Source organism: Lytechinus variegatus, chromosome 2 (assembly GCF_018143015.1).
Source record: "Lytechinus variegatus isolate NC3 chromosome 2, Lvar_3.0, whole genome shotgun sequence".
Lineage (NCBI taxonomy): Eukaryota > Metazoa > Echinodermata > Echinoidea > Temnopleuroida > Toxopneustidae > Lytechinus > Lytechinus variegatus.
Window position 1 is genome coordinate 20,077,494 of NC_054741.1, and position 72,089 is coordinate 20,149,582.

Below are 72,089 nucleotides of genomic sequence, written 5' to 3' on the forward strand. Positions count from 1 at the left end.
TGCTCCAATCGTCGTAAGTCAAATCCAAAATGGACCAGATGACAGATTGCTAGTCCGCCCCAACTAATTATTTGACTTTAAGTCCAGCCTCGTCGGATTCAGGCTTATAACGCAAGTGAGAAGGGACGGAGGCTCAGACCTCGGATTCGAACAGACGACCGTGACGGGGGTTTCACCCATCCATCAGGGGCGCTTGTCGAGGATTTGGCCCGATGCGAGTGGCGCGAACAGAAATGTGTCGCCGTGAATTCAGTCTGAAAAAGACATGTATAAAGGCATATTCGTGTAGATGAAGATATAGGAATATTTCTTGTAAGATTTGAAGTATATAAAAATAGTACGTGACGCAAAGGGCGGTGCTACAGTGGCCGGGGGCCGTGCATGATTTTTCAAGTAGTGAAAAAGCAAAGGAAAAAAGAGGATAGGAAAAAAAGAAGAAAGGGAGAAAAAAGGATCACTCAGTGTCGCTTAATTCTAAAAAATGTAATACTCAATATTCCAATAACTACGTCTAATGTAAATAGGTTGTCTTGCTTCCCCCATCCCCAAATATCAAAATGCACTGGCGCAGTGCCTGGGCAAAAGATTCTTAAAATATTGAGCTTAACTGATGCGAAATTACATTTTTTCAAGAGATATTTCATACTAAAAAATTTATGGGCTCAGAAAAAAACTTAACTAGAAAATTCATTTCCATCTTCTTAATTTCTGAGGAGAGGGAAGATACAAGGAGTGCTACTACATGTCAAAGGGTATATATCGTGTGAGACTTTGTGCCATGAAGGTATAGTGCCCCTGAGCTTTCACCCCACCCCCCAACCACCACCCATGGTAGGTCCATGGTGTAATTTATGAGCAAGGGTGATAATGGATTCAGACTTAAAATTGACATTCGTCAAACAACAAAAAATAAAAAAAGGACCAAGATATACATGAACGTATGACGACTGAGGGGGGGGGGGGTTAGGTCTATGCTGAAGCCAAAACGAATTTTCAGAAGTATTTTCATTCTGATCAAAATTATGTTATGAATTACATAAATCATCATTATGAAAAAAAAAATCATTATTATCATTTGTCAATGTGGTTCTTTTGAACAAAATAATCCTTGATATGTAACATGTTCCGTTTGTGTACTCATCAGACTTGGAAAAATAATATGTTCGCTTCATAAATCATCGAATGTTATCAACATCTTCTACTTGGAAAATGGAAGTGAGTGTTCAAGACAAACGTGTCTTTTCTTTCACTTCCTTCCACGGTACTGTTACCATGGTTACAAAACCATGTTATCTGTGATATAGGCCTACTTCGAACGTCATTATGAGAATAAATTTTGGTTATTCAAAACAGGTTCGAGTTTCTTCTGTAATGTTCTTATTGGAGGGGGGGGGGGGGGTCGGTGAGGGAACAATATTTTCCTTTTTTGGAACAAACACTTCCAAACTATCAATACCTTTGAATTAATTACTGTAGATTTGTCTTATTCCTCGTGCGGTCCTGTATCGCATAATCTGTTTCCTTTCTTTCTTTATTTTTTTTGCCTTTATCTCTTTTAATTTATAAATTTTCATTTAGTTTTCTTTTATTGTACGATGTATTTTTTCAGTGATTTATTAACATATAAGAAAAAAGATGAAAATGTGTTTTGTGTATTCTTTTGAAGGTTCAAGGATCATTTTTTTTTAAGTGCACGTTATAAAGAGAAACTTCAGAGTGACTTAATAGCAGATGAAAATCGTCGTTTGATAAATATAACGGGTTATAGTTTCACATTCTCTCTGTGTGAAAACATTGAATTAATACTGTGGTCGGGTGACCACTTTTTATAAGTACTGTTGGCCTTTATGCTTAATTGTGCCTTTCTTCTCGTTTCTTTTTCTTTTAAATTGCTTACAGTTACACTCTTGGTATTTTTTAAAACTCGGACCATGGGAACCAACATATAAACCTGAATTTAAAGAGTCATATTTGCTTAAAATACAATTGAATTTAAGTCAAGAGTTAGTTGTGTTAAGAATCATTTGTTCAAAAATTAAATCCCATTGTTTTTATAGAAGGTCAAGTTTTAACATTTGAAAAATTTCCATTTTTTTTTGTGTCGATTCTTTGTAATTATGCATGAATCCCCTTTTGCTTGCCATCGTATACTTCATACTACCTGCAGTTATCATGGTTATAGTTAGATTAGATACTTTAGAGGGATAAACATACATTGTAAAAGCAACTAGCATAATCCGAGATTGTTCTTGAGGAATATCATCACAATTAACTTTTGACAGCAGTGAAATAAAACCCATAGAATCCCATTAATTTTAACGCTATACTGTTCGTCCTTGCATTCGAATTATGGTATATGATTTGTACGAGATTAACGAGGGATAATTACTACTTTCATTTAATTAGTTCAAAAAAATTGGCCCGCCCGAAAGGTGGAATCGAACCACTCTGCCGCTAGACAGCTACAGGTTTGAAGCCTGCACACCACACCAGTGAAGCTCATCCGGGCGCCGAGCGAGCATAACTACGCTACTTATAACGTGCTCCGTGCGGTGCGCTCAAGCGTACGCACTGTTTTTTTTTGTGAGCGACAATCAATAGTTGGCGAAGAATGCTGTGTTCGTGCATATAGTTAGTGGCATCAGAGCGAGTTATGTCAATAATGACATACACAGTTTAATAGTAAAAGGGGCGTATCATATAGGGCGTAAATCTATTGAGGTTGCAGATTAATTTTCAATACATGTCTATCATGTCTATAGGCCTTCTACTTTTCCATTCTTCATATTGTTTAATTTTTCTGTTACACATAAATTTATTTACTTTTCTTACATGGTAGCTTAAATTCAGTTGATATCTATGTAAAGAAGTCGTTTACTTGAATATACTTGAGTATGAATCTTGATCGTTTTTTTTTTGTTTTTATTAAATCATTATCTGTTATATACTTACTTTGCTGTTTTATTTTTTTGTTAAACCAGCACATAACCGTGACAAATGTCATATACAACAATTCCTTCCAGACTCTCAAAATTCAATAAATTGACCTACAATTTCTGTCTCTAATTTGATAAATGGCTAATTCCTGATTTGACCCAATCTGCATTTTTTGTCTTAATCTGATAACCTTGTTTTTTTTGTTTCTCTATTCATATTACGATGAAGGTTAATTTATATAGAAGTATTGTAATTACATGTTTGACTTTTTTGCTATTTTGTGTTATTCCATGTAGACACCAGCCAATGTGGAGAACCTCTCAACAGAATTGTCAATTCTTTTTCCCCAGGCATTGGCTGGCGCTCAATTTTACATTTCTTTTGTAATGTATCTATTGCTGTCATGTTTTCTTGCCTGGAAATGAAATAGATAAATAAAATAAATTACAAGAATTCGAATCTCAAATTATACACAAGAATTACAAAGATAAATAATAATAATCATTATTAGTGATATTAATAAATATTTAGAATAAACTAGAAAGGAAAGGAATTTCAATTTCGACCATAAACACGTAAATTTCCTAGCGAAATAGATACCCTTTTTTCATTATTTTAGTGTTTTCGACACCCTTATTACGTTATGTACGTAACGTGCCCTATCTTGAAAAAGACATCCTTTTTACGTGTGTTTTGGTCGCGCATGGTATCCACTCGTCAATGTAAGTGCCCCCCCCCGGGGGGGGGGGGTTCATCACACTGAATAAATAAAAATGCCCCAAAAGAAATGCCCAATGTTGGTTGGACAAATAATTACCCTCACCGAGCATATTTACCCAATATTTTTTTAGAGTGTATTCTATTCTAATATTTTTTTTCATAAAATTTCAGAGTGTTACTCCTATTTGAACGATTGTTTTATTTTATTTTTACAAAATCCGTAATTAACATGAAACTCAGTGTAAGAAGTATGTCGATAGATATGAAGAAAGGTGAGACAGTTATGTTGGAAGAAGAGAAGGGGGGTCGCTTGGTATATCTTCCAGACGACCCGTTGGCTCGACCTTCACCCATAATTCCTTTGTTATCATACACATATCGGGCCTCCGGGTAGCATTATTATCATTAATATTATGATTGGCTTGCGTGTTCTGACGTAGAGGCCAGCACTCTTACAGGGGGGCGAAAGAAGAGCGATCAAAATATAGTTCAAACAAAATGTTTAGGCTGAGGGCATCGTTGAACGTGCAACATATGCAATGAAATTGTAACTATCTAGAACATTTTTTTTTATTTTCTGATTTAATTATGCTGTTGTAATATTTATGTTTAAAACGAAAAGATATCACTAATTGTGTATATTAGGTTTAGGTTTTTGTAATGACTCAAGCTTCAAGTTTATTGCAAGACCTTCGCGCGTTCTATTCTATTGACGAGAGAACATGTAATATTTTCTTTTATGTAATATAATGTATGACGCATGTGATTGTGAATGATGTGAACACGCATGAAACATAAATGAATAAATAAATAAATAAATGAATAAATAAATGAATAAATGAATAAAAAAATAGATATTTAAAATAAATAAATAAATAGATAAATAAATAAATAAATAAATAAATAAATAAATAAATAAAAAATAAATAAATAAATAAATAAATAAATAAATGAATGAATGAAGTAATTAATAAATAGTAAAGGTAAGTATGAAATAAGAAATGAATACAATTAATAAACGATAATGACTTGAGTCTTTTTCCTTGAATTCCGCTATAGTTTTGATCGAAGTCAGCAAAAAAAAAATCATGTATGGAAAATTTAATGTCATCAAAATACGTTACACTGCCTTAAATACCAGATGACATTATTTCTGCCTTTTGTTGTTGTACCGGTGGACCACTGACATTTGTCAATCTATCCTTCTTTTTTCAAATGTAAAATTTAACTGAATATGAAATTGCCACCTACTCTTGTGAACAATATGAGCATGGCATGAGTTTTTTTTACGAAGAGGTCTACATTTTTAGAAGTATGTAACCGATTAAAAGTGATTTGGGTATAGCTGAGCATCAAATAAAATTTTATATTTATACCTGTAGGCCGATACATCAGAATAAGTTTAATAAATATGAACAAAGTATAGGGGAAAAACAACAAAAATGTTTAACAATTCTGACGCAAAAATTGTGACTCAAATTAGACCCCTCCCCTTCAACAAATAGACACACAAAATGAAGTTAAAATAAGACACAAATGAATAGTGAACAAAATAAACTATATCAAGACAATAACTATTATTATTCTTACAACTTGATTTGTGAAAAATATAGGATAGATAGAATATGAAATGATTATCAAAGTTATGGTAGCCTTAAAAATAGTTGCTTTGGAAAAATAAAAACAGCATATAAATAGCAAAAATAATGAGCATTTTAATGACTCGAGTGTTTTTCTTTTCCATCATAAAAATAATTTTACAGAAAAAATCTATACGTATTTGTATGGAATGAGATTATAGAGCACCTACTTCGAAACTATTTAAGTCGTTAGGAACCCTTAAATTACAAGATATTAATAAACTTGCCTCTTTAATGCAGCGGTATCTTACTGGAACCCTTTCTCCTCAATTAATGAATATGTTTTCCTTCAATTGTAATATACATAATGATTATACAAGGTCTTCACGAAAACTTTACAGATGGAATTACAAGAATGACTTATCAAAATTTTAATTGCGTCACATTGGTCCCACAATATGGAATAATCTGAATCTTGACCAATTTGATATTACCTTTCATAATATTTTTAAAAAGCGATATAAAAATAAACTGATCCAAAGTTACTAACATCCTCATCGTACTATAAATTTCCGTTAGTTTTGCTTTATGTCTTGTTGTTGATGTTTTTTATGTTTCTGTTTTTTTTGTTGTTCTTTTGCTACTTGCCGCATCCATATATTACAATTATTTTAAGAATTTATTTATTTTGGGTGTGTACGTTTTAACAAGCCTTCTCCTGGCTTTTTTAGTACACTCCTGTTTCCCATTCATTTATCATTCGTCCTGTTTAACATTGTTTCAATGATTTGGCAATAATACTTTAATTATCACTTTCATCTGTATTTATTTAAGCTTCAATGATATGTTTTAACTTTTTATTGGTTCTTTGTTTGTACATGATCATAATATATATCAACTTGTATTTCTAATGGATTGGAAATACATGCTGAATTGAGTTGAATTGAATCATTGCTCCTATATGAATGTTTAGAGATACATGTATGGCTCCATGTCATTTTCTCCGGCGACAATTGCTCCGATGGAAAATCTGCGCGTTAAGCCAAACATAAAACCGAACCTCCAAGACGAAATAAACTCTATTCCTTATCTTTACCTTATTTTAAAACAAAAGCTCTAATACAATCCTAACTCTAAGGCCCGTATACTGATAGCAGGTTTGACTTAAACTCAGGTCTAAAGTTGTGGTTTAAGTATGGATAGCCAAATGTTACATAAATCACTAACAGCAGAGATATCATACTTCAGCTCATTTGGCTCTCAAATCACTCATAATAAATAGATGATTGTCTTCACTTTCGCTGAATCAGGAAAGAGCACATGCAGTAAACATGAGAAACATACAAATTGATATTTTTTAAAATACTTTTGGCTTCCCACACTTAAACCACAAAGTTAAACCTGCTATCAGAATACAGGCCTAACACTGTATACTCTCAGGGAACAGTGCAAAATGTCGCAGGAGCATTGTCGTGTCACCATCCATTATACAGGGACCTTTCCGTACATCTTCATTTTACCCTATAAATTAAACCTGAAAGTTACGTTCTTCTTATCACTCTTTCCATATGTAGCCAAGATAATGCAGAGGACAATAAAGGTGGACACTGGATGATGGGTGGTTGCTATGGAAACGACAGAGCAATAAAGCTTGAAGTCCATAACTTTCTCCATAATTTCGTTTTTCAAAGGGGTGAGGTGCAGCGGAGAATCCATCAAAACATTTTACAACAAACTTTTACGATCACAACGTTGGTCGAGATTTACGCGGGCTGCCAGCCTCTTTTCTTGTCGTACGTGTCAGTCAGTTGGAGCCGGGTCTTTTTTTTTTTTTAATAATAGACTTGAATTTATATCTGAGGTTTTCATTATGATAAACTCCAGATATTTTCCTACGAGCCCGTCAACATATAATGCCAGCACATCTTGGAGAGCAGAATCCCCATTCTTTAATTATAAGAGGTTATTTATGGCATTGTTTTGGTTTGATGAGTATTATCAATAAACAATGGCGGTATGGTTCTGAAGAATAAAAACTCAATTTTCATGGTATCTTTGGTGAAGGATATATATACCTCAAGAATCAACCAGGTGGCATTCGATTAGGTTCATTATCCCCGTGTTTTCTTTATTATCCTCGAAATTTAGTACCCCCTTCCATTATTTTAGTGTCTTATTTAGTAGCATGATTTGATTACCTTTTTTTATGGAAGAGTAACAAAGTTGAATACAAAATGGTAATACTATACGTTAACCATCGAAATTGGATTCTGAACTTAGAATCATGCTGAAATTACTTTGCTGCTTTTACCGGATAAATTTACAATTATTATTTTTTTACCTTGCTTTGGTAACTTTGTTATTGACTGTTCTCTATCTTTTGTTATAATCATAATTCTATATACTTTCAGACTGAATTGTATCCAATTCTTAATTCACTTATGGAAAAATGGGCAATATTCTATCAACCTTAAGCCCAAGTCCACCCCCCCCCCAAAAAAAAAAGAGCTGGATTGAATAAATAGAAAAAACCTATAGCATAACGCTGGATAATTTCAATAAAGTTTATTCATTTATTTATTTATTCATGTTTTATTTAACAAAAAATCGATAAAAACAACAGTGGAGGGTAGTCCGATTCAGTTAAAAACTGTTTTACAACGGAGCCCTCCACGAATAAAAGAAACATAAACATGATAAGAAAAGAAGAACACATACATAGTAAATAAATAAATAAATAATAGAAAATGAGTATAATGAAATAGTTAACATAACACAAATCGCAATCAAAATAAAAGTTTGAAAACATAGACAAAAACAAAAATATATAGAGAGAAAAAAAATCATAATTAGGTGTGGCTGAACGTGGTATATCCAAGTTTGATGTAAGTAAACATTAAAAAAGCATGAAATAAAAAAAAAGTCAGGAGCTATGGTGTAGGCCAATCATGTGAATTATACTCAAATATCATCTAATATACAAATCTTACAAGGTGAATGGCCACTGCTTTTTTTTCAAACATCAATTCTTTAGTATAGGCCTATTGATTTCTAGATATCGAGTCCCTCTCTCGGTGATGTTATATCTTTCTTCAAAATGGCAGTTTGGGCACTTGTAACTTACAAATTTAGTGTTTGAATATCAGACAGCTAGGTCAAGAGAAGAAAAAATGGATTGGGCCACCTGATCAAAATAAATTGACAAGCAAAATCGAGAAAGTTGTCCTATAGCTGTTTTATGGCATATTCATGATCATATACACAGTAAAAACACTGTTTGAAATTTTGTACAACGCTTTTTACTATATCATAAAATAAAATAATGATATTATAGGATTTGTATATATAGCGCACGTATCCACCTTTTAGGTACTCAAGGCGCTCCTAATACCCCGCTAAGCTGGTGCGCCCAGCTTTTTGAGGAATTACTTCCGGCCGGTACCCATTTACCTCACCTGGGTCGAGTGCAGCACAGTGTGGATAAATTTCTTGCTAAAGAAAAACACGCCATGGCTATAAGATTCGAACCCACGACCCTCTGTTTGAAAGGCGAGAGTCAGAACCACTAGACCACGACGCGCCCTTATAGTAGTTCTTTAACAGCTAAAAAAAAACATACTTAATTCATTGAAAATTAAATATCAAATATCAATCTTTGCATTGTAAGATTTTAAACACTTTGGCCGTATTCTGAAGTCAGGTTTATCTTAGACCACGGTCTAACTCTAGTCTGCAGGCACAGACCCTCATTGGAACTTTGATCAACAAGTGTGCCTCCACGCGAAGACTAGCACATACAAAACTTGCTGTTCCAATACGAGCGAGAGAGCCTTCAGTACACAAGTAGGCTGCACATTCAGACCCTTGTTTCGAGTGAAGGGTTTGCCCAGCAGACTAGTCTAACTCCGTGCTAAATTTATGGGGAGCCAGCAGTTCAAAAATTATCTTTATATTGTTAAATTTTGGCTTTCGTAATGAAGAAAAATGCTTCAGTTATCATTCCAAGCAATTATGAACAAATTGGGTGTCACTATCAGTTAATGAATTGAATTTGTCCTGTTATATTTGTGCCCCGATTGGCTCTCCATCGTAGTTAAACCACAACTTTAAACCAGGGTTTGATTTAAACTACAGTTCAGAATACGGGCCTATATCTAAACCATTTAAGCAACGACTGTAATGTTCATTCAGTAAACAGCATTGTATAAAAACAAATAGCACTTTTACTGTGTAGGACACGCACTTTGGGGATATCCAAATAAATTCTAGCCTGATAATCACATCCTAGTCAGTATGCAGCGATGGGGGGGGGGCGAAGACGTCACACACTCAATAATTAATTTATATTTGATAATGAAATATTCTATTCTATCCCCCCAATTGTAATATGAGACAAGGTTTGATAATTATTGATACCCCCCTAAACACATGCATGGGATTTTGTATTTACCATTGTAACAGAATCCTGATTCATGACCTTCCTCATTGCCAAATATGTAAAGTATATGACACAATTACCCCTCTCATTTGCATAATATTATGTTGTTGTTGTTGTTGTTTTTGTTTGTAATATATGATGAAAACTTTACAAATGTCATAACTTTCTTATTTCATATCCCAAATTCCAGTGTTATGATTAGTTGATTTTTTTCCCATTTATTCAATCATCCCTCTTTTTGGGGGAAGGGGGTGGACTTGACCTTTTAGGCCTTATCATTTGACAAAGGTTTTTTTTTCTTTTTTGTCGGTCATCTCCAATTTTACCCTACATACAATTTTTGAAGGGGATTCACATTTTGTCACTCATTAATATTATCCTCATATCCCCTAGCATACCTATGCATCAAATGCATTTGAATAGGGTCTAGTTTATTGTGGTTAGCCGAATATTTTTAATGTCGAAACGGATATTGGAAGAATGAAAAAAAAAAAAGAAATATCCATTAAGAAGATAATGATAATGGGGGTAATTTGAAGTGACAATTGACATGCATTCGATGCCCGTGTTACAGAATCCAGTGCGGTTGCAGAGCGTGGAGCGGCCGAGACTCCCGGGGGCTTGCCAACCGAGTCGAAGGGGCGTGAATTACGGGCTCAAATCGCGGATTTGGTAGTCCACGGAGCATCATAAATCTTGCCGATAATTGTTCCTCCTCGCTCGTTTGACTCAATTTTCATCGAGGGCTGTAGTTTTCCATTTTATTTCGCGAGCGATATCGCACGACCGCGACGCATTTCTCACGTTTTCATGAAAAAATATCGACGAGAACATTGCAAGAGGCGGATGGACATTGATATAAAAGAACTAACTACTGGACCCAGTCTTCCTCATCCATTTTTTCACTCTTCTTCTTATGTTCTGCTTCTCCATCTCCTTCCGCTCCAACCCCCCCCCCCCAATCCTCTATATCACATCTTCCCCCTTTCAAGACCTGCGGAACCGCGGGGCGGCGGCGGGGGGGGGGGTCTTCATCAGAATTAAGCCCCCCCCCGTATACGTCTCCCACTTTTTCAGTGCTACCATATAAATATGGTGCAAATTTGCACCGTCAAGGTTTTTTTTACCTCTCCAAGGGTGCATGCAGTTAGCTATATTTTGCACCATTCCGGAATGTAGATTTGTGCATAAAAAGGTGCATAATAATATTGCACCTCTCAAGGTGCATGGTGCAAACTTAATTTCCAAGTGCAAACAGGAACTATGCACTTGTTCACTGAGGGTGCAAGATTGAACCCATGATGTGCTACCAAGGTAGCATCTAGGTGCAAACTTGAACTTTATTATTCGTGTTGGTCAATCAAGTTAACGTTCAGGGCCGGGTTTGGAAGGGGGTCAACCAGAGGATATCTTAAAAGATATAAAGATGTGGTATTCTTTCATAAGTGTAATACGAAGCACAATGTTCGTGATGTTGTGTCAATTTCATGAAAAATTAAACGCAGAGTGCATGGTCAGTCAATGTGTACCACTTTGTGGCCACTTTCTGGGCTAATAAGGATTAAAGGCAAACGAGGCTCTTCACATGGCGGCATGTTTTACATCAATTTAGCCCTGATCATTCCTCTCGTCTTGAAGAGAGATGAAGCGTTGAAGAAACATCTCATGGGAGAGTCTTAACAACCCGCTCTAATGAAATCTCAATGCATCTCATTTCCACCTTTATCGGGAACATGTTGCTCATTTCCGAATAAGGTGGGTTTTAAATTCGCGATTTTGATACCGTCTTAACGCACCATTAGTCCCCCATAAGAGACCATTAACGGAGGTTTATCACCATTAAGTTTCCCCTTTTTAGTCTTTTTTTGTGAAATTGCTCTTTAATATCTCATCCCATCTTTCTGATATGATACATGTATCATTACATCATGTCATGTCAAAGTAAGAAAGGAATATATAGAGAGCCCCAACACAAAATGAACTAAATTAGTGTACAAGTTCTGATATTGTGGACATTTTGTGTGAAGTCAGGTGATTAAATATTACATACAATAAAGTTTGTTTCTCCGGGCTTGCCCGACATTGCAGTATTGCTGTCTGCATTCAACACTCAGCATGAAGGAGTTTATTTTGTTGCCGGGGTTCACTAACTTTCTAGCACCACTGCATGTATATAAGACACAATCTTAAAATTATATCATTATATTCTGTTTTAAGTTATTGATTTTGATTTAAAAAAAAAAACGCGGCATAAATACTAAATACAACATAATACATAGTTCAGGATTTGTCAAAAAAAGACCTTTATAATATCGATCAATGTTTTCATATAATATCATACATTATCAAGACTTGAATCACTTCCCAATATGATGGGTATACTGGCGAACAGGGGGCAATCGTCTATCGTAACATTAATTTCCTATCCCTCGTCCCTCACTAAAATTGCATTATGTTCATCTCCCTTGTCATGTAAAAGTCTCTAAAATGAGAATGAAATTAATGAAATTATGATTTATGGAGGAGAGAACTTGCGAATTTTTGTTTTTATTAGGGTGTAACAGGGGGAAAAGGAAATAAGAAAAATCAACTCACACTTAGCGATCCGGTGCGACGCGATTTATCAAGAAAAAGTATTTTGCGTTAAATGTGAAAGTTCCAAGAAATAAAATTATTCTATTTAAAGTTTTGCATATTGTTAGGAAAACTACAATCAGGGGGCACTTCTTCAGAATGTCCCATTTTCAGGTTGGAATATATTATTTTATTGATGAGATATGTATCCTATTCATGAGTCACTAAATTCTGTCCTCAACAGGTTACTTTTCTGGTCAGTATATGTAAAAATATTAAATGTATTATTAATGTCGAAGGTATAAGCTCGCGTTTCGCGCTTGCAACATCTCGCAAGGATGCCCTTTTAACATTATTAGCGCTCTAAATAGGCCAAAAGCGAGTTTTACAGATTTGATTTTTTTTTTTCAAAACACTCGCTCGCTTCGTTCTCTCGCGGATGAGCCTTATTACATATCTTTTCCAATCAGAAATCACTTCAAAATGGCTTGCTCAACTAATCACTAAAAAACACACATATACTTCACGCAGATGATGATTTCATGGTGAAAAAATTCGATTGAACTAAAAGCACATTCCCCCAAACGAAATACGTTCCGCCGCCCCTGGATGGAAAATATTGAAAGTCTGACAAGAGGGGAAAATATGCTCCTCAAAATGAGGTGCCTTTACCAACTCCCTCCCCCTGGATCCACCGATTATCTGTGGGTATGTGGGTATACTGCCAGCAGGAGATGTTGCATTCGGATAAATGAAGAGAATCAGTCGCTAAATTAAAGATTAAGAAAACAAATTCGAAAATTTAAGGATTTCTGCTTCTGAGAAAATTATCAGGCATACCTACATAAAATCGATTGCCATTTCGGGTTTATATTATTGTCCCAATTTATCGTGCTCACACCCTCACCCGGCCTCCCCCTGTCCAAGCAATAATTATCAATATTCCTCTCATTATTCCCGCTCATTCTCTCGATAATTTTTCCGTAAATTATTTTCTCTTTCCAGCTTCTCCCAAAGTCAAGTCCAGTTTACCTTGACACTAAACGTTGGTTCTGGAAGCGCGCGTGATCATTAAAGTGGCCCGGTTTGAGTTTCGTCGACGACAATGAAGGCGATCGCTGACGTTGAAACTTGAGCAACTGCCAAGTCGTAAACACGTTCGAATCATGCAACCCGATGGCTCGAGTTTCTTTTGCTAATAAAACTGATGAGGACACAAAATGTTCCCCGGGTCTACAATCGAATCGGGATATAGGGTGTTTCAAAAAGTATAACTTTGTTACGTGTGACCATTAGGGTCACGCAATTTGAATTTCCAATAGAAAATGGGAAATTATAGTTTTAAATAACTACAATACGTGGAAAAATTATCATAATTTTTTTTTCAAGTTTTTAATGTTTTTTAATACCTCTTTGAATTTTTAATGTGAAGGCTTTAATAACGAACGTTGATCAAAGCAAACATTAATTAATTTCGAAAGTTTTTATTATCTGCAGTGATCGAGAATTTTATTAGCACCCTTTATTCAAATCTTGTCTTCATTTCGCATCAAGAATGCCATTATGTCATTGAGTTTACTGGTGGGTGTTTCATAAAGCTGTTCGTAAGTTAAGAGCGACTTTAAGAACGACCGGTGATCCTTTCTTTCGGTAAATATACACCATTGGCGATGGTTTAGCACGTAAGAAAGGTTCACCAGTCGTTCTTAAAGTCGCTCTTAACTTACGAACAGCTTTATGAAACACCCACCAGAACATTTAACCCCGTCACATTATTTTGTTAATATATTATATTTCAAAAAAATCATATTTCATTGTTTTAAAATGTTGACATTCAGGTCAATTTTCAATTTGTCAATAGGCCTGAAGTGAGAGGTCAGTGTAAATTTGTGTCAATTTAGAATGAATGAAACAATCTTTCATAGTAGGAAGTCGTAACGATTTCATTAAGTGAATAGGGAGAATGCAATATAGAAATTGAATACATTTTTTTCTATCCACCTTGTAAGTTCTCTAGCATGAGATGATGTTTCTGACGATGACTGTGAATAGGACAGGCAAGACAAGAAGCAGGGGCGCTCGTATGGCACGGCAGAATGAAACTCTTTTTCGAACAAACAAACAGTCGTTCGCTAGCAATAAGCCGCCATGAAAAACCTTCATCCCGAACAAATAAACACCAAGAGGTCGGTCCCCCATCTTCCTCGTCGTTTTTCTTTATTTTATTTCTTCATTTCGAGTTGATAGAGATGTTGGATGGGTGCTTTCTCTCTATCTACCTCCTCTTTACCCGCCAGCTGGAAGACAGAGAGGAGGGATGCGCAGTGCGAAGCATCCACCGTCAATAGTCTCTATCGTAAACTCTATTCAGCACAGTTTGTAACTTTCCCAAAAATATTTTTCAATCCAATCACACACTTCAATTCCATCTCAGCTGCTTTCCTTTCTCTATAGCAACCGCAGGGTAAACTTCACCCCACTTCTTCAATCGCTAGCCATAAATGCAAGAGATCGGCCTCGTGGGTTCATTGAAGAACTTGATTTGATGATCATTGGAAAGAAGTGTCTGATTGCCAAGACTATAGATGAAGACGGCGATGATGCTGACGGCGATGGAGGGAGTGATGATGAGAAAGGGAAGACGCCAAGAAATGATGAGGATTGACGAGCGAGTTGAGGAGAGCGAGCTGTGTCTTGGAGGAGGTCGACCATTAGACGAGTGAGATGGAGTAGTCGTCATTCAAGGATTGCAGAAAATCTGATTTTTGACGTGTCTTGAATCTTCTCGAAGATCCTATCAATGACAATATTACAGTTTTTGGGGAAGAATCTGTCTATCGTACTCTCAATCTCTAAGAAAGTAAAACAAGAATGTTCTATAAAATATCTCGAAAAAGAAAATTTGAAAGGGGATTCACACTCTCTTTTAAGAGACCGTAACAAATCGTTATTCGATTCGTAAAAGAGTGAACTTATAGCGTCACTCCGAAAGGAGTGAAAAAGATATTATACTATTCACTTCGCTGAGAGAGAGACAGTATTATGTAAGGAGTTACCTGTCCGGCATGGTAACTCTTTGATGTATATATATATATATATATATATATATATATATATATATATATTTATATGCAAGAAAAATAGGCCTAGATGATTATTAAAGGCCTATTATTTTTATTGAAGATTTGAAAACGTATGCTCTAAATACTGTGGCATCTACCTAAATGAAAATACAAGGCCTATATACACTTGCGTATATACTGATGGGAAGGAGGTTTGGGGCCATGGACCACCAAAGTTTTCACGACTATGGGGTAAAAAGAAGAAAAAGAAGGAAAAGGAAGGGAAATTGGTGATATATGAAACTTTGTCCAAATCTAACACAAAATTAGTTTTTGTACATTTTTGCTGGCATGTTTTGCTCGCTCGTAACATCCCTCATTTTTTTTTTTTTTGCTCATTAGGTCACTGAAGCGTATATCCCACGTATTTATATCTATTTTTTCAAATATCAATTTTAGATTGCCAATTTACTTAGTCACCCGTAATTTCAGAAACAGGGAGAATATAATGATATAATAACAAACAAATGACGTCGGCCTATATCGACGAGGGTTTTGAAAACGTGCGTGCTACCTCTTATATTCTGCCCTCATATGCGGATTTATTTCGTGTTTCGATGGGGTGGCGAGCTTTTCTAAAACGTTCCAAGTATTTTTTCTTCCTTTTTGCAACTGCTTTCTTTCATCTGCAAAATGAAAATCCAAGAGATTTTCTTGCGGGTTCAAAACATGGCAGCCCACACAACAAGACAGTGTGTCTGCATTGTTTCACGGACATGCCCAATATATCACACCACTAATGCCCTTTGGTGCTGCGTTGAAAAAGGAGAAGATTTCACTTATGAATGGCAGAAGAGAAAATTAATGGCCCTATAATGTTTAGGTTGATGACTACAAACATTACCGAATAAGCATGATAGGCAAAAGGATACCTTTTATGTCATACAACCGCTGAAGACAATTAAGAGAAACGTATTGTTGGTGCATTACATTTGATACACATAAAGTATTAAAAATCAGGGAGTTTGGAATATAGCTCCCTGGGAAAATCGCTGTTTAAAAGTTTATACAAACTGTTTACTAAATGAACCTTACAGTAGTTGTTTAACAACCATGCTGTATAAAAAAATTAAAAAGCGTTTATATCGTGTAACAAAAAATATATGGGGCGGCGCTACCTGGGGTGGGGTTATCTTTTAAGTAGTGAAAATAAAAGAAAAATAGGATAAATGGGGAAAATATGGATTAATCCATCAATATCATTAATTTTATCAAATTAAGATAAGAAGAAGAAGAGAAGAAATAAACTTGCATAAATAGATGGTGGATACAGTTAGTAAAAGATAAGGGATGGTTTTTGTCAATGAAAAATCTAAATAGGCGATCGTGCTGGATGAGGTATTAGAGATGGGAGAAAAGGAATGTGAAAATATATTCAAAACGGTTTCTTTCCGTGATACAGTTGACTGCTAGAACACGGAGTCCCTTTGATAGTTCGGCGACCATAATAAGTTCGACAGGGGTCTGAAATGTTGGCATAAAATGTCGTTTTAATGTCAACTTTTTTCAAAACAGATACGTCATTCTGCCGGCTTTGATTGAGCCTGGCATCGTGTTTAGAAAATAAAATGGTATGTATAATGTCTTAGAGATTTTATATAGACGTCTTGATTAAATGCATGCTCAGTTCCCCCCTCCCCATTTTTTTTCGCCATCGCCAATTTCTTTTCTTCCCGGTTGCCTCACCCCTCCTTTGCCCCCTCGCCCAGTTCTCTCCCCTTCACTCTCTTTTCATATCTCGTCGTCACCCCGTTTTCAATGCCAGTTGTTGAATGAGAAGACTAAAGAATTTATTTTACGTTAAGTGAAATCATCGTTTCATTATTTTGAACAAAATAATAATTTGATAAAATCTACGTAATCATTTTTTTTTATTGATCTAATAGTATTTAATTATTGTTTCCTTTCTATGTCACTCCTCCGCCTCTCCCCCCCCCCCCCCCCCCCCCCCCTCTTTCTCTCAACCAACAAAACAACAATTTTAACGCCTCTGTCGGCATTCACTCATTAAAAAAAAATCCAAATCTAAATTCATGCTTATCCGATCACCACGATTATAAACTTCCTCATGAATAAAGTTTAAATTAAAAGAAAAAGTTGTACCCAATATTGGGTAAAAAAGTTAGCATGCATGTTGGTTGGATAAAACAGATATTTTGTAAATTTTACGCAATGTTGCGTGGAAATAGCCCAATATGGGGTTAAAAAAACCCAGGAAACATGCATGTTCCCGTTTTACCCATGATTGGGTTATTGGGTAAAATTTTATCTCAGTGTTTTAGCGTGAAGCCTTTAAAACAATTTCCCTGACCTACTCTCGCTTTCACTTGGACACAACACCGTAAAAGCTTCCATGTTCTAAAGGTTTTTGCTGAAAATGTTCAAAATGAGAGATTTATGAGACTCTGGCGGTCACGGGTAATTAGAACGAACCACCGCAGTACGGAAAAACACCGCCCACTTTCCATTGTGACGTTTAATTGAGTGTCGATGGAAGCCAACAAGGTGGAATCTAACTATGAAGCAAGCATCAATAATAAAACCACACAGATTTGTGACACTTGTTTAGAGATATAGCTCACTCGAAAATTAAAACTTAGCCCCCAAAATGGATAGACAACAAAACACAACACATGAGATAATGCCTATAAAAATATAATTTCAGACGGTCCTATACTCACTTAAAAAACACTTATTTTTATATTCCCGTTGTAAAGAACCAAAAGGAAAGTATTAACAATATCAAATCGGCCCAGAGTGGCGGTACATGCATGGGACAGGGCGACTGTCCCTATTAATTTTCAAGTAGTGAAATAAAAAAAATAAAAAAAGGAGAAAAAAAAGAAGAAAGAAAAGGGCAGAGAGATGGAATTAAGAACACCCCCCTCCCCTATTAAATACCACGGCCATGTCCATGAACAGGTCGAGAGACTGGACTACTTCGCTGGCATCATGTGGAAATAAATGTCTTCACCTTGGCACATTTTCGTTGCGGCCTCGAACCCAAAGTGGTATAGCGCCATCTAGTGACCAGGCCTGGTCATTGTTATATCTGCTATGATCACTTATGTTGTAATTTATAATTTAAAAGCATACGCACATTGCCTCAACCAAGGTAAGTCCTTGCCTCAAGCCCCCAACCTATCACAAGAGCAAGGAATAAAACGATACGTAAACAAATCAGCACATATAGGCTTGATACCTTTTTACACGTCTTCCTGTTTGTTTTGGTCAAATTGACAAAGTAATGTTCTGACCGTTCATGTTCCAGTCAGCCCAGTAGTCAGGACACTCAATCGATTCGATTAAAAGGAAAAATTAACAAGAAATTAATAAGATTTTATTCTTCTTTTATCCATTAGTAGGCCCTACAAATACATTTTGTGCAGATAAATCCGTATAGTATCTTATAAACTTTTGTTGAGAAAATAAAATGAAAACAGTAAGGGTATAGTATTCCATTCGTGAAATTTGTAATAAAAAAAATTATGAATAAAGAATATTGATTGCCCCGAAAAAATTGTTTGTTTTTCCTTTTTGAACTTGAAAAAAAAATAGTTTCTGACAATTGTTTGTCGCTTTCGGGTCAATGGAACTAGAAGGAAGAAATAAAAATCTGAAAAAAAGATGTGTGACTGAATTTACAATACCTAAAGTTCACCCTGTCTATCTCTGACCATGCTAATCATGGTGCAACAGTTTACACGCATGTCACCAATTGATTGGTGACATAACGTCTTCTCCTAACCTGTTTTGTTTTCTATTTGTATTTTTTTTTATCATGAATCATTCATTTTTTTGTTCCATGAAAAATGATTGGCCTCTGATCCAAAGTGTGGGATTATAATTGCTACAACTTGTTTGTTTCGAATTGTTACGAATAAAATTTCGTACAACAGAGTAGAAACAGAAAAAAAAGGCAATGAAGACAAAGTATGCGCAATTTCGTATTTTTTCATCCGATTTTGATAAAACATTGTTGTGTTGCTTTTCATATTTATTAAGTTTATCAAAATCATATCCACCCTTTTATAACCCTCAATATGATAACAAATTCGTGATATTGAAACTTAAAAACATTTTTTTTCACTACTTCCAGACCCTATACCTGCCTCCCATATCCAACGATGTTCTATGCCCATGTCCTGCTCAACTTTCTGCTTTAGCGCCATCTGTGTTCAAATTTAGCAACAACTTTTATTGTCGATTCATTTCAACTCACTTGTCAGACCCACACGTGCAAAAATTAGTGTGTGAGAAATTGACGATTCAAACGTTCACTAAAATTGTAGTAAATGATGTCTGCACCGACAAACGAAATAAAGAAAGTGGTTGTCCATCCACTAGTGCTTCTCAGTGTTGTTGATCACTTCAACAGGATACGAAATCAAAGGAGAGTCGTCGGCGTTTTGCTGGGATCGTGGAGACAGGGAGTGCTTGACATTGCAAATTGTTTCGCAGGTAAAACATGAATCACATTGATTGAAACATAAGATCTAAGGGCCTAGCTTGTTCTAGGAGAACTAACGTTAGACCTTTATTATCGTATAATGTAGAATTATTTTAGGAAATTACAAAGAATATGTAGAGTGGGTTGATGATGATGGGGTGTCCAAACAAACTACGCAGACATTTAAATATTCAACATCAGTCATCAGGCTTAAGTTAAAATTTTTCACAAATTCTCAATTTATCCCAAACGAATAGACCTTATCTCAAATAATAGCTACCAAAATGAAGGCAAGATCATAAACTATAAAATCATTGATGAAATTGTAAAGTAGGTGAAGGGGTTTAATACGCCGCTATCCCGATCTTAAAATTTTACTCCTATCGACGATCTGCGCGCTGTGCTGGAATTCCGTTCTGAAAAGTGTGATCAAACTTCGCGGACCAAAGCTTTTGTGGAGATTTAAACAAAAACACAAGCTCAAAAGTTGAGATGTTTATAGCAGATTGACAGCAAAATGCTATAGAATCGGTCTGTACTACATCATTACATGCTTTATGATATCTGCTTGCAAACTGAAGATATCATGTCATGATCGTGATTCTTGCTGAGAAATTCAGATTTCTTCGGAACGGGCGCTAGTGGTGACAAATTGGCCGATCTTTTGTCAATATTTTCATAAATACTGAACTCATTCTAAAGAAATTTACGCTAGCTCTACTAAATTTAGGTGGTTTTTACTTTAATGATGTCAGATTTTAAAGATATTGAATATTTTTTTTAGATAATGACCGTCCGCGAAATATGGACACGCGCAAAGGTTGGACTCACTGCCATACACCATACATGTAGACACTTTTGCATATCACAAATTACAAAAGCAAGTTGGAATTTTATTTTTGGTCCAATTGAATTTCATGTTATACAGATTCAATTCAATATGGACTATGGAAGTACCCCCAATCTGTACAGTACCCATTGTCTGCAGCGCATACGCATATCTGTGTAAGAAGACGCGCAATGACCACAAATTTTACACCTGCAATACATATTCCAGACAGATAATCAGTAAAAAATCTGACTAAAAATGGTGAAAAAAATATTGAAATTTCAGGCATTTCATGTGAGTGATATGATGGCCTCAAAATGCAGCCTTTTTCCCCTCAAAATCTCTGAACCATGTGTAAAGTGAATGGGTGCGCAGACAGACATGGAGCACCATTGCATTTTTTGTTCAATCTGAAAATGAGATTTTGAGCACAATTATATTATAAGAATATAAGGAACATTATCAACTGATTTTTTTGTGGAATAAAAATAAATTTATGTTTAATCATGAGGTAACTTTTTAGGTGCGCAGACATGGGGCCTCTCTTCATACTCATCACCAGTAACATACATGATGTATCATATGTAATCATAACTGATATCAGATAATGAGTGTTGTGAATGTCACTGGCATATAAATATAAGCAAGGACATATTGACTGGAAATTTTTTGCCCGACACCTTGACACGGACTTGTCTTCTCAGTTATGCCCACAATCAGTGAAGGATAATTTGTGGTTAAAGGGGAATGAAACCTTTGGAACAAATAGGCTTGTGTAAAGACAGAATAATAAAAAAATAAGAATAAAGAAAGTTTGAGAAAAATCTGACAAATAATGAGAAAGTTATGAGCATTTGAATATTGCAATCATTAATGCTATGGAGATCCTCCCATTGGCAATGCGACAAGGATGTGTGATGTCACTGGTGAACAACTTTCCCTTTTGTGGACTATAAAATACCCTCAAAATGTCTCTTTTTGCTTTTTCTTATGATGATACAAACTCTCTATCCATGATGTATTCTAAAAAAATATGTATTACATGCCCTCATGTAGAAAGAACACATGATCTATGAATAGATGTGATAAAAGAGGCAATTAAAGTGAAATATATACTAAAGTAATGGGGAGAGTTGTTCACAAGTGACATCACACATCTTTGTCGCATTGCCAATTTGCTATCTCCATAGCATTAGTGATCACAATATTCAAATGCTCATAACTTTCTCATTATTTGTCCGATTTTTCTCAAACTTTTGTTGATCTGTTTCTTTGATTTTTCTGTTTTCACACAAGCTATCTTGTTCCAATGGTTTCATTCTCCTTTAAGGATGTGAAAAAATATAGGTTTTTAGCGCTAAATCAAAGAATTTTACAATAATAAACCATGAAATTGAAGTGCATGTACTTATCTTGACGTATTCAAATATTTAATATGAGACATGTGAAATATTCAAGTTATGAAATTATTAGAAGAGAAATAAAATGTTGGATTGCTAAAAAATGAGGGGTATCTGCAAACTGGATGCATAGTTTATTATGTGATGATTATGACATGCCAACATGTTTTGTTTTGTTTTCTTTTTATAGATATCCAGTCTTTAGGCTAGCCAACATAGTGCCTACTGGTGATTGATACATGTAAGGTATAGGAAACGATAAAGAGAATAGATAGGCCTATACAATATGAATCACCAAGAATATACCTAAACAGTCGCTATTGATAACAAGTTCAATTATCTTTTTTTATCTCTCTCTCTCCTTTTCAGTTCCATTTGATGAAGATGACAAAGATGCTTCTGTTTGGTTCTTGGATCACGATTATCTTGAGAACATGTACACAATGTTCAAGAAAGTCAATGGTAAGCTGGTCATTTTATTTCAAGACGAGTCATATAGCAATCTTATTTGAATAAGCCTTTTCATTTCAGTAGGCAGGATGAATATATTTTCAAGTTAAATTGCATCATTTCGATGCGGACTGGCATTTATTTTTAATGTTTATTATATGTAAACACTTATATAATGAAGTATGGAGAGCAGACTATATGCTGATTATTATCATTGGTAATGAAAATACATGTTCCACAGAGCAGCAGTGGAGCCAACAATCATGAAAGAAAAATACCTGTTCTGGTAACTATTTTCAAAATGAGTTTAACTGACAGAATCCAATCAAATGACCACCCTAGTGTCTGTCTGCATAAATAAAAAAATAAAAAATATGCCAAAAGATTCTGGAAGAGATTGTGTAAGAAAACAACAAGCATGAAATCGCCAGGCTTGTTTTCCAAGGAACAACTATACACTGTAAGTGATCTTCATTGTGATCGGTTTCCAGCTAAGATTTCATGATTTCACAAAATTCAGTTCAACTAAAAGATCTAGATCTACAATGATGAACGGTAGTGACATTTAATCTTGGTTTTCATATGAAATCAGTGTTTACTTCATCTACTTTCATTTATTTTTATACATAACATGGCCCCGTTTCACAGAGACTTGTTATAATAACAAATGCATAATTTTTATAACAAATTTATCACCAGCCAATCAGAATGAAGGATTTCAGTAGCTTTTAACTGTTATTGCAAATTTGTTATTGTAGCAAGTTTTATGAAACGGCCCAGATCTACTGTACATCATTGTTGCTTCATTCAAATCCACTCCTTAAAGACGAGCGATTGTTGTGATCAGAAGTTAAACCTACTGCATCTCAATAATTACTGATGATTTCTCGTCACATGTAGTTGTATTGTGGCCCGGTGGATTAGTCTTTGGACTTTGAAGCAGAGGGTTGTGGGCTCGAATCCCAGCCATGGCATAATTTCCTTGGGCAAGAAATCTATCCACATTGTGCTGCACTCGACCCAGGTGAGGTAAAATGGGTACCTGGCAGGAATTTATTCCTTGGACATGCCACCGCGCTGTAAAAGGCTGCGGGGCTAAAGCCAGGGTAATAATATCCAATTAAGCACATAGGGACGCATTTGGCAGTGATATGCGCTATATAAGCATGTTGGTATTATTATTATTGATGTGTATTTCTAGGTTTGTTTCCTGCTTTCATTTATTATTTTCTATGTTTTCATATTGTCCAATCTAGCAAGGGAAAAGATAGTGGGGTGGTACCACACAGGACCAAAACTTCATCAGAATGACATTGCAATCAATGAACTCATCAGGAAATACTGCCCAAACTCTGTAAGTATCTCTTTATTCTGTAAATTGGTAAGGTTGCATGGTATTGAGGAAATTGATTGTCACCAGTTGCAATATGATGAGCTGATGTATCAGACTCCATGAATAATTCTGGTTCAATCTTACAAAATATTACATATCTTTCTTCAGCTATAACTAATTTGTAAAGCAGGTTCAATCAGAGGGTAAAGTTGGTCAGGGTCACATTTGTTATGACCATTTTGATCCATGTATGTTGGATTAGGGTAGTAGGGATATTATCTTGATTGGTCATTTATCAATGATGTACATCTTTTTGTTAATGCTTTGCAGATCACTATTCATCAACATAGTTTTAAAAAAATTCTCTGGATTAATAACTCTATATAACCAACTGAACTATTGTTCTACTTTATAAATCTGATATCAATTACTGTATTGTGAATTTCAAGTGTTAGGCAATTGTGTGTTCATAAATTTTACTCCCCCGCCCTCGCCCCCTTGTAATTAATTTCATTCCTCTCATAATTTGTTGCAAACTGAAAATCATTGGCCAATGTAACTTCTGTGGGTTAACTGAACATGTTATTTTGAACTCTGAATATATCTACAGAGTGTGATTATAATTCCTATGTTGATCATTATTTTCATCCTCTTCTGATAGGTATTATGTATCATTGATGCAAAACCTAAAGAACTGGGATTGCCAACAGAAGCGTACTATGCAGTAGAAGAAGTACACGATGTAAGTATAAACAAAGAAAAATAATATGCATTAGTATTTTTTTCCCCTTCCCAAAGAATATGCCCTAAAGATCACACCATTTTTTTTTTGCATCTACCTGAAATTAATGTTCTTTATTAAAATGAATGTGATGGGTTAGGGTTATTCACTGTGACATACAATAAGAAATCTATGCATTTACACTTGAACATGATTTTCCAATTTGCCTCATAGTTCCATGTATACTTCAGGCTTAAAACGTTGGCAGTGGCCCAAACTTAAACATCCTTTAGTGGAAATGATAATTTATGAATTAAAAAACTGAATTAAGACACAACTAAATACCACCTCCCCCCCCCCCCCCCCCCGAAAGAAAAAAAAACGACAAAATGAAACACCCAATTGGACGGTAAATTGAAATGACAGACAAAAGAAAAAAAAAAATCATTGTTATTATTGTGCATCGGTAAAACTAGTGAGCATGCAGTAACCATGGAAACTAGTCTAAACCCAGTTCGTATGCTCACAAAACCTACAAATGCAATTACGTTATTTTGGATCCTCATCCTTTTCTCCCTGAAAAAAATCAAAAATTTATACAAAAATATAAATGAAATTGAATATGTTGTTCAATAGAATTACACAAATTAGATTTTCCGAAGTACATTAGAGTAGATAAACCAACATAAATAGACTTATACTCCTTAAACCTAATTTTCTCCTGATGATTTAGGATGGGACACCAACGAGTAAAACGTTTGAACACATCCCAAGTGAGATGGGTGCGGAGGAAGCAGAAGAAGTAGGAGTAGAACATCTACTTAGGTAAGATTACAGCATTGAACAATTACATATAGCAGTCATTCACTTTTTTTCAATTCATTCCTTTCACTCGATAAAAAATAATGTATAAAAGTGAGAACTTACATAATGGCAAGAAAGAACAACAATACAAGGTACAAGTGTAGAGAAAATGGTAATACAGTAAAATAATGTACAAAACAATCTTTGAGTGCAGACTGGCATTAAAGATAAATTCCAGTATTGGTAACGATCTCAAAATGACTTTTTACAGAATCTAATATAATGACCACCCAAGAGTCTGTTTGTATGAATAAAAAATATGTGCCAAAGGATTCTGGAAGAAATTGTGTAATTGCTGAGAAATAAGCAAAATAAGCGCGGATTCGGTCACTTCTGTCGGGTCTTTATTCCAGCAATAATAATACACTGTCCCACATGTGCCTATCTATGTTGGTGATCTTCAGTGTGAACATTTTTCAGCATAGATTTCAAGATTTCACAAAGTTCAGTTAATGTAACTTTATCAGATCTAGATCCTCGATGATATACTGACAATTAAGCCTGGTTTTACAGACTTTCTCATGAAATCAGTGTTTACTGCAACTACTGGAATTTCTCTTTAAAGATCAGATGGATTTTAGTAGTTCCAGCCCAGTAAAGAACGAACAAGGACAGAATGAAAAATAAAACATACAATGATACAAACATGCTAGGGGGGGAAACAATCATTGATAAAGTGTTAATGAAGTGTTTGCCTTTCTGGAAGAATGATAGAAAACAAGAAAAGGACTACAGAAAATTCAACAGGTGAAGTTAGTGAAGAATTTCTGTAATCATTTTCTTATAAAATATGTCTTCAAAAGTTTTTTCTTAAAATTTTAAGAAATTAGATTTACATGTACTCCTGTTTGTATTTATTTGTTTATACTGTAGTGATATAATTTGAGGTTGTACTCCTGGGTTCCGTTACACAAAGGTTAGCGGTTGATCGTACACTTGATTTTCACGATTAATTGTACATTGTAGTCTATGTAATCAAATCTTATAGTACACAGCTCCTCGTCATAATATTAAAGGTTACCAAAAAATTTCTGTAGAATCTGATTTTTTGTGCTATTTCCCCTATTTTGAGGGTGCTGAACATGAATCTGCTTGTTGCCAAATTTATAAATGCCGTCTTTGACCGTTGCCATGGCAACGGATTAATTTCTCAAAAATAGCATGTGTACCCCTGTTAATGGTAAACATGATAAAAATTAGCAACTAGATTAAAATCAAGGTTCCGATTAAATACAAATGAAATTAAGAAATATTTACGATCATCAAAATAGTTCCAACTGGCCCGTTGCCATGGTAACGGCTCATTTTTCTTCCAGAAAAGTAAAAAGTTGATTTATAGTTGTAGAATCTGTTTTTTTTTTTGTTTCATTTTCCATGCGTATACGGTGTTAAACATAGGAGTGATTTTTGCTAAATGTATAAATACACTCTCATTACATTGCCATGGCAACCAAATAATACCTCATTTGGTAAAAAAGGAATAACATGGTAAAAAAGATAATGGCGAGAAATGTAACAAAAGGGACCTAATCTACATGCGTTGGGTTTTTTCCCAATCATTTAGAACAAAAACTACAGTAAGTATTCTGCAGGAGTTTATTGGAATGATAGGAATTGATGTTGCCTTGACAATGTTTGAATTTAAAGATAAATAGGAATATTGTAAATTGGCCGTTGCCATGGTAACAGCTTATTTTTCTCAGAAAAGTATCCATTTGATAGAAAATATTGCAGAATCTGAATTTTCTTTCATTTCCTCTAATTACAAGATGCTATATCTATATATGCTTGTTGCTAAATGTATAAATACCATCTCAAGCCATTGCCATGGCAACCGAATAATATGGGGGAGATAATAATGGAAAATACCATAAAAATCACAATCTACTTGCGTAAATTTTGAACCATTCGTTTAATATTGAACAAAACATGCGGTAAGTGGTCTGCATGAGTTCAATTGAAACAAAATAATTACTGTTGCCTTGGTAAGACTTGCATTTAATATAAATATGAATGCAACCCCCCCCTTGCCATGGTAACAGCTGATTTTTCTCAAAAAATACAAAGTTGATAAAAACTTCTGATTTTCGTTTCATTTCCCCTAATGTTAGGGTGCTCAACATCCATATGCTTGTTAATGTAAAAATACTCCCTCGGGCCATTTTCAATTTATAATAAAGTCCAATCGACATAATCATTATCATTAATCATAAAGTTCAAGTTTCAGGTCATATGATCAAGGTCTTAGGTCTTTTACGATCGCCAAGATTTGGCCATGTTGTATTATCATCACTGAATCTCATCAAGTTTCTGATAAGGCAAAACTTTGAGAGTGCATATAGGTATTCAACTATCACTGATCATTGTGCAGGAGTTTCAGGTTTAAGTTCTAGTCAATGAACTTTGACTGTACTGTGGTATCAACATCAAAAACTTTACTTAGGTTTATTAATTTTCAAGTTAATTATATATCATGTCACAAGGTGAAGGTTAAGGGTCTTTTGAGGTAAAAAAAAACTTCTCAGGATTCTATTATTAAATGAATGGGTTTTTCATGAAAGTCCCACATTGAGTCTACATTAAAACATGGAAGAATTTTACCTTGTATCCTCAAAAGGTCAGTTGTATCTAATAGAAGGCCAGGATTATGTCAATTTGCCAAATAAACTTTAGAGTTATAATTATTATCTTTAACAGCTTTCTATTAAAGGTCAAATCCAACCCCGATAAATGTTGATTTGAATAAATAAAGAAAAATCATACTAGCATAACGCTGAAAATTTCATGTAAAAGAAGAAAGTTGTGGCATTTTAAATTTTGCTTATTTTTCACATAACAGTGATATGCACAACTCAGTAATACGCAAATGAGACAGTCGATGATGTCCCTCACTATTTCTTTTGTTTTTATTGTTTTAATTATACAATATTTCATTTTATACAGATTTGACAATAAGGGCCAACTTGACTGAACCATATAGTATTAAACAATGCTAATTACATGTGTTCATGGAGGAATAAAACTTTGTATTAGACATGAGAATGAGGAGAAAAATAGGAAAAATTCATATTTCACATAATAAAATGCAAAAGACATAGTGAGTGGATGACATCATCAGTCTTCTTATTTGCATACCGACCAGAAAATGCCAGTATCTGTTTTTTTGTGAAATTAAGCGAAAATATAACTTTCATGTTTTACATCCGATTTTGATGAAATTTTCAGTGTTGTGTTTGTTGGATTTTTCTCTTTTTATTAAACTTAATTTTGTGTTGGGGTGGACTTGTCCTTTAAAATGAATACATACATTTTAACATTTATACCAAGTTCTTCATGTAAACATGCTCAAAGCACTCTCCAATATACATGTAGCTTTACATTGTGGGGGCGTCGTGGTCTAGTGGTTAAGCCTCTTTCTTTCAATCTGAGGGACATGGGTTCGATTCCCAGCCGGGGTGTTTTCCTTTTAAAAGCAAGAAAATTATCCATATTGTACTGCAACCCAGGTGAGGTAAATGGATACTTGAAGGAAGTTGTGAGCACCGGATGCGGTAGACTAGCTTAACCAGGGTAATATAGTAGCACTATACAAATCCTAGGCTATATTATTTCATTTATTATTATAAAAATGAATAATTCTACTCTTCAAGTGCTTATAATATATTAAATGGGTGTTATACATAAAATTCAAAAAAAATAATTGTACAGAAGGACATGAACTGATTTTGAATACTGGGACCAGTGAAACTTGTGCACTGTTTACCCAAGTTGGGGATAGAAAAGGGTATGGAAAAAACCCAGCATGAAATGTATTGTGGTGTCATCCCTGGCATCCCTGTGGAATATTCTTCCTTGATGATTTCTTCAGCAGCTCTAAAAATGTGTCGGAATGAGTAGGGAGTGCAGGGAGGTTCTGAAGATATGTATCCAGATCTATGGAAAACTGCTCACAGTTTACTTTCTTCAGGTTGAAAAGTCTGCAGGAGGGAACTTTGCGAGGAGTGATGTTTACCACGACATCAGGCAATTTGCAACATTGATATTTATCATATGAAATTAAATTGATTAACCACTATCAAAGCAACAGCAACAAGCATATCAATGTCTAGCAACCTACATGTATACTTTGGCGGAAATGAAAGAATAATCGGACATATCTTTATTAAAATTTGTTATTTTCTGGTGTAAATGAAGCCATTACCATGACAATAGGCCATTTGCATCATTGATATTTATTAATAAAATCAAGCGTTGCTAAGGAAATATCCATTTTATCATTCTAATTAATTAATGCAGAATACTTACCGGAATTTTGCTTTAAAAATTAAATTAATGGGTCAAGCCTTTCGCATGTAGATTAGTTCGTTTTTACTGTACATCCACCATTACCTTTTTCAACAGGTTATTTTTTACCAAATAAGTTGGTATTTGGTTGCCATGGCAATGGTCTGAGATGGTACTTACATAATTACCAACAAGCATATTAATTTTTAGCAACCGAAACTTAGTGGAAATTAAAGGATAAAAAGTGACTCTACATGATTTTATCAAAATTTGTACTTTTCTGAGAAAAATAAGATGTTACCATGGCAACGGGCCATTTGCAACATTGATATATATCTTTAAATTCAAGCATTGTCAAGGCAACATCAATTCCTATCATTCCAATAATCTCATGCATAACACTTATGTAGTTTTTGTTCTAAATGAGTGGGAAAACCCCAACACATGTAGATTAAGTAGCTTTTATTGTCTTTCCTGCCATTATCTTTTTTTTCCATGTTATCATCTTTTTTTACCAAATTAGGTATTATTTGGTTACCATGGCAACGGAATGAAAGTGTATTTATACATTTAGCAAAATCACTCCCTATGTTTAACACCCTAATCGCAGGGAAAATGAAACAAAAAACAGATTATACAACTTTAAATATTTTTTTTACTTTTCTGGAGGAAAAATGAGCCGTTACCATGGCAACAGGCTAATTGGAACTATTTTGATGATCTTAAATATTTCTGAATTTTATTTGTATTTAATCGGAACCTTGAATTCAATCTCTTGGCTAATTAATATCATGTTTATCTACCAATTACATGGGAATACATGTTATTTTTGAGAAATTAATCGGTTGCCATGGCAACGGTCGAAGTCGGCATTTATAAATTTGGCAACAAGCAGATTCGTATTCAGCACCCTAAAAATAGGAGAAATAGCACAAAAAATCAGATTCTACAGAAAATTTTTGGAATTCTTACTACTTGCCGCCTACTATTAGAAGAGAATTTTATGATCAGTCTAAGCTTTCTGTTATTGGCTCCTGATAGTTTTGAAGAAAGTGAATCAACAGGGTGATATCTTGTTGAATGATAGATATCATGCCATGTCTATGTAAACTGAATGATTGAGGTCGCTTCCAAACAACGAGTTTACCTAAGAATGACATTCATAATGGCATTTAAAGTCAAAACATGTTAATTGCAGATTTTCAATTATACCTAAGTTATGCTAAATTATGAAAAGAATTATGCTCGAGTAATCAAGCATAGTTCTTGTGATTGATTGTAAACCAAGCATAATTTTACGTTGTATTTTAGGTTACACAGTATTACGCACATAAATTAAGAGTTGATATGTGTTCAATTGCAACTCAATTTTCTTACAATGTCTGATAGGAAATCGGATTATTATTGTATGATGTCTTTACATCCATGACCATATTCTAAATCATTATTGTTCTTTGTTTCGCTGTAGGGATATCAAAGACACAAGCGTCGGTACATTATCTCAGAGGATTACAGCTCAGCTGTTAGGTTTGAAAGGTTTACAATCACAGATTCAACACATCAGTGGTTACTTACAGAAGGTTGCGGCAGGAGAATTACCCATCAACCACACCATCATTTATCAATTACAGGTCGGTAGTGTTTGAGGAATATCAAGAAAATATTGAATAAATGTAGTATTAGCTTGCAAACTTGTAAATCTGAAACGCATGAAGCATGTAGACATTGTAGACATTAAAATAAGTAATGTTAATCTGGGTATCGCGAATTTGGTGCCAAAGATGCGCGAGACTCATAAAATCACAAAAAAATCACACCAAAAAATGACCAGGGGACTGAATACCACCCCCCCCACCCCCGGATTAAAGTGAATTTACTGTGCTGGCATGGCTGGCTTCACTCTTCCCCATCTCATGGCGTCCCCTCTTCCGTAAACACCAATGTATTTGTTTTGTCTTGGCAAGTCCAAAGACGGTTAATACTAGTGTGTAGCAACTTGTCTCTGTTGGTAAATTAAATTAAAACTTTGTTCCTCTATGCAAATCAGTTCAATGATGGCATTCTGTGCCATTATCACACACAGCGCAAATATTTCCAATAATAATAATAGCCAATTTTCATGTAGAGCTTTTAGCAGAATGGCTGAAAGCGTGTTACAGCATATTATTACCCGGTCATTGGATTCATTTCAGTCCTGCACAAAAAGTGTGCAATTTCCACTCCCTAGGGAGAATTCCTTGCATTCATCGCAGCCTCAATATAGCGCTGGCAAATTCAAACATACAATATCTTTCGCATCCTACCGGGTACCCATTTAGCACCTCGGTCGAGAGTGGCAAATTGTGTCGCCAAAGGACGCTAGACCGCATTGGGATTCGAACTCATGACCCTCTAGTGATAAAGCATATGATTACCTTCGAGATGCTATAGGAGCACCATCAGTGAACTTCTTTGTGTAGAGTTCTAATTATTTGCACTACATATATGATGTTGGATGTCACCAAGACCAGAATTTTAAATTCACAATTCTCTCTCTATCCACCTCCCTGTTACCCCAAGGATGTATTCAACCTACTACCCGATGTGAACCTGAGCGACTTTGTCAAATCCCTGACCACCAAGACCAACGACCAGATGCTCGTGGTCTACCTCGCCTCCCTCATCCGCTCCATCCTCGCCCTTCACAACCTCATCAACAACAAGATTCAAAACAGAGACCTTGAGAAGCAAGAAGGCAAGAAGAAGGAAGAGAAGAAGGATGAAAAGAAGGATGACAAAGAGAAAAAGGATGATAAGGAGAAGAAGGATGATAAGGACGACAAGAGCAAAGATAAGAAGGATTCCAAGTCGAAGGATAAAAAGTAGACTATGGGGTGATGAATATCACATGGACTTGAATAGCAGGCTCTTTGATGGAGCATCAGCAAGAAATGTTCAGATGAAGATTTTCTTATCATGGACAGCTTGGATATGTGATCAAGATTTGATGGATGCCTGGAAACATGTTACAATTAGAATTTATTTAATTTCCCTTTTAAAGCCAAACTTATTTCGAATTGAAAACAAAATTGTAAAATCAAAGATTGCTCCTGCATGGAAGATGAAACGCTTGTTTTAATTTTGTTTCTATTCGAGGAATAACCCCCTTATCAGTTGGTAAATTTGATGAGTATGCAATATAATGGGGGGGGGGGTGTCGAACAAAAAATTAATCTAACTTTTGTATTGTCCAAGTCAAAGATATTTATATGTGCTAATGCATGCCGTTTGATTGAAGCTTGAATTTATACTCAAATAAGTAGAAAAAAATTACTATTTATTTTCAATTTGTAGGTTTTTAATTTCTACATTCCATTGCATCAAAATAGAAAACACAAACTTACAAGCCCGAATTCACAAAGGTGGTTTTAAAAACCCACGGTTGAATCCATGGTTTACCAGTATGCAGATTTCCTGTATAAATTACGCTTATTTAAGTGTGTTTTGGGCGCATGTACAAAAATGTCCAATGCTGATGCTCGCTTTTGTCACAGTGCACCAAATTGATGCCTGTTACCATGCTTAGAGTTAGATACACTAATTTATTCAGGAGTCCAATGTTTGAAGAGTGGAGTCATTAATTCAAAACAGTGGATTCTTGAATAAAATGGTGTGGATAACCATGGCAACAGGCGTCAATTTGGCGCACTGTGACAAAAGCGCGCATCAGCATTGGACATTTTTTAATATACGCACTATTTATACAGGAAATCTGCATAAACGGTGGGTTTTCAAAACCACCTTTGTGAATTCGAGCAAGAGAGTCTATGCAGTGAAAAGATAGTTGATTCCTGTTGATGCAGGGTGCTTGATACAAATCTATAGGAATTAACTTGCATTTGCAGTGCATAGTCCCTGTAAGACTCTTTGGTAATAATTATAATATTAAAGGTAGGTCCAGGTATGGTGCTCGAATTTGGGGCTCTCATTCATGAATAATACTTGATAACACATTTTTCATTAGGCAGATCTATGAACATAAACAACATAAGATTACCTTAATGCACTCGTGCATTGTCTCTTCAAAAATAACCTTCAAATGGCCATTCAGATATGTTCAGGATCCCCCCAATATTTGAAAGATTGTTTTATCTTTCTTCTTTCTTTTTTTTTTACTCAAATAGATTTTGTTTTTCTTCAATCATTGTTGAGATGTTCACTTCAAAATTGATATGCATAAATATCTGATTAATTAAGAGATAATCACCTCGGGTATGAAATGGCAGACAGTTTTTGTCTTTTATTTTATTTTTATTTTTTTTCTTTAAGGAAAGAAATAAGCCACATTGATAAAACTATCAATATACTTCCTTCAATGTTTGTTTTAATCACAATAAAAAGTTTTTTTATTACCATAATAACATTTAGACCCACAAAATCACAATCATAGTGCAAAGGAAGGGAAGGGATGTCTGTGTATCTGAATGTCTTGGTCATTCGTTTAGATTAAGTATGAAGAAAGTAAGGGTTGGCGTTATAAGCCTGACCAAGACATGTATTTATAGTACCGTTTGCTATTGTTCAATTTTTATGTCTTATGTCATTTATGTTTGTTTTGTTACAAAACAATAAAATTTCTCAAATGTACGTGTCCATTCTGGTGTCAAAGTATTGTGTATTGTTTGATATATAGAGGGTGACACGACATTTGCTCTGGAGACAATTGCTCTGGGTTTTATTTTGTCTAAGATACAGAGTTAAGCTGGCAATAGGGTTTTATTTTAGGTTTAGGTTAAGAATAGGGCATAGTGTTAAATCCAGTGTTGAAGTTTGTGATTCCATTAGTGTGTGGAATTCACAGCAGAGCAATTGTCGCCGGAGCAAATGTCATGGAACTGTATAGAATGCAGTAAATCGATGTTTAATGTTGCCTAATGCAGGTGAATTTGCACAAGTCTGATCTCTTTGGATTGTGTTTGACTTCAGGGGCCCGTTGCAGAAAGAGTTGTGTTTAAACACAAGTCAAAAAATCAATTGCAAGTCCAAAATACGCGCTGTTGATTGGTTGAAAATCAAGTTGCGCATGATTTTTAGAGTTGCGTTTGATTGCAACTCTTTCTGCAACGGGGCCCAGGACAAAGGTAATAATATTCTTTGATTTATGGGTCATTCAACTAATGGAAGGTCGACTTATGCAGATTCTACCGTATTAAAAAAAAATCTTTTTATATATATTTAAAAAAAAGTTCTTCCACAGAATTCATAGAAACGTAATGAAGAGACTCCAGGATTTTAGTCATTCCCTACATTTGAATATTTATGATTGATAATGTCACGCACCAAAAGCACACTATTTTCCCCTTTCACAGGTTCATATCTACCATAATATTTGATGCAGCCATTAATTAGCTTGGTTTTCTGTGTGGAATGAGGGCACGTTTGATATTGCCCTTCCTGTAGGCAAAATGGGGATTGGAGGGCAATTTGCCATTTCTTTTTTTATCAAACTGTTACAAAAACACCAGTGAATTCAGTAAATGTTAAAAAAGCCAGAAAAACAATATTTTTTTTCGATAATATCGGCTATGGTGCCTTTTACTTACCAAACTATATTTCAATCAACAAATTTTGCAGTTTTCCTGAATGTTAAGCTTAGAAAAGAAAAAAAAGAGGTTTTGTGAATGGCAATTATATTTAGTACAATGAAATTGCATTAAATTACTAAGGTGAGGTACGTATTAAAAGAGACAAATTGAGTAGAGAAATGAAAGAATATTATCGCCAATAATTTGGTATAGTTTTTGTCTCACCTGCGAAGCAAAGTGAGACTATAGGCGCCGCTTTTCCGACGACGGCGACGGCGTCAACATCAAATCTTAACCTGAGGTTAAAGTTTCGAAATGACGTCATAACTTAGAAAGTATATGGACCTGGTTAATAAAACTTGGCCATAAGGTTAATCAAGTATTACTGAACATCCTATCAGAGTTTCATGTCACATGACCAAGGTCAAAGGTCATTTAGGGTCAATAAACTTAGACCATGTTGGAGGAATCAACATCGAAATCTTAACCCGAGGTTAAGTTTTTGAAATGTCATCATAACTTAGAAAATATATGGACCTAGTTCATGAAACTTGGACATAAGGTTAATCAAGTATCACTGAACATCCTACATGAGGTTCATGTCACATGACCAAGGTCAAAGGTCATTTAGGGTCAATGAACTTTGGCCAAATTGGGGATATCTGTTGATTTCCCCTAACTTTGAAAGTTTATGGATCTGATTCATGAAACTTGGAAATAATAGTAATCAAGCATCACTGAAAATTTTGTGCAAGTTTGAGGTCTCATGATTAAGGTCAAAGGTCATTTAGGGTCAATGAACTTTGGCCGAATCGGGGGGTATCTGTTGAATTACCATCATAACTTTGAAAGTTTATTGGTCTAGTTCATTAAACTTGGACATTAGAGTAATCAAGTATCACTGAACATCCTGTGCGCATTTCAGGTCACATGGCCAAGGTCAAAGGTCAATGAACTTTGGCCGATTCAGGGGTATCTGTTGAATTGCAATCAAAACTTTAAAAAAAATTGGATCTGATTCATGAAACTTGTACATAAGAGTAATCAAGTATCACTGAACATCCTGTTCGAGTTTCAGGTCACATGATCAAGGTAAAAGGTCATGTAAGGTCAATGAACTTTGGCCATGTTGGGGTTTTTTGTTGAATAACCATCATATCTCTGTAAGTTTATTGGTCTAGTTCATAAAAAGTGGACATAAGAGTAACCATGTATCACTGAACATCTTGTGCGAGTTAGAGTAGTATTCAAAGTCAGCACTGCTGCTATATTGAACCGCGTGATGCAGGTGAGACGGCCAGAGGCATTCCACTTGTTTGTTTAATGTTATTGTTTATCTACTGTCTGTAGCATCTTATTCATATCTCCCCCTTGTAATTCATATCTTCATTCTAATCCCTCCTCTTCTCTCTCCCTTCCAAATCACTCTTTTTTCTGTCTCTTTTTCTCACGCCTCACCAAACTCCTCTTTTTACTTCTCTCTCTTTTTCTCTACTCTATTTCTCTCATCTTATGTATTTTCATCATTCACTTACTTTATCTCTCTCTCCAATTCCCTGATTTTCTCTAACTTTCAAATTTTCTTCCCACCCCCCCCCTTGCTCTCTCTCTTTGTTGTTCTTCATTTTCTCCCTTTTTTGGTACGACTTTACTCCAGTCATATAACATGAAATTATTTTCAAGCAATGTACCTTTCAATGCATGGATAAACATCTAACAATAATATGATCAACCATCTAACAATATTTTGGCCTTTTCAGGACCAACATATGCCCACAAAAGAGCACATAGTGTGAACCATGAAACCCTTACTCTCTTCTTGTTCGCCATGGAAACTTTCACAAGTTACAAGAATATTTCCTTACAAATTCTGATAAATAGTTTGGTAACTACATGTCTCTTAAGCGTGATGAATAGTGATTCATGTTCCAACATATCTACTCTGACTATTGGTAAACGCTCCTCTTAAACCATATATCATTCAACCCTTCCTATATTCAATGTTTCCTGCACTTCAACAACATGGAAAAAACCCGACTCGCTTTTATTAGGATATTTTATTAGTTTTTCATATATATTTTCTACATAATGCATTACTTATCACATTAAACAAAGCAAATTATTCTATAATTAAAAACTTTTACTGGTACATAAATATACATTTGTACTGAATTTCAAGATTTCAAATCTGTACATCTGTTTAAAAATATTGCACATGCATTCAAATTCAATACATGTACATGAGATCAATTTAAAAGGCAGGTAGGCCTATATCATAGTGATGAAAGGAGAAAAAAAGTATTGATTTACTTTTATATAATTCATAAAATATAGCTCTATATTTACAAGTAATCACACACAGCTAATGACATCAACTGTGTGGTTAGTTTGATGTCAATATGGCAATATCCAACTCTATATTCAAATTAAATTCTGAATAAATGAAACACTATCACACACCGTAGTCCATACAGGGGACTCGGCCGCTTGGTAAACTTGGTTGCCTAACATGGGCGGAAATCCCAGGGGGATCCCTACCCAAAATGGTAGGGGGACACAATATCAAATGTCCCCCTACTACTTTTTGTCTTTTATGATGGAAAGATATTCATTATTCAAAATCGAAATAAAACATGTATTTTGGGGTGATAACCTTTTTTTTTTGCATGTCAACTTTTCCAGCCCCCCCCCCCCCATACCTTTGGGGAGAGATTTCCACCTATGTTGCCTAACACAGTCTAGTTCAGTGACGGCTAAGACAGTGTATTATTTCAGTGTTGGAAGTACAGTTGGATTACCTTCCATCGCAAAGAAATAATCTGAACCTAACAAAATGGTCCAGGCCACATTACTGATAGCAAAACACTAAGCGAGACTTGTCCCCAAGACCAGTCTCATCATCATTTTGCTGCAGTGCTGATGTAAACATCCACCCAACAACAAAGGTCAACATCAACTAGAAATCATCCAATGGATGCTCGATAGTGTCACATGGCAGAATTAACCAAGGAGACCAATACGCTTTTCACACTGCACTTTTTGTCCTAAATTGGTGGGGCTAAGGGGGGTCTTAGCCCCACCAATTTCCGGGGTTAAGCTTAGCCCACTTCGTTTTCACACTACGTTTTAGCAAAGTGGGCTAGCACGGTAAATAGTACGGTACTATCTGGCCCTGCAAAAAAGCAGGGTTAGCCGGCTTATTGTGGTGCTAGCACCACAATTGCGGTGCTAAGAGATGCAGTGTGAAAACGAAACAGGGCTAAGGAAAGTGGGGCTAAGCATTAGCCAATCACAGAAGTCGAATTGCACGTTAATCACGCTCTGTTTGGTAAAACCATCAATATTCATGAGCTGAGGGATAGTCCGGGGTTAAGGCATTAACCACGGTTGAGCAGATAGTATGGGGTTAAGAAAGACAGTGTGAATCGAAAAAAAGATAGTATGGGGTTAAGGATAGTCCGGGGTTAAGGATAGTATGGGGTTAAGGAAATGCAATGTGAAAAGCAACAGATCATCAAATTGATTAAAAAAACAACATTGGCATTGTTTAGAAGTAGCTATATATGGACATAATTCTCGAAATATCTCTACCAAAGTGCAAAATAATTCTTTAATGCCACAGATGGAAAGTTAATGAATCAATCAAAAAATGCACATAGAATTGTATACCATCCTGAAGAGTCCACATTTCCATTGCCCTCAAGGTGAAATTGTCATTTCCATTTGCTTTCAAAAATCCTTTCAGTATTCAAGTCAATATAAGTCATTGTGACTTCCTATCCCCCTCATTTGCATGATGAATAATATAATGTCACTCCAAATTAAGTATAAAGCTAAGCTCCAACACACAAAACATATCTTGCAGATGAATCTACCACTCACTTACATGTTATATAAACTATAACCCAAACATACAAAGCCAATCAATCTTCTAATGACAAGAATATTTAGTATAAAGGCAAAATAAGCCAATTCATATTAGAGCAGGGTCTCTTTTTTTAAATGTCAAATTGGTCATCACAAAACATATAAGCATATATACACATGTCATTCTAAGTTCCTAACAATGATTTTGAGTATGTATTAAATTAAATGCTTTCACCAGAATTTTAAGCATTTCACTCCGCATTCTGGCGAAGCTGCAAAGTAAAATACTTATCCATCTTTGCTATCAAATTGCCATATTTGGCTAAAAGTATTTTGCTTACATCTCTGTCAACCACATTACGGGCTTTTGTGCAATTTTAGTGTACATCAGATGATGTACATATGCACAGTCACACATGCTGCGCACAGATGAATTAATTTTGCATTATTTGTTGTAGACATTGTTCTGTCACAAAGGTTATTAAAAAGTATTTTGCTTCCATCTAGCTTGATGAATAAAATAATTAGAAGTGATCTGCTAAGTAATGCAAAGAAAAAATGCAAAGTAAAATAAAAATGCATTAATTGAATACCAGCCCTGTTTCTAAAGCACTCTATACAAACTGTGGAATATACAAGTCTAGACTCTAACCCTGTAATAACTTTTGATGAGGCCACCATCTTTCAAAGGCTCAAATATAGTCAATGACATCATTAAATAGCTATCAGTTTCTACAAATAAAAGAATGTAACCTTGTTTACAGTATGCTTAAACATCTTTCTGGACACTATACCTTCTATTCAAGGTAAATGTTATACACAATTCTCAGACTCCAATATGGTTTAAACTACTATGACTTGACACCCATCACCTTAAACTAAACTGGGTTGCAGTCTTCTTACATGTCAGACATCACCCAAAATTAGGCTTATCTCCTACAATCCTTTGTGAACAGCACTGTAGACAAAGTCCATTTCTTAAGTCGTTTGAGACTTAGGCCACAGCTTAACATAAAATGCAACTTAGATAATGGCACATATGTCATCCTTGTGCAATGGCAGTAATTAATAACGTATTGCTCTAATTTGGTTTTACAACAAATTAAATGCATCATATGCCCTAAAAATCATCAGTATTATTTACAGCACAAAGAATTGTCATGAGAAATCATTTGTCACCCTACGGTAAAAACCAGTGCAGTGTGAAATGTTGTCTTTCAAAAATTTTAACTATATGCTTAGAAGTACTTAATAAAAGGTTATAATTGCACTAGTGCAAGGCATGAATTCATTCTAGAAATATGATATAATTTAACCAACCGGCTGCATTTGGTTACATCACATTACATGTATTACTTATTAAATGAAAAACCTTACTTTAATATAATTTTAAATACATATATGTTCATTTTATGAATTCATTGGCTGTATGGCACCTCAATATTAATGAGGTACACCCACACACATACACACAGAATGATCCAAAATTTCAGTCATTTCTATTTACATAAAAAACAAGAATATAAACAGACATAATACATTGCTGAATCGTGATTGTTATCTGGGTATTTGAAAGTAATGTCATATGCATTGAGTTTCACCTGAATGATTCATTACTATCAAAATACTTAAAAATACCCACAAAACAAACAGTGGGTAGAACTTTGAAGTGCATAATCAGCATCAAACTGAGGGCTACTAAACAAATATCAAGGCATAAACATATTCAATTTAAAAAAAAAATCATTTTGAAACCCAACATCAGTGTTTTTTTTTTAATTTGAAATCCAGTCATCTCTTGGATTTAATCAAAAGCTATGCAAAAGTCAACTTATTTTAATCCAATAAAATAACTCTAATAAAAAATAAAGTCGAAATTTCCTTTCATTTTAAATGAATGAGTTAATCTAAATGAATGACAATGGATTTCCACAATGGGGAAGAAATTTGGTCATGGTCATGGGGGGGGGGGGTGTTTCACAAAGATTTAAGTATGATTTAGAGTCAATCGCACGTAAATGTCGAGTTGCTTGTGGTATAAAAGGCATGACCGCACTGGTCAGAATATGCAAAGAGGACGCCCACTACTGCGTATTGATTAATGAGTTTGCACGTTACATATCATGAATGTGTCGGCATTTAAGTGCAGCTCTTATGTCCTACTTGAATCTTCGTGAAACACCCCCAGGTGTTTATAATATATGCACAAATTCCATCAGTCACATAGCGTGAGAGGGTGTTTGGCAACAAGATTATATAACATTGAAACGGGCGCAAATATTCATGCTTAAATAATACTTGTCATATAAGCCAAAACAACATGTACACGTATACTGATCTTTAATTTCACCACATACTCTCTGCTTATGACAATCAAGACACTGACAAGTTCAGCTGCACATTAAAGCTCCTTAAATTTATCTTCAATATTGACCAGAGGCTTCAAATCACCAATAATCAGATGTTTTTTACATATGAGGCTGGAATTACCTGAAAATACACTGATGACGCCGAATAGGATTAAAGGGACGAATCATGTCAAATTATATGAGACTATGGGGTCTGAACTATGAACATAGCCTACAATTGGTTTATTAACAGTCTACCGACTGGGTGAGTTGCTTACAGATTGGTCAGATATGATAAAGCAGACCCATGGTTTCTCACGATGAATCCTTGCACAACGAGTTGATCAATTCATTGAGCTGGCCACTTTTATCGGCATAAACATGGTGATCTGCTCCTTTAATTATCTGCAAGAAGATTGATAATTATCAATGATATCAGGTAAAATTCTAGATAAGGGAATGTCTTGTGAGTATGCCACGATTAGATTTATTAAAGCTGCCTTATTCTTTTCATATCATTTAAGAAAATGTCGCGACCGATAGAAATATCCTCATAAGGCCCTAACGTTTATTTGTTAAACTATAACCAGAACAGAATGAGGAGGGGGGCGTCTCTCCTTGTTCAACAATACAAGTCTAACATTTTATGAAACTAAATTTATGATGCTTGTGCAGCTGGTTTTTAAACTCATGCAACATTTTGTGCTCGCCTGTCCCATCAATAAAATCAAGCAATTCCATTCTAGTTATGATCAAATAGAGTTAATGCTAATTTTGCAATAAAAAGCACTAATAGACAAAAGTGAAAATAACAACACTTCATAATGATTCTCTTTTGTTTAACATCCAGTCAAAAGCACTGACAGTTTGGGGCTTCCTTTTATAAATTGGAGCATAATCATGATTTTTTGGAACATAAATGAGCAATTTCAAGTATTCAAGTAGTCATGTACAAGTTTTTGAGAAATTGACAGTAATCAGTAGGAGTTAGGGGATGTACAAGCTGATTATTGGGCGTATACATTTGTTTCATGTCCAAGATCGAGGAAAGGGGGGGGGGAGGGGGTACAAAACGAGGAGCTCTCTCTTTGGGTCCTGCCTCTCACTTCCCTTCAGCCAGTACTGGCTGGATACTTATGCTAAAAAAAAGAAACTACCATCCACACTTACCCTGACATCTACCCTGGAGTTAGGTCTTAACTGCTTCACCAGGCTCCCTCCAGTGAAGTCCATCCAGCTCCTTGAACCGTAGATCATACTGATGGGGATGTGGGCTGGCAATTCTCCTATCCTGTCTTCTAAGGGGTTCCTGGCCCAACCAACCTGCATGCTGATATCCTTGAAAGCTTGTTCGCCACTGCAGTTTGAGCAGAGAGAAATTGAAACAAGTTGAAATAGGGAAGGTAACCTAACAATACCTAGTGAGGCTTTCAGAAGATCCCTTTTCTGTGAATCTTTCTCAATCATAGAGTCTAGAGGGGCAGAGAAAATAAAACCATGCCCCTCCATCACCTCAAGAATCAAATAATGATAAATGTTTAAACTAGAAATATCAATGAAGGTGATATCCCGTCCTATGCAGTTACGTGGTAAATACTACTTCCAAAACTTTGAAAATGAATCTTGCATATCTTTATGAGACTAATATCCTCATTTTCTGTTCTCTCTCTTTTAATTATATTTGCTTTTATACCTTTTTAATTTTTTACAGTTCAGCAACAAGTTTTAATAGGCCAACGTGATTGCAACACGATTTTGACGCACACACAATGACTGCACATCTTTACCCAAGACCAATGTGTGTTCCAAATTTCATGAGATCGGTTAAAAATGAGAAAGTAGTTCGAAGCGCAAGATTTGTGACGGACTGACAGTACACTGATGTATATTCACCTTCAAACTTTGTTTGGCAGGGGGTATAATAAAAAAGATCGAAAGATTAATACTTATGAAGATAATGCAGTGATAGACATTAACATGGGATTTAAAAATAGTAATTTTTATCTAATGGCAGGTGAAATAAGAGGCCGTTCTCATTACACTTTCCAGAACTAGTTTACTGGAAACCGATTCAGGAAACCAGTATGGAAGATCGCTTTGCTAGTGTTCCCACTTGATCACAAGAAAGTGGTTTTCAAAATCACTTCACGTAAAGTGATCTTGTTGCTATGGAAACACTCTTAGTGGGGTGACACGTTTCGCGCAATATTCAAAACTGCAGCGCAAGCATTCTACACCTGTCGTGTGGAGTAGCGTGCTCAAAATGTGCAAAGATCGCTTCCCGAGGAACGATTGTGTCCTCACTTCTGCTAAAACCAGTTTAACAAGGCAAAGCAATCTTGAAAACTACATCGTGAGGTGGTTTTCTGAACTGGTTTGGAAGATCGCTTCCAAAACAGCTTGACCTTTCTCACTACATGTTAAACTAGTTTCCACTAAACTAGTTTTAAGAAGGTAGTGAGAATGGTGTCTAAGCAAGTTTTTTAGAGACTTACGCTGGATACTGTGCATTGCAGTGGAAGATGTACTGTGAGATGCGATCATCACTGAAGAGCGATGAAAATTTCCTTCCAACAGTTTCTCCTCTTGCTTTTCTAATCAAATAAGGTCCTGAGAAATCATGAAAAGAAAAAAAATATCTCATTTTAATCTCACTTGTGAGGACATAAGCTGGATAATGGAGTTTGAAACACTACTACATGTTTGTGTCCATACCTTAATTCAAAAGGTCTTTTGAACACTTTATCTAAAACTTACTTCTGTAAGATCCAACATATTGACATTAGATACATTATAGGCGACTGGTAAACTACCCTTCCTAAAAGAGACAAGACAACTTCTTTCATAACAAGTGGAATGCCTCTGGCGGTCTCACCTGCATCACGCGATTCAATATAGCAGCAGTACTGATTTTGAAAACTACTATAACTCGCACAAGATGTTCAGTGGTACTTGGTTACTCTTATTTCCACGTTTTATGAACTAGACCAATACACTTACAGAGATATGATGGTAATTCAACAAATACCCCCAACATGGCCAAAGTTCATTGACCTTACATGACCTTTGACCTTGATCATGTGACCTGAAACTCGCACAGGATGTTCAGTAATACTTGATTACTTTTATATCCAAGTTTCACGAGTCAGATCCATAAACTTTCAAAGTTATGATGGTAATTCAACAGATACCCCCAATTCGGCCAAAGTTCATTGACCCTAAATGACTTTTGACCTTGGTCATGTGATGTGAAACTCATGCAGGATGTTCAGTGATATTTGATTACCCTTATGTATAAGTTTCATGAACTAGGTTCATATATTATCTAAGTTATGATGACATTTCAAAAACTTAGCCTTAGGTTAAGATTTTGATGTTGATTCCCCCAACATGGTCTAAGTTCATTGACCCTAAATGACGTTTGACCTCGGTCATGTGACATGAAACTCAGGCAGGTTGTTCAATAATACTTAATTAATCTCATGGCCAAGTTTTATGAAGTAGGTCTATATACTTTCTAAGTTATGCTGTAATTTCAAAAACTTAACCTCAGGTTAAGATTTGGTGTTGACGCCGCCGCCGCCGCCATCGGAAAAGCGGCGCCTATAGTCTCACTCTGCTATGCAGGTGAGACAAAAACTAGTACTGGAGGATGAAATTCAAAATTTGGTACACTAATACACCACCTCAAGCATTGATGTAAGGTAAATTGGAATGTGGGTTAAATGTTTTGTTACACAAGGCATAAGCAATTTGGTGTCTCGCCCATTTATAAAAATAACCAGAAATATCATGATTTGCGAGGGCATGCAACAGAACTGTATCGAAACTTCATTGTGAAATGACTGGGATGGAATAACACTTGTCATAAGAGTCTGGTACATTAACTTCAATGTTGATCTCAAAACTACATACCATGTGACCTCCAAACACAATAACATGCAGGTCTCCTAAATACACCTACAACCCAAGTTTGGTATAAAAGTGACTTACGGTCGCACAGTTATGTGTCATATCATTGACCTCAAAATGACCTTTGACCATACTTTGTGACCTCTGATTGCTCCATGATATGCAGGTCTCCTCAGTACATCTACAACCAAAGTTTGGGTGATAAGTGACTTACAGTTGCAGAGTTAAGTACCATAAGGTTTGTGACAGAAGGACAACATTTGGATCCCTATGTCTCGCCTTCAACTCAGGTGGGCGAGACAATAATGAAACAGACAATTCTATCAATATATTGTACCCAGGGTTAACTCAAAGCAAAGCAAGAGGTATACCATGTACCTAGTGGTCCTGCTGCCCTGATCGTTGACAATGGATTGAAGGACAGTGCAATGGTTCCTATGATGCGAGCCCAGTAAGGCAGCTCCAACTTCTCCTCCTCGTCTCTCTTGACCACACCCCAAGGATCTAGGAGAACTAGGTGCTTCACCCTCTCAGGGTGGGCCAGGCTGTATGCCGATGATAGGAAACCACCCAAGCTATGACCAATCTGGAAACATCAAGATACAGACATGGTTTACATCCACATGCTTTATCTAGCTTACTCTTGATTTTACCCTTTCAATACATATCCAAAAAGACCAAATGAACAAGATATATGTGCATGGATAGAAAGGCACCAAACAGGCATTCAGAATACATTGTGCTGTACAGCATGTCTATAACTTTTGAACAACTGAGGCAATATCTTCAAGATAAGCAGCAGAGCCCTTTGAAAACTATAGCACCAGATGAAGAAAGGATTATATTAGATGCTCTTCTAGATCTAAATTTTCAAATTTTTTTGTTCTCTACGTATTTAGGAAGCATTATTTGGTATCCATGTTGCAGAACTTAACATATTTTTTAATGTCGTAGTTGCTCATTTCAAAGACCTTAATCATCATTAAAGGACATCCTTGATATTTCTTGATATTTCAATCTGGGTTCCTCTTTCCATGTTCTTTTTTCTTTTTCTATATTTATTTATATTAAAAATTATTCTGATAATCTAGTTAGAAGGCACAATCTATACTACTACACTGACAACTTTGATTAAAAATAAATCCTCCAAAACAGTGTTGTTGTTGAACTAGTCTACAAGATTATTTGTTGACCATATCACCACCGCAGGAGCAGTCCACATTTCCCTGTCAGATATTTTGAAAGATAAATCTTACCAGGATCATTTTCTCTAAGCCCACAGATTTCCTCCATTCCTCGATGGATCGGACAAACTCTGCTTCAGCAGCCTCTGCTCCGAATGGAAACTTGGGGCGTGAGCTGCGTCCGAACCCCATGACGTCTATGGCATAGACAGGTCTGTTGACTGCCAGCCCTTCCAAGTTCATTACCCAGAGTGCAACGCCACTAGCGAAACCGTGGATGAGGACATAAGGTGTCTTGGTTGAATTGGAAGGGTTCATCTCCAGCGTTCTGATTTGGTTCGCTCCATCGTCGATATCCGCAAAGAAAGATTTGTATGGCACAGTTAGACCTAGGGCAGAAGGTAGTCAGGTAGAAAAAATATCAAAAAGTAGTAGGACAAGTTTAATACTTTTCATTTTACAGGACCATAAATTCAAACAGGGATCTTGGGCCCTTGAGAAATGACTCTTCTAGAAAATTACATCAGCTTATTATTAATATCATGATAGACTTGTGATAATAATAAGACTCTTAGACCTGACGAAATAAAATGTTTAAATACAGGAATATGAGTGGATACATGTACATCCTCAGATGAAAGTACATTGGTCTGATGGAGTGGGCTCTATCGTTTCTCTGACATTTAGATCATGATTCATGACCTGCATAAGTCTACTTGTCATTCGTTAATGACTTCGTGATTTAGGATAAAATAATCATAAATCATTCATGCAATCTATATCATCTTTATTTTGTATAGATTGCACAAACTACAATGACCTGAATTTACAAGATGATTGCTTGAACTTTAAACTACACTTGGGACCTGCTTCTGAGCCCACACCCCTATATAATTTTGTTTCTTTTATTTCTTTTATTTCTTTTATTTCTTTCTTTTATTTATTTTATTTATTTATTTATTTATTTTTTTATTTATTTATTTACTTATTCATTTATTCATTTATTTATTTCATGTATTTATTAATTTATTCATTTGTTTGTTTTATTTTTTTTTTTTTTAAGGGAAAGGATCTGTGTGTACCTAAGCACATATTCCACTGAGACTGAGAATGACAGAATGGACGAAAGCAATTATGATTAAGTCTTCTTTAAAACTTCCAGTTAGTCATGAGATTGAATTTTGGAAGAAAAATAAAGCAACTGAAAATTCAGGAATCAAGAGACTGATAAGATTGTAAACCCAAAGTCTAAAGTGAGTTACATGCACTGATACATATATGCAGGGATACAGTTGAATGATCCACTGGAACAATTTTTTATCATAGCTTGAATAATATAAGTACATCGCATAAAAAACCTTAAATATTCATGGTTCTTGCTTTCATTTTTTAACCAACAGGATTTTAAATGTTCAACTTACAGCCCAGAATTTTCTCCTCTGCTTTTTCTAGAAGCTTCGCTGATGTAGGACTCCACCTCGGCATCCATCGATATAAAAATCCTTCACTGGAAACATTAAAGATATGAAAAATAAAAGCCAAGGTAGAGGTCACTACGGAACTTTATTGGGTATGATTTCTACGGAAGTTAGGGAGTTTAAATTCAATTTTAGATATATAGTTCAGAAAAAATTATTTGATTGGCCGTCTCTGAATGTAATCATGATATGATGGGAGAAAAAATAAACTCTAGATGAGAACCAAGATGGCTGTCCAAATATTACAATTGCAGTGCATGGTTCAGTGTCTCCTCAACATTGCAGTGCAGTGTCACTCCTCAAAAGGAGTTGTCAAGCTACTTCATTCCAACTTTATCAAAATTAGAGTAAGATAATCCATTCAAATATTGAATTTCCATAGTTTTTATAGTATGCAAGGGGGAGGGGGCACTCTGCCCCCCCCCCCGACATGCAAAGGACGTATTCCTGCTCCCCTGACGAGCATGAAACACTTTTTCTGCCCCCCTGACTAGCTTGAAGACCTTTTTTTTTTTTTGCTTGTCAGTCGCATCATTGCTTGAATAAGAATATTCGCTATTTGTGTTGAACAATGCCTCGGAAATTAGCAAAAATATGAATAATCTATGAAAAGAAAGAAAATTTTGGCATTTAATATCGTGATATTGGGAACCACCGTTCACTTCACACCACAGCGCTTTATTCAGTCACACGCACAGTTCCCTATTTCCACCTCCATTCACTTTGTACACAATAACACAAGTGCGCATATATACAAATCGACGAGTGGTTCCCGAAACCATGATTTTGCCAAAATTTTGAAAGCTTAAGGAAAATCCTTCAATAACACGCATCATAGTAACGACACCTTTTCCTGACCCATGTCACGCCTAACTAACGGTACATTTATGGATGGTACATTTTCATTTTCGGATGGTACGTATATATCGGTATATGTGCATTGCCATTGGTACAAATATACCCACTTGTTGTGTGTGTGGTCAATCGATTTTTTAACATCCATTTGGATTTGGAAAAAGTAAAAAGCTCACCTCAAGCATGAAGAAAAGTTTAGGCCAAATTCTTGATACATTTTTTTTTTAGTTTTAGACGATTTGACAATAATAATGGAGAAGAAAATTAATGCCAATTAAAGTAGATTGCAACTACTGAATTTGTATTTTTTTGTGTATATCCAAAGACAAAAAAACAGGCTTTAAAATGCCAAAGGTGTCCGGACCCCCCCCCCCCCCTCTTAATTACAACACGAACTCGAACTTGCTTATACTACTATACGGCGGCGCAGAGCTACCCTGCGACACAGACAGGCCCAGCGCCCGTAACTTACCCGTCATCATTCCGCCTCAAACTGCATGATCTTCGGCAAATCCGCCTTTCGTTTCCGTTTTCTATCGTCATTTCTCTCTTCTTGTCACTGCTTGTGCTCAAGTCTGGTTCTTGTACTGATTCTGTAGTTGTCATCTTTACGAAAAATAGTCTGAATCCACCAAATTTAGTAATTTCAGGATCGATTGCATAAGCAGCCAAAACTGCAAGTCATTCTAAAAAATTATTCTGTGCATACACCGTACCGTATACTGCGGCCATGAATGTAAACAATATATGACGTCATAATGTATTTTTAGCAGTTTGTAATTCCGCAGCGAATGTTTGGAATTGTTCATTAAAGAATACGAAACATAAAGAAGTTAGGAAGAATCCCGAATGCTTGAATAACGTTTTCATTTTCCCAATTGAACATGGGAAAATTTTATGCCTCGACTTATCTGATATTTTTTTCAGATTCAGCAAGAAAACCACATCATTGCGAACAATGGCCCCATATCTTGAAAAATTGAGATCGCTGCCAAATTTTCAGCTTCTAGACCTACTTTGTCATGTTTGTGTCTATTGAAAGAGGAAACTTAAAGATAAAACATTGTCCACTCCTACAAAAAAGATTCAGTGTCAACAAGAAAAATTAAATTAGCATAATAATGAAAATTCGATCCACATGCATTGTTACACATCATTTATTATCAGGAGAAAATGCAAAAAGTTATTTTTTTTCTTTTGAAAAAAATATCAAAAAGTATAGTGGATGACGTCAAAGGTAATTCCCTCATTAATTTTGCACCATGACCAGTATGTGCATATAAATGACTTGTGAAATTATGCAAAAAGTTTCATATCATAACTTTCTTATTTTGCATCCGTAAAACTGTCAGCATTAAGCTGCCGGATTTGATTTTTTAATCAAAATTATTCGAATTGACCTTTTGGGTGCAATTCGATTTAGAAAATATTATAAAAGGGGGCCTGTATGCTTTGCTTTTTAAAATCTCTTTCCTCTTAGATTTTATATAGTTATTGCATTGTACAAATCGATGTAAATGGTTATGTTGCATTAAATAAATTGGATTACCCTTGTAAATATGCAAAGATTGACAGAGGAAACGAATTAGATTGAATTGAATTGAATTGAAAAAAAAATCACGGTTTCAGTTTCTTAATGAAAGGGGCATGTGAAAATATATAAAGCTCTACCAGTAAGCGAAGCGAGTAAGTAATATAACCTTCAATTAATTGAAAATATAGTGTTATGAAATATTTTGATATAATATCCAGAAAATTATTTCATTACAGTTTTTTCAATCATTTCCTTATATAATTTTTCGGTCGTGGAACTTTTTTTTTTTGGGGGGGGGGTACGCCATGCAGTGATTGGTTTATCATGATACAGCAGTTTTGTAGCTTATCGCGACTTTACAAAACCAAAACTTTTTTTTAATCCATAACTAAACTGCATCAACATGTTTTGTTTTTGTGTTCTTATCAACCTACTTTGGTATAGGCATGCCCTTTCTAAGAATTCGATTTAAAAAAAAAGAATTGACCAAAATCATGATCCTGTCCTTTTCAAAAGGACGGTCGTGTGGTCCAGTGGTTAGAGCATTGACTCATAATCGCAAGGTTGTGAGTTCGAATCCCAACTCTTCCATTGTCTCCACTTTGATAAAAAGGCCCAAGAGTGATATGTGTCGTCTATTACGTCAGCCACTATGACTGATTAACCTAGACGTAAAATGTTTCCAAGGTAATTGGTTATATACCAGCTTGGCGTTTACCAGCAAAAAATGCTGTCCTGCCGAGCTCCTACGGGAGTTACCACAAACAGAAATACAAACAGAAAAGAAAGTCTATGCACGCACCATTCAATAAATGAATGGATAAATAAATGAAATATCAAACAGATAAAATGATGTTTATATTCAAATAATTATTAGCTTATCTATACCGGTTGATTTTATGCAAATTTTATTTTCCCAGAGTAGGATGGCATTCATAATCATCAATGTTTGCCTATTATAATCCAATAAACATCAGAGGTGGATCCAGGGGGTGTGAAGACCCCCCCCCCCCTCCATTCGACGGCGCCAGAACAAAAGGAGGGGAGAAGAAAAAAGAACATGAAAGAAAAAAGGGAACAATAACAGAAAAAATGAAGAAGATAATAGGAGGAACGAAATTTCATATTTCAAGACAAGGGAAAAAATTGGAAAAAAAGAGACAATATTTTCGGCCACTTAAAGAAAAATTTCACTCGCGCTTCGCGCTCCCATTCCGTGTAATAAGATACACATCCTGCTCAGGCCCTATCCAGGATTTTCTATAAGGGGGTTCCGAATGATAAAGAGTAAACCTTTGTATAGGCTGCATCAGTTCCGTCCCCCGGGACATGTATTCAGACCTGAAAAATGAACACTCAGAACAATTTGTGTAATGGTGATCAGCTGCGTATCTAGGCCCTATTGTAAACAATATACGAGCGCGAAGCGACAGATGAATACTGACCTGAAAAGAAGAAAAGGGTCCTGTTCAGGATGGTTTGCAGTGACTCGTGAGAAGGAAACATGTCTCGCCTACCAACATGGGCGGAAAGCCCATGGGGATGCCCCCCCCTCCCCCACCAAAATAGTAGGGAGACACAATATCAAATGTTCCCCCTACTATTTTCGTCTGTTATGATGGAAAGAAATACATCATTCAAAATCGAAATAAAACATGTATTTTGGCCGAAATGACCTTACATTTTGGGTGATTACCGTTTTTTGTTATTTGTTTTTGCTTGTCAAATTTTCCAGCCTCTGGTCCCTCGACCTTTGGGGAACATTTATTGTGTTTATTAAGTTCCGCATTCCATCCCTTGAAAAAAAATATTGTCTATTAGACCACTGTGGTGGTGAACCACACATTTTTCCCCCTACATGGAGTCTGTCACTCTTAACATTTTGCATGGGAATATTTTTATGCTCAGTGATAACTCAACGAATACTATCACTATCACCCACTCATTATGGTCATGGAACCTATCAGGTCCTAATCTTTAAAAAGGGGAAATTTGAATACAACATTTCAAATTTGGGCAGGGCCGAGGTCCGTAGAGGGAAGGCGGGGGCGTATTGGGGGCAAAGGGGGCACGATAGGGATATACGGCGTTACGTTACGTTACGTTGACAAAATTTCGCGTATTCATTTATTGTTACGTCATTAAATCTCGCGCACCTAGGTTGCTGGGCTACTGGCAATCAAAATATTGGGATTTGATCACATTATCATTGACTATATAGAATATCACTTGCGTGAGATTTCTCTGTCGATTATTTTGGTTAATTTGTTGACGATTTCGTTTTCAATATGGGTTGTCTACAAGTTAAACCTTGTAAAAATACCCGGGAGAGTAGCAATACACCTCCAAGAGGATTTGGTGTTAGGAAGAAGGGCGGCAAGGGACAATACCGTAAAAAGGTATATATTAAAAATCATTATCAATGTGATTGCCGCATGTCAAAAACTTTCGTAAAAGCCGAACAAAATAATGTAGCCCCCCCCCCCCATTAGCTTTCATGAACAATAATCTACATCTAAATGGATTTATTTATTCTGAAAGAAATATTAATAGAGATGTGGAATGTCCCTAAAATACTGAAGATTTAAGGCCATGCTCTTTAGTAAGGTTTTATCAAGTTCATGATGAAAATGGTGCTAATTGAAACGAAAAGTAGACTAAAAGCAAAAAAGTAGAAATGGATTTTCCCTCCCTCCTTCTACCCCCCCCCTCTCTCTCTCTCTCTCTCTCTTTATCTCCTCCTCAGTATCTTATTCTTATACTTATAATAGGCCAACATACCATGTCTACTTTTCTCTCTCCTACTTTTGTCTATCTTTATTTTCGATGACACAGTGGCACAATTTTCTGCCTTTCTTTCAGTCATTGCCCCCTCCCCCATTCATTTGACTTTCTTTATCTTTATTTACCACCTTCATCCTTCTAACTCATGATAACTATATTTCCGTTTCACTCAGCTGACTATTTTAATCGTCAATTTAACTAGTTTGTTTGAGAGCGTATAGATCAACCATTAAAAATTGGCTCATTACATCAATGTTGATTGAAGAGGATGTATTTTTGTTTACCAAGATTCCTCCATAAGCAATTTGACATACCAAATGTATTTTTTATTTTGTTATATACCAGTGGACGGGGGTAGCAGGGCCACACCCTCCCCGTTATGATCATTGTCCAGGGAAAACAAACGATTCGTATTATATGAAGAAGGTAAATATTTGTGTCTATTTCTATCTATCCCATGCAAATTAAAATGCACTTTCTTGTCTTGCTTGTGTTAGTTAAATTATGATATTTTTTATTTTCTTAATTTTAACATCGTTTTCATTCCCAAGTATGAGGGCTATGATTGAATTATTATTGTAAAATGCTAAAAGAGAAAGGAAAACACAGAAATCTATGCAAATAAGTTTGAAAGGATAGTTGTATACAAAATGATGATTTTGAAGAATAGGTGTATGGCTGATGGAAAATGTAAATGTAAAAAAAAACAGCAACACATGGTGTATTAGGTCTATAATGTCTTCAGAAGAATGTACATTAAGGCAATTCAATTTTTCATGATTTTTACGTTTTCAATGATATTTCAAATGTTTTGATCCTCTTGAGACTTTTCACCAACATTGATGAAATCTGTTCCAATTATGCATAGTGGGCCAAAGCAGATGGCACCAGGCTGACCCGACCACGCCCACCTGGAGCCCCGATTACTTGGGGTATGGATACCACACCACAGACACCTACCAGCACCCCTCTAGGACCAAGCACCTCGGAGAAAGCACCCATTGGTCCGGGACCGTCACCGACGTCTTTGAGCGTTTGTACCAGTATTACCAGTGAAAAGGGAGACAGTGTTGAGAGTTACGATGAGGAGGAGAAGGGGGTCTGCTGCCCAGATACGTCTTTGACGACAAGTGCACAGAGGGTAAATGTCAAAGAACATAAATTGAAATCTTAGTCATAAAATTTAGAGGAATTTATATACATGTAGAGAAACAGAAGAAAAAAGGTGTGACTTAAAGTTTCTGATTCGGATGATGTTAATTCCTGTTTCCTTTTGAGGTATATCCTGCTGGATAAAACACAGTGTGATCACAGTGTGATGTGAAAAATATCATTTACACTGTTAAAATTTTCAAATTCAACAGTGTGAAGATATGTTCACACTGTGGACACCTCGTATGGTCGACTATGTGGATATATGATTCACACTGTTGAAATGCTGAAGGTGATTCACATGTTCCACACTGTTAACACACTGTGGCATACATCGTGGGACACTGTTCTTTCCGAAAGGGATATTTTATTGTTATTTCGATTTATCGATTAACAGAAATTCCAAAGAAATACAGTCCCAGTGGGAACTAAGAGGGAAGATATATAAATGGAGAGTTTGCTTCGGATTTTAGAGTAGATTCTCGGGGGGGGGGTCCCAATACTGTTGATTAATGTCTGTAAAACTTGATTAGCTTGTGATATTTTGTTTTCCTTCTCATTGCTAAATTTGGTTAAGATTACTCAGGAATTTGTTTTCTTTCCTTTTTGTTTTATTATTACCCTCAGCTCTGAATTCACTATAGGGATCTTCCCCTTAAAAACCCTCAATGTTTACAACATTTCAATAATATTTGTGTGTTCTGAAAATCTGACTTCTCCTATGTATATAACAAGGATGCTGCACGAGTAGTTTTGCGACGTCTTTACGATTTGAACACGGCATTCATCATGGCGATCGATCAACACCTGATGAATCAACAGCAGACAGGAGAGAACGATGAGGAAGATGAGATGGAGAATGATGAGGAGAAGGAGGAAGACGTGGATGTCTCGCAAAAGGTATAAGAAAATTTTATTTCTAATATTATCATTGATTGATTATCGACAATATGTTTTTCAATTTTTTAGCCCTCGAAAGGCTTTTATTCAGTCAAATAATTTCAAAATATACCGTCAAGTAAAAGTAATTACAATTGACAAATAAACTAAAAAATAGCAATGCTTTCACAATAACCCTCAAATACCATAACGGAGAAAGTGACCCCATGTATAGTATTAAATTTGCTAACAAACCCGATATAGATTTAATATATCTCTCATCTTCATAATACTGAATTTTCTTTCCTTTACATTTGCAAATAAAAGTTTTTTTTAACTACTTTGCATTAATTCTTGTAGAAATAGAATGTTTCATTTTTATCAAAAAAAGTTAGCATGTAAATCTTGTTTTTGCCTTAGATATACCACCATAAACGTCAAGATGTTATCTCGACTTCGGATTATTTTGTTATCAATAGAAAGGATGATTTTGAGCAATTTATATATAATTCGTGTGTATTATTATAAGAAGTGATATATTCGTGTGATGTGTTGCAGTATTAAGTTCATAGTGCACAATAAATATATTTTGACGATGCCTTCAACAATATTATATATACACGGTACACAAAACCAGCAATTCTGAGGAAATCTAACTCTGAATGATTGCATTGATAGTCGAATGGAAGGAGGATGCGAGGAAGGAGGAATAGAAAGAGGAGAGGAAAGAAAGGATTCCGACAACCGAATGGATCTTCTTTCATCACGATGACGAACGATGACCAGATCGAATCATGGCTCAGCGACATCATGACGGAGGTCGTCGAGGAAATCGAAGCCGATCTCTTGGTCGCCTACATGCTGGCTGATCTCGATGCCTGTCGAAAACGCGCAGATGAAAAAGGTTAGTTAAAGGGGAAACCCTGTTCACTAGAGGACTATGTTACTGGAAATGATTATATAATTATTTACAGTATAATACCTGGAATTCTCTTGTACTCTAAGATGCCTGCAGTTTAATTGTAGCTCTACCATTTCCCTTGTTTCTACGAGGGTATAATGCGTATTTTTGGTGAGAACTTAGGTTAGAATAAAATTCCAGTCTGGTAATTTTCTTTGATGCTATATTGAATATATTTTTTTATTTACTACACTCTAAAAATTCGAATGTTAAATCAACATTTGAAAGGTTGGAGGAGTGACAACCTTTTCCAATGTTACATCCAACCTCGTATAAAGCTGAATCCATCATTTCAAGTGTTGGGTAGAACCATTTAAAGTGGTAAATGCGTCACTCCTCCATCCTTTGAAATGTTAAGTTAACATTTCTTGTTTTTAAAGTGTATTCAGTGTTAAATTCTTCTGGACCTCACCGAGTTATTCAAATCTGCTTTGAAGGGAATACAAGCATTCAGATTTTAAACCTGAATTGAAATTTTATCAAAATTATGCAGATGAATGTCCTACATAAGGAGTGCCATAAAACATTCCTGTACTTAATAAAAGTAATTTTCCGTCAAAAATATAGTTGAATGGTACTTCATTTGAAACCTTTCATGTCGTTTTCAGAAGCGGGAAGCTGCCAAACCAAAGCCTTCAAGAATTAAGGGTATGGAGGAAGGGAATTGAATCTGGGCCGGAACTGTACTTCTATTGGCAAGAACGGCTATCCACTATCATCACCTGGTCATGGAGCGTTCGTTCGATTCAAGCTATCAAACAGGTCAAGCAAGAAATGACTGGAAAGACGGAGTAAGACCTACCAGGTCATTTGGGACGAAGAGAGCGAATTTGAAGAACATATAAGGTGAATATAAGGTCTAACATAATTACATAGTTGGTATTACAAGTTTGAGGGATACCTAAAGAAAAATACGACACATGATGATGATAATGCACGGTGCTGAATCTGACGACGATGATATTAATTATAATGATACTAAGGAAAGAATAATGAAATGAAAATAATAATGATAGTAATATTAACAGCAACAAAAGTGGCGTAGAGATCGGGGGCAGGGCTTGAGTCACTGCCCCTGAAATAACCACGATCATGGAAAGATAAAGGAAAAATTGGTAGGTACTGATAGAAAGGGAAAGGAAAAATAAGTAATATAACGTATTTTTTTAAAAATAAATATGTAAAAGTTTATTCAAAAATTTGATTTTTATCATGAGAAAGCTAAAATTTTAATTAGCTTGAACGCATTAGTGGCTTGAATTTTCATCCTTTTATTTGAAAGAAAGTTCGCCCCCATACGCAATGTTTTGCCCACTCAAAATGCTTGGCGCATTGCCCAATAACAGCAATAACGACTAAAATGGAAATAATATTTTCTCCCAACAGATTATTATCTGGAGATGAATAAAACGGACACAATTTATCAGAGAGCTTGTCCTACTTAAGATGACAGTCCAAACAGAGGTGTAGTCTATGTTCTAAATGAAGAAACACTAGACAAGCTGTCTACTGAAGATGACAGTCCAAACAGAGGTGTACCCTGACTGATGTTCTGAATGAAGAAACACCAGACCTCAACACCAGACAAGCTGTCTACTGAAGATGACAGTCCAAACAGAGGTGTACCCTGACTGATGTTCTGAATGAATAAACACCAGACCTCAGCACCAGACAAACTGTCTATGAAGATGACGACAGTCCAAATAGAGGTGTACCCTGACTGGTGTTCTGAATGAATAAAGACCAGACATCAACACCAGACAAGCTGTCTACTGAAGATGACAGTCCAAACAGACAAAATAAATGTTCTGAATGAATAAACACCAGACAAGCTGTCTACTGAAGATGACAGTCCAAGCAGAGGTGTCATGACTGCAGTTCTTAAAGAATAAACACGAGACAAGCTGTCTACTGAAGATGACATTCCAAACAGAGCTGTACCCTGACTGATGTTCTGAATGAATAAAAACCTAAAACCTCAACACTAGGCAAGCTGTCTACTGAAGATGACAGTCCAAACAGGGGTGTACCCTGACTTATGTTCTAAATGAAGGAACACCAGACATCAACACCAGACAAGCTGTCTACTGAAGATGACAGTCCAAACAGAGGTGTACCCTGACTGATGTTTTGAATGAATAAACACCAGACATCAACACCAGACAAGCTGTCTACTGAAGATGACAGTCCAAACAGAGGTGTACCCTGACTGATGTTTTGAATGAAGAAACACCAGACCTCAACATCAGGAATGGTGTGTACTGAATATGACAGCCCAAACATAGGTGTACCCTGACTGATGTTCTGAATGAATAAACACCAGACCTCAACACACGACAAGCTGTCTACTGAAGATGACAGTCCAAACAGAGGTGTACCCTGACTGATGTTCTGAATGAATAAACACCAGACAAGCTGCCTAAGATGACATCCCAAACAGAGGTGTACCCTGACTTCTGAATGAATAAGCACCAGACCTCAACACTAGCCAAGCTATCTACTGAAGAAGACAGTCCAAACAAAGGTGTACTCTGACTTATGTTCTGAATGAAGAAACACCAGACAAACTGTCTACTGAAGATGACAGTCCAAACAGAGGTGTACCCTGACTGATGTTCTGAATGAAGAAACACCAGACCTCAACACCAGACAAGCTGTCTACTGAAGATGACAGTCCAAACAGAGGTGTACCCTGACTGATGTTCTGAATGAAGAAACACCAGACCTCAACACTAGCCAAGCTATCTACTGAAGAAGACAGTCCAAACAAAGGTGTACTCTGACTTATGTTCTGAATGAAGAAACACCAGACAAACTGTCTACTGAAGATGACAGCCCAAAAAGAGGTGTACCCTGACTGATGTTCTGAATGAAGAAACACCAGACCTCAACACCAGACAAGCTGTCTACTGAAGATGACAGTCCAAACAGAGGTGTACCCTGACTGATGTTCTGAATGAAGAAACACCAGACCTCAACACCAGACAAGCTGTCTACTGAAGATGACAGTCCAAACAGAGGTGTACCCTGACTGATGTTCTGAATGAAGAAACACCAGACAAGCTGTCTACTGAAGAAGACAGTCCAAACAGAGGTGTACCCTGACTGATGTTCTGAATGAATAAACACCAGACCTCAACACAAGACAAGCTGTCTATTGAAGATGACAGTCCAAACAGAGGTGTACCATGACTGATGTTCTGAATGAATAAACACCAGACAAGCTGTCTAATGAAGATGACAGTCCAAACAGAGGTGTACCCTGACTGATGTTCTGAATGAATAAACACCAGACCTCAACACCAGACAAGCTGTCTACTGAAGATGACATTCCATACAGAGGTGTACCCTGACTGATGTTCTGAATGAATAACACCAGACATCAACACCAGACAAGCTGCCTACTGAAGATGACAGTCCGTGCAGAAGTGCACCATAACCATTTTTTACATGAATAGAATTACAAAAGGAGAAAATGATAACCTTTGATCTTGAATGGGAGGATATGAGAAAGAAAATGCATGGAAATAAACTAAAAACAGAATCATATATTGACTTTTTCTAGTCTTGATTACTATTTTTTTGTCCAGTTGCTCCTTCAAAAAAGAATAACATCATTACACCTCTGCACTATCTACACTTGCCAATTCAGCTTGTGTTAAGTACAGGGCGTATCTAGGAAAAACGGTGTAAAATGAAAGAGTATATTAAGTTCTTTCACATGATTGGTATGCCGCAAGGATTAAAGTAAATTTCAAGTGGAATTTTTTTAAGAAAAAAAAAAGTAATAGTCGTGCCAAATGTATTGGATTGTTTATTATATTTTCAAACATTGTTTCATAGGAATATGTAAATGTCAAATCGATGATTTATATTACTCTTTCTATCATGATACAATCATGTATGTCACCACTGAACCAAAAGTGTTATCTGAAATGTTTGTGTCGAGAAGTAACCAGCACAAATATAAAATGTTTTTGTCAAGTTTTTATTTCTAATTTGTCTGAAATTTGAAGATTTTTTGGGGAAAAAAAATGACACCTAAATATTTTTCAGCTCCTGATGACGAAACAATGTGATGAAGGGGGCATGACATACTTAAACGCTTGATATCAAATTTGTCATGATAGCACAAATATTTTATAAGATACAGTAAATTTTATGATGTTTGGCAAGTGTCAACTTTCCTTTAAATATCCTGGTTGTAACTTCTGGCCGCAACTGAATGTAGTACATTGATTAAACAAACTACCAGTCATTTTCCACAACAATTAAGAAGAGAATGTCGGGGAAACCGAGAGTTTTATTATTTCGGTATTTCTGTATATACATTTATGGTAAGGTTGGCTATGATGTATACTTTTATTTTATTTCATAACAAATAAACACAAATATCAGCCAGCGTGATTTGGTTACACACTTCTGTCATCATAATTTTTATGATCAGAATGGAGATATAAAAAAGGTCCTAAATCCATGTGAGCATTATTTTTGTAAACATAAACAGAAAATTTATCTTACTAAACAATGATGCAAGCGTGAATCGCGAGCAGAACATTTAGACACATTTACCTCAAAATGTCAAACAATTGAACACATGAAACCTTTGATTTTATATACTCATTTTTTTAGATTTCATTTATCTTTTATCCATATTCTTTAAAATCTATTTTTTCCATATTTTAACTCGTCGCTTTCCCACTAACCCACCACAGGGGTGATCGCCATTCATTTTTAAAGTAAATAAGAGGAGAAAACAAGAAGATTAAGAGAAAGAAAGGAGATAGAAAAGCATAAAAAGACATTTAAAGTGGGGGGCACCAACAGTATAGTCAAGGACAAGACGAATATAACGTATTTAGGAAGATCAAACATTAACTATGGTAATTATTGAGTTCCGCATTTCAACCCTTGAAAAACAATTGTCCATTATTAGACCACTGTGATCGTGAACCACAATTTTCCCTGCCTGCAGTCTGTCACTCTTACTTTTCTTTAACATTTTGCATGGGAATATTTTTAGGCTCAGTGATATCTCAACGAATACTATCACTATCGCCCACTTATTATGGTCATGGAACCTGTATCATGTCCCAATCTTTAAAAAAAGGGGGAAATTTGAATACAAATTTTCAAATTTGGGCAGGGCCGAGGTCCGTAGAGGGAAGGCGGGGGCGTATTGGGGGCAAAGGGGGCACGATAGGGATATACGGCGTTACGTTACGTTACTTTACGTTGACAAAATTTCGCGTATTCATTTATTGTTACGTCATTAAATCTCTCGCACCTTGGTTGCTGGGCTACTATATACTGGCAATCAAAATATTGGGATTTGATCACATTATCATTGACTATATAGAATATCACTTGCGTGAGATTTCTCTGTCGATTATTTTGGTTAATTTGTTGACGATTTCGTTTTCAATATGGGTTGTCTACAAGTTAAACCTTGTAAAAATACCCGGGAGAGTAGCAATACACCTACAAAAGGAGTTGGTGTTAGGAAGAAGGGCGGCAAGGGACAATATCGTAAAAAGGTATATTAAAAATCATTATCAATGTGATTGCTGCATGTCAAAAACTTTCGTAAAGGCCGAACAAAATAATGTAGCCCCCCCCCCCCATTAGCTTTCATGAACAATAATCTACATCTAAATGGAATTATTTATTCTGAAAGAAATATTAATAGAGATGTGGAATGTCCCTAAAATACTGAAGATTTATTAAGGCCATGCTTCTTTAGTAAGGTTTTATCAAGTTCATGATGAAAATGGTGCTAATTGAAACGAAAAGTAGACTAAAAGCAAAAAAGTGGAAATGGATCTCCCCTCCCTCCTTCTACCCCCCCCCCCCCTCTCTCTCTTTATCTCCTCCTCAGTATCTTATTCTTATACTTATAATAGGCCAACATCTTTACCATGTCTACTTTTTTCTCCTACTTTTGTCTATCTTTATTTTCGATGACACAGTGGCACAATTTTCTGCCTTTTAGTCTTTCAGTCATTGCCCCCTCCCCCATTCATTTGACTTTCTTTATCTTTATTTACCACCTTCATCCTTCTAACTCATGATAACTATATTTCCGTTGCACCCAGCTGACTATTTTAATCGTCAATTTAACTAGTTTGTTTGAGAGCGTATAGATCAACCATTAAAAATTGGCTCATTACATCAATGTTGATTGAAGAGGATGTATTTGTGTTTACCAAGGTTCCTCCATAAACAATTTGACATACCAAATGTATTTTTATATTTTGTTATATACCAGTGGACGGGGGTAGCAGGGCCACACCCTCCCCGTTATGATCATTGTCCAGGGAAAACAAACGATTCGTATTATATGAAGAAGGTAAATATTTGTGTCTATTTCTATCTATCCCATGCAAATTAAAATGCACTTTGTCTTGCTTGTGTTAGTTAAATTATGATATTTTTTATTTTCTTAATTTTAACATCGTTTTCATTCCTAAGTATGAGGGCTATGATTGAATTATTATTGTAAAATGCTAAAAGAGAAAGGAAAACACAGAAATCTATGCAAATAAGTTTGAAAGGATAGTTGTTTGATTTCAATTTAAACGATAACCGTACTGTATACAAAATGATGATTTGGAAGGATAGGTGTATGGCTTATGGAAAATGTAAATGTAAAAAAAAAAAAAACAGCAACAACATGGTGTATTAGGTCTATAATGTCTTCAGAAGAATGTACATTAAGGCAATTCAATTTTTCATGATTTTTACGTTTTCAATGATATTTCAAATGTTTTGATCCTCTTGAGACTTTTCACCAACATTGATGAAATCTGTTCCAATATGCATAGTGGGCCAAAGCAGACGGCACCAGGTTGACCCGACCACGCCCACCTGGAGCACCGATGACTTGGGGTATGGATAGAACGCCACTGCAGACACCTACCAGCACCCCTGAAGGATCAAGCACCTCGGAGAAAGCACCCATTGGTCCGGGACGGTCACCGACGCCTTTGAGTGTTTGCACCAGTATTACCAGTGAAGAGGGAGACACTGCTAAGGGTTTCGATGGAGGAGGGAAGGGGGTCTGCTGCCCAGATACGTCTTTGACGACAAGTGCACAGAGGGTAAATGTCAATGAACATAAATTAAGATCTTATAGTCATGGAATTTAGAGAAACAGGAGAAAAAATTCTAACTTAAGTTTCTGATTCGGCTGATATAATTTGTTGTTTCCTTCTGGTATATCCTGCTGGAGTAAACACTGTGTGATCACATAGTGGACTATGTGAAAATATTATTATTCACACTGTTGAAATGCTCAGATTCAAAAGTGTGAAGATACTTTAAAACTGTGGACATCTCGATAGTGTGACTTTTCATAGCGTGTTCACGTGGTTGACTGTTAACAGTGTGAAAGTGATTTCACATTGTGTTCCACACTATGTCCTTTCCAGTTAGAATATTTTAGTTATTTCATATTATCGACAAAAACAGAAATTCAAAAGAAATACAGAAATACATAGAGTTTGTTTCGGAATAATATATTTGGAGTAAATTCTCTGGGGTGGTGTGCCAATGCTGTTGATTATTTTATGTCAACTTGATTAGCTTCTGATATTTTTTTCCCTTCATATTGCTCAGTAAGGTTAAAATTACTCAGGAATTTGATTTCTTTCCTTTTGTTTTATTATTTCCCTCAGCTATTAATCCACTATGAGGACATCATTCCCTTCTAAAAAAATCCCAATGTTTACAACTTTTCAATTATATGTATGTGTGTTTGCAATCTGGCTTCTCCTGTGAATAGAATGCTGCACGAGTAGTTTTGCGACGTCTTTACGATTTGAACACGGCTTTCATCATGGCGATCGATCAACACCTGATGAATCAACAGCAACCAGGAGAGAACGATGAGGAAGATGAGATGGAGAATGATGAGGAGAAGGAGGAAGACGTGGATGTCTCGCAAAAGGTATGAGAAAATTTTCTTTCTAATATCATCATTGACTGATTATCGACAATTTGTTTTTTGTTTTTTTTTAGCCCTCCAAGGCTTTTTATTGAAGTAAAAATAATCACAATCAATAAATAAACTCAACAACAACGATGCTTCACAATATCCCTCAAAGATAAATAATAAAGACTAGTGACGTGTTAAACAAACCCGAAATAGAAGTAAATGATTAATTTTTATCAAAAAACCTAAGCTTGTAAATGTTCTTTTTGCCTTAGACATAGTATTACTACCAGAAACGTCAAGATGTTATCTCGACTTCGGGAGAGCGATTCATCTCTCATTTTGTCTCATAATTTGCCAAATTTTATAACTTTCCTTATAATCTTGGATAAAACATATTTTGCCCGATAAAACATCCGACAACTCCTGCTATGAACATGATGAAACGCTCACTTAATTACACATATTCATCCGAAGATGAATATTTTATTTTGTTCTCTTTTTATGAGTTTTGGAGGGGGCCTGAGGGCGATTATGATTGAGTTCACGTTACACAAATTCTGACGATTTTATGGTAAATAAAACCCGCAATTCTGAGGAAATCTAACTCTGAATGATTGCATTAATAGTCGAATGGAAGGAGGATGCGAGGAAGGAGGAATAGAAAGAGAAGGGGAAAGAAGGGATTCCGACAACCGAATGGATCTTCTTTCATCACGATGACGTACGATGACCAGATCGAATCCTGGCTCAACGACATCATGACGGAGGTCGTCGAGGAAATCGAAGCCGATCTCTTGGTCGCCTACATGCTGGCTGATCTCGATGCCTGTCGAAAATGCGCAGATGAAAGAGGTTAGTTGAAGGTGAAACCTCGTTCACTAGAGGGCTTTGCTACTGGAAATGATTATATAATTATTTAAAGTATAATACCTCGAATTCTCTTGTACACTAAGAAGCCTGCAGTTTAATTGTAGCTCTACCATTTCCCTTGTTTCTACCGGGGGTATAATGCGTATTTTTGGTGAGAACTTGGGTTAGAATAAAATTTCAGTCTGGTAATTTTCTTTGATGCTATCTTGAATATTCTCTTTTCTACTATTCAGTTTTAGATACTTGTGGACCTCACCGAGTTATTCAAATATGATTTGAAGGGTGTACAAACATTCATATTTAAAACCACAATTGATATTACATCAACAAAATTATGCAGATGAAGGTGTGCAATAAAACATTCCTGTACAATAAAAGTCATTTCCGTCAAAAATATAGTTGAATGGTACTTCATTTGCAATCTGTCATGTCGTTGTCAGAAGCCGGGATGCCGCCAACACAAAGCCTCCAAGAGTGAGAGTATGGAGGAAGGGAATCCGAATCTGGGCAGGAACTGAACATCTATTGGCAAGAACGGCTATCCACTATCATCACCTGGTCATGGAGCCTTCGTTCGATTCAAGCTATCTAACCGATCAAGCAAGAAATGATTGGATAGACAGACCTACCAGTTCATTTAGGACGAAGAGAACGAATTTGATGAACATATGAGGTGAATATAAGGTCTAACATAATTACACAGTTGGTATTACAAGATTGAGGGATACCTATAAATATACGACACATTATGATGATAATGCATGGTGCTAAATATGACGACGATGAAATTAATGATAATGAATAATAAGGAAAGAATAACAAAAATGAAAGTAATAATGATAGTAATAATAACAGCAACAAAAGTGGTGTATAGATCGGGGGCGGGGCTTGAGTCACTGGAAAGACATGGAAAGATAAAGGAAAAATAAGTAGGTAATGATAGAAAGGGAAAGGAAAAATAAGTAATATAACGTATTTATTTTTAATAAATATGTAAAAGTTTATTCAAAAATTTGATTTTTATCATGAGAAAGCTAAAATTTTAATTAGCTTGAATGCATTACTGGCTTGAATTTTCATCATTTTATTTGAAAGAAAATTTGCCCCCATACGCCATGTTTTGCCCACTCAAAATGTTTGGCGCATTGCGCCAATAACAGAAATAACGACTAAAATAGAAATTATATTTTTCTCCCTACAGAATATGATCTGGAGATGAATAAAGACATAAACACCAGACAAGCTGTCTACTAAAGATAACAGTCCAAACAGAGGTGTACACTGACTGATGTTCTGAATGAATAAAGACCAGACATCAACACCAGACAAGCTGTCTACTCAAGATGACAGTCCGAACAAAGGTGTACCATGACTGATGTCCTGAATGAATAAACACCAGATATCCAGACAAACTGTCTACTGAAGTTGACAGCCCAAACAAAGGTGTACTATGACTGATGTTCTGAATGAATAAACACCAGATACCAACACCAGACAAACTGTCTATATAAGTTGACAGCTCAATCATAGGTGTACCATGGTTGCTTTTCTGAACAAATAAACACCAACACCAGACAAGCTGTCTACTAAATATGACAGCAATCAGAGGTATACCCTGACTGGTGTCCTGAATTAATAAACACCAGACCTCAACACCAGACATGCTGTCTACTGAAGATGACATCCCAAATGAGGTATATCCTGACTGGTGTCCTGAATGAATAAACACCAGACCTAAACACATGACATGCTGTCTACTGAAGATGAAATCCAAACAGAGGTGTACCATGGTTGCTGTTCTGAACAAATAAACACCAACACCAGACAAGCTGTCTACTGAATATGACAGCAAAGAGAGGTGTACCATCACTGATGTTCTGAATGAATAAACAACAGACCTCAACACCAGACAAGCTGTCTACTGAAGATGAGAGTCCCAACAGAGGTGCCCCCTGTCTGAGGTCCTGGAAAAAATAACCAGCAGACCTCAACACCAGACATGCTGTCTACTGAAGATGACATCCCAAATTAGGTATATCCTGACTGGTGTCCTGAATGAATAAACACCAGATACCAACACCAGACAAACTGTCTATATAAGTTGACAGCTCAGTCATAGGCGTACCATGGTTGCTGTTCTGAACAAATAAACACCAACACCAGACAAGCTGTCTACTGAATATGACAGCAAACAGAGGTGTACCCTGACTGGTGTTCTGAATGAATAAACAACAGACCTCAACACCAGACAAGCTGTCTACTGAAGATGAGAGTCCCAACAGAGGTGCACCCTGACTGAGGTCCTGGAAAAAAATAACCAGCAGACATCAATACTAGACAAGCTTTCTATTGAAGATGACATCCCAAACAGAGGTATACCCTGACTGGTGTCCTAAATGAATCAACACCAGACCTCAACACCAGACATGCTGTCTACTGAAGATGACATCCCAAACAGAGGTATACCCTGACTGGTGTCCTGAATGAACACCAGACCTCAACACCAGACGAGCTGTCTACTGAAGATGTCAGTCCAAACAGAGGTGTACACTGACTGATGTTCTGAAAGAGTAAACACCAGACAAGCTGAAGATGAGAGTCCAAACAGAGCTGTACAATGATTGTTGTTCTGAATGAATAAACAACAGACATCAACACCAGACAAACTGTCTTCTGAAGATGACAGTCCGAACAGAGGTGTACAATGACTGATGTTCTGAATGAATAAACACCAGACCTCAGCACAAGACAAGCTGCCTACTGAAGATGACATCCCAAACAGAGGTATGCCCTGACTGGTGTCCTGAATGAATAAGCACCAGACCTCAACACCAGACATGCTGTCTACTGAAGATGACATCCTAAACAGAGGTATACCCTGACTGGTGTCCTGAATGAATAAACACAAGACCTCAACACCAGACATGCTGTCTACTGAAGATGACATCCCAAACAGAAGTATATCCTGACTGGTGTCCTGAATGAATAAACACCAGACCTCAACACCAGACATACTGTCTACTGAAGATGACATCCCAACAGAGGTGTACCATGACTGGTGCTCTGAATGAATAAACACCAGATACCAACACCAGACAAACTGTCTATAAGTTGACAGCTCAATCATAGGTGTACCATGGTTGCTGTTCTGAACATATAAAATTCCAACACCACACAAGCTGACTACTGAATATGACAGCAAACAGAGGTGTACCCTGACTGGTGTTCTGAATGAATAAACAACAGACCTCAACACCAGACAAGCTGTCTACTGAAGATGAGAGTCCCAACAGAGGTGCCCCCTGTCTGAGGTCCTGGAAAAAATAACCAACAGACATCAATACTAGACAAGCTTTCTACTGAAGATGACATCCCAAACAGAGGTATACCCTGACTGGTGTCCTGACTGAATAAACACCAGACCTCAACACCAGACATGCTGTCTACTGAAGATGACATCCCAAACAGAGGTATACCCTGACTGGTGTCCTGAATGAACACCAGACCTCAACACCAGACGAGCTGTCTACTGAAGATGACATCCCAAACAGAGGTATACCCTGACTGGTGTCCTGAATGAACACCAGACCTCAACACCAGACGAGCTGTCTACTGAAGATGTCAGTCCAAACAGAGGTGTACACTGACTGATGTTCTGAAAGAGTAAACACCAGACAAGCTGAAGATGAGAGTCCAAACAGAGCTGTACAATGGTTGTTGTTCTGAATGAATAAACAACAGACATCAACACCAGACAAACTGTCTTCTGAAGATGACAGTCCAAACAGAGGTGTACAATGACTGATGTTCTGAATGAATAAACACCAGACCTCAGCACAAGACAAGCTGCCTACTGAAGATGACATCCCAAACAGAGGTATGCCCTGACTGGTGTCCTGAATGAATAAGCACCAGACCTCAACACCAGACATGCTGTCTACTGAAGATGACATCCTAAACAGAGGTATACCCTGACTGGTGTCCTGAATGAATAAACACAAGACCTCAACACCAGACATGCTGTCTACTGAAGATGACATCCCAAACAGAAGTATATCCTGACTGGTGTCCTGAATGAATAAACACCAGACCTCAACACCAGACATACTGTCTACTGAAGATGACATCCCAACAGAGGTGTACCATGACTGGTGCTCTGAATGAATAAACACCAGATACCAACACCAGACAAACTGTCTATAAGTTGACAGCTCAATCATAGGTGTACCATGGTTGCTGTTCTGAACATATAAAATTCCAACACCACACAAGCTGACTACTGAATATGACAGCAAACAGAGGTGTACCCTGACTGGTGTTCTGAATGAATAAACAACAGACCTCAACACCAGACAAGCTGTCTACTGAAGATGAGAGTCCCAACAGAGGTGCCCCCTGTCTGAGGTCCTGGAAAAAATAACCAACAGACATCAATACTAGACAAGCTTTCTACTGAAGATGACATCCCAAACAGAGGTATACCCTGACTGGTGTCCTGACTGAATAAACACCAGACCTCAACACCAGACAAGCTGTCTACTGAAGATGACAGTCCAAACAGAGGTGTACCCTGACTGATGTTCTGAATGAATAAACACCAGACCTCAACACAAGACAAGCTGCCTACTGAAGATGACATCCCAATCAGAGGTTTACCCTGACTGGTATCCTGAATGAATAAACACCGGGGAGCGTTTCATGAAAGGACTTGTCAGACGTTTTATCCGACAAGTCCTGTTTTATCCGACAGTTACCATAGTAATAGTGTCTCTCAGCCAATCAGAATCAAGGAAAGATGTCAGATCTGACAACTTGTCGGACAAAAATGTTGATGAAACGCTCCCCAGACCTCAACATCAGACATGCTGTCTACTGAAGATGACATCCCAAACAGAGGTATACCCTAACTGATATTCTGAATGTACACCAGAAACTATCACCAGGCAAGCTGTCTACTGAAGATGACAATCTATTCAGAAGTGCACCATAACCAATTATAACATTTAAGTACTTTAAATTGCTACAAGAAAATGTATTTTGATCTTGAACGGGAGAGCAGCTTAATAATACAAATAAATTATTAACAGAATCAAAGATTTATTTTTCTATTATTATTTAGAAAACTCTTACTCATATCGGTATTATAATTGTTTTTTTTTTCAAAATAGTATCACGATTACCTCTGCCCTGCACTATTCGCTTACCATTTAAGCCCATGTTAAATGCAGTGGCGTATCTATCAATAAAAACGGCAATCCGGGCAAGTGGTAAAATCGCACCCCTTCATCTTTCTAATATACTAAGTACACTAAACATACTCAGGGTTGTAATAAAAAAACGATTTTTATTTAAAAAAAAAAACGATTTTTATTAAAAAAAAAACTTTTTTTAAGTTTTAAAACGTTTAAAATCGTTTTAAAACGTTTTTTTTTTCAACGAGTGATGCAATTTTCTGTAAATCAATTAAACTATACATTAAATACAGCATTTTTTAGCTCTTAAAGGGGAATCCAGCCTTGGCCATAAAATGTTGTGTTGGGAAGGAGAAAAATAAATTAAACAGAATGGTGAAAGTTTGAAAGAAATTGGACAAGCAATAAGAAAGTTATAGCTGCTTTAAAATTGAGATCACTAATACTATGTAGATTTCAAATTGGCAACTGGGTAAGTAAATTATGACAAGGGGCAAGGACAACTTTCCCATAGGCCATGTACTTTATTATCAGGGATTTGTGGTTTTCTCCTAAGTACCCATTCCCCCGGGGCAGTAATCTAAATATAACCCATGTAGTATATTGTTTCATGACCTCATGAAAGAAAAATATAATTTGAAATAAAACTTTTGGGAAAAATGACATTTTAGCCATAATATGTATTGGAGTACATGGAAGAGTAGTCCTTGCCTTACATCACTATGACATCCCATATGCGGCCAATTTGAAATCTCCATGGGTATAGTGATTACCAATATTTACAACTTTTAAAAATTCATATCTTTCTTTTTGTTTGTCCAATATTGTTCAAACTTTCACCTATCAACTTGTCTGATTTTTCTTTTCCTTATAAAAACAAGTTTTTATTTGGGTTGGATTCCCCTTTAAGGGGTTGGGGGATATGTTCAAAAAAGATATGACCACAATTATGTTAATGAATTCCCAACAGAAAAGTTCATATTTCCCCCCAAATTACTAAAAAAAATCATGGACATTGAATGCCTACAAAGAAAAGATAAGATTCCGTATATACCCATGCTTGCATCCCTAAAATAGTCTTGAACGATATGGCGTGGCCCTGTCGTGTCTATGGATTTATCATAGAAATATTTAGGGGGCCATTAAGGTACCCTGGGATTGTTAGGGTAAAGGCTTGCTAGCTGATTATCTTATACTGTTTAAAGTACTTTTCTTCATCTTTACAAAAACAAAGTTTTACCTGCTTTATGTGTACCTCAAGAGTATGATGTCAGGTTTACAGTCTATTTGTAAAATATTATTGTGCTTGTGCAACACTTCCATTTCATTCAAATACTACTATTACATGTGCATGTATTTGAGCTCATTTTAAATAGTGTTTCTTTCCCTGTCCAAAAAGTGATCACAACACTCAGATATGTGTGTTATAATGAGAGTATTCTTAATATGGATTATGTGCACAATTGAACAGGGAGAAGAAGAACATAACAAAGCAATGGAAAAAGAAAGAACAAGAGAAAGAGGAGTGGTGTTGAAAAAGAGTTTTAATTAGAAGAAAATAATACACCACTTGAAAAAAAAATAACAAAAACCATAATATAGATTTCGAACATCAAATTTGCTAAACGAAAAAAAAAGGAAGCTGGAATTCACTTTCATAAACCAGGGATGTGTTAGAAAGGATGGGAATGTGTTTTAAACAGATGTTTCAACAATGACATTCAGATGTGTCAATACGAGGAACATTTCTTTTCAGGCGACAGTTTCTAGGAGCAACGAGATAAAGTCAGATTCCCATTGGCTTGTCCAGTTCTTAATGATAATGCAAAAGTATATTTTGGGCATTACGGGTATAAGCGAACAAAAAGAAC

General features: G+C 36.0%; 2 protein-coding genes and 1 non-coding gene across 3 annotated transcripts; 1 reads left to right on the forward strand and 2 right to left on the reverse strand.

Moving 5' to 3' along the window:
- Nucleotides 1–2,422: 2,422 nt before the first annotated feature.
- Nucleotides 2,423–2,509, reverse strand: TRNASTOP-UCA. The gene has a single exon. It is a non-coding gene; the product is annotated as a tRNA-Sec (tRNA).
- Nucleotides 2,510–19,552: 17,043 nt separating this feature from the next.
- Nucleotides 19,553–32,885, forward strand: LOC121407520 (26S proteasome non-ATPase regulatory subunit 7-like). The gene is made up of 7 exons (XM_041598647.1): nucleotides 19,553–19,832; nucleotides 22,420–22,512; nucleotides 23,757–23,854; nucleotides 24,495–24,575; nucleotides 25,288–25,379; nucleotides 31,171–31,333; nucleotides 32,262–32,885. The coding sequence occupies exons 1-7, from the start codon at nucleotides 19,667–19,669 to the stop codon at nucleotides 32,565–32,567; spliced, it is 999 nt and encodes a 332-aa protein (XP_041454581.1). The 5' UTR covers nucleotides 19,553–19,666; the 3' UTR covers nucleotides 32,568–32,885.
- Nucleotides 32,886–40,107: 7,222 nt separating this feature from the next.
- On the reverse strand, nucleotides 40,108–49,639 carry LOC121407521 (1-acylglycerol-3-phosphate O-acyltransferase ABHD5-like). The gene is made up of 7 exons (XM_041598648.1): nucleotides 49,383–49,639; nucleotides 47,999–48,084; nucleotides 46,650–46,966; nucleotides 45,772–45,979; nucleotides 43,977–44,091; nucleotides 42,652–42,838; nucleotides 40,108–41,886 (listed from the first exon to the last, which is right to left on the reverse strand). Exons 1-7 carry the CDS (start codon nucleotides 49,514–49,516, stop codon nucleotides 41,797–41,799), a joined length of 1,137 nt encoding a protein of 378 aa, XP_041454582.1. The 5' UTR covers nucleotides 49,517–49,639; the 3' UTR covers nucleotides 40,108–41,796.
- Nucleotides 49,640–72,089: the final 22,450 nt, after the last annotated feature.

What these genes read in the sequence shown, in the direction of transcription:
- LOC121407520 (XM_041598647.1), top strand. Translation starts at nt 19,667, where the DNA reads ATGATGTCTGCACCGACAAACGAAATAAAGAAAGTGGTTGTCCATCCA. An exon ending in CATTGCAAATTGTTTCGCAG is followed by an intron (nt 19,833 to 22,419) that starts GTAAAACATGAA and finishes TCTCCTTTTCAG; the next exon opens with TTCCATTTGATGAAGATGAC. An exon ending in GGAGTAGAACATCTACTTAG is followed by an intron (nt 25,380 to 31,170) that starts GTAAGATTACAG and finishes GTTTCGCTGTAG; the next exon opens with GGATATCAAAGACACAAGCG.
- LOC121407521 (XM_041598648.1), bottom strand. Translation starts at nt 49,516, where the DNA reads ATGACAACTACAGAATCAGTACAAGAACCAGACTTGAGCACAAGCAGT. An exon ending in CAGGGCAGCAGGACCACTAG is followed by an intron (nt 44,092 to 45,771) that starts GTACATGGTATA and finishes ATGATTTCTCAG; the next exon opens with GACCTTATTTGATTAGAAAA. An exon ending in TGCAATGCACAGTATCCAGC is followed by an intron (nt 42,839 to 43,976) that starts GTAAGTCTCTAA and finishes CTCAAACTGCAG; the next exon opens with TGGCGAACAAGCTTTCAAGG.